Source organism: Neolamprologus brichardi, chromosome 15 (genome assembly GCF_056152115.1).
Source record: "Neolamprologus brichardi isolate AB-2024 chromosome 15, ASM5615211v1, whole genome shotgun sequence".
NCBI lineage: Eukaryota > Metazoa > Chordata > Actinopteri > Cichliformes > Cichlidae > Neolamprologus > Neolamprologus brichardi.
The window spans coordinates 21,056,297-21,109,287 of record NC_142118.1 but is presented as its reverse complement, the minus strand read 5'-3'; the positions used below and the strand labels follow the sequence as shown (position 1 = coordinate 21,109,287).

Here is a 52,991-nt window from a genome sequence, read left to right as displayed (position 1 = left end):
ACACTAGAAAAGAGTTCACAGAACTCTAAATGTTGTTTAAGTCTAGAATTTGCTAAATCTTTTTTCTTTAGTTCCAGTAAGGATTTTACAGAATTGAATTAAGTCCTATTGACCACCAGAGGGCGCCATAGCGCCATAAAAGACTCAAAGTTTAGTATTTGTCATTTTAATCTACACGTTCAGTAGATGGTTTTCTGTGATTTCAGAAAAACATAAAGTAAGTAAGTAAATATCTTCAAAGCAAGAGTGTTTTCCAGGTAAATGTCAGAGGATACATACCCATCTGTAATTATCTGGTGCTGGTTTCAGTCACATGAATAGTGCTTGGTTAGTTTGTGTTCCAGAAATGAAATATCTCAAGTTTCAAATGCCATATCACAACTTTTAGCACTTTCCCTGGTGCATCCACCAATTTAACATCTATGTGCAGATATAAATAAATCTAAAATGACATAGAGCAGTTCCAAGAATCATTGAGATGCCAAAGCAAATAAATGCTGTACAACATAAATTTGATATATTAAAGAAGAAACTAAATGCAATACTGGTGGGATCCTCATGCTTTGTGCTTATATTTTTGCTGGAATGGTTCACATTCACTTGTCCCCGTAGAGGAAAGAGTCCCTACAGATTAGCACCAAGTTGTTCTGAGTAATGAAACACTTACTTATAGGATTGATCTCTTCTAGGATGACAATGCTGTCATGCACGAAACACAAGGTGTCTGTGAATGGTTTGAGTATTTAGTCTTGAGTCACTAAGCAGTGAACCAGCTGAGATTTTATATGAGACAGTGCTGCCCTCTGCTATGATAAAAGTGCAGAATGAGAGTATTGTATGTATCCCTGTATTGGAGGTCCAGAGACTTTGAAGAATTAATGCCAAGAGCACTGAAGCTGCATGTAGCTCATTTACATCTTATTTTTAGATGTCTTTACATTTGTCTTCTGTCTGTCTTTGTCTGACATTTAAAAAGAAAAGGCAGGACATTCACCTGCAGGGTCAGTAGAGCAGTAGAATCCTTGGTCAGCTGAAATGTGAAAATATTTGTTTTTCCATTTTGTTAATTAGCTATTTGGTCCTTGGAGACTAAAAGGCAAATCAAGTCTGAAAATAGCAGCTGGGCCTTTGGAAACCAGAGGTAATGTCTAATGCCTGTCCTCAATACATTCAATTTGTTCTTACACCAGCCCATTAGAGCTGAGGGCAATCACTGCAACCCCATTGCTTCCCCTGGGAGCCTGTTACTTGCTCAGTACTCCCCCAACCATCCATAAAGGATTTGCCCCTGTAACCATCCCCAGTAACATGGTACCTTCCAATCATTGCTTTTTATGTACCTTCAAATGCACACTTTAGACAGCAGGTGCATGAGTGATGTGGCAATATTGTAGCATAAAAAGTGTAAAAAAGAAAAAGTAAGCCAAGAGGTGGCATGGCTGAGAACTCTCCTGCAGAGCATCATAACATACTTGGACCTGTTTTCTTGTGAGTGGGTGGCCATTTCATTTGTGCTAATTCAGAAGGAAATGTGCTCTCTGAAAGATGAATTTTTCACTTAAAGGCTTAAAAGACCTATTTGCATTTCTAAATGTTTTTCTTCTACATGCATTTCCTCTCATAGAGGCAGCATCTGAACTGAAGTGTTCAAAGATAAAACGGGGGTGTGAGAAAATAGAACCACAACTTTAACAATGTAAGTTTACACAGTTCATTTCTGACAGATGTGTGCATTTACGCCATCTGCTAAATTCTCTCGAATTTATTATAAGCAGCAAAACTGAGTTCCATCTAGAGCCATGAAGTGGCTCTTTTGGTTTCAACCATTTAAATCCAGGTCTCTCCAAGTGCAGCCTGTGGGGAGGGAGGCCAGCGACATTGACAAATACAGAGAGTGTAAAGAAATGTAACAGAGACCAACAACAACTCATAATTATATGTAGGTGTCATATTCATAGCCATATCAAGTCATATTCTGGCTTTCTACAGTCATCACAACTTTTGAAAACCCATAATTAAAATGCAGAACCTTATAAAAACACAAGCACGGATGGTCTAAACTTGTAAAATTACATCAAAGCATGAAAGTGGTGCACATGGATGTGATGCTTTGCTGATTTGCCGACTTCAGATTCAACATATGCAAAAGTCATCTGACAAAAACATAAAATAAATGCATCTACATTTGAAATGTTAGGGGATTTTGTGTATGTGCATGTGTTTGTGTGTGGGAGAGAGAGTTATGTTCACTCTTGCCAAAACCACACAGGCTCTGCTTGTGCAGGTGTGGTTCTTCAACAAGGAAAAGAAAAATGTCACTATTGATTTTTAAAAATCGAGTAGAAGAAAGAATCTAAGTGCATTCCCCCCCCCCCCCCCCCCCCCCCCCCCCGCCCTCCAAAAGGATACTTTATTCTCCTTTTGTAGCCATGAACTTAGCAGTACAGATACTCTCTTCTTGTTTCATGTGTTGCATTTTTGCCATGACTGTGCTGCTTTTGCAGGCAGCAGCAGAGGTGACTGGGCTGCGCACTCGAGCGTGTGCAGTGACACACTAAACCAGCAGAGAGACAAGCAGGCAGATACAATAGAAATTAATTCAGCTTGTTAAAGTGCAGCTGTCTGGTCAGCACTGAGCAGGTGTCACCCCTGCCACCCCCCACCCAACTTCACTCTCCACATTCATCTATTCATTTGCACTCCCCTTCCCCCATACAACCCTCTAGCTTACTATTATAACTATCAACAGCATTTCAGTCATACAACAACAAACAGCCATGTACTATACGACCTGTTTTACTACACAAGTAATAAATAAGTAACATAATAATTCATAATTTGTCCATGCTTGCATCTTTCTAACTAACACCTTCCTCTTTCCCTTCATCCAGCTCCTTGTTGCTTTATTCTAGTGTGAGACCTCCCCCAGGCAGACATGAACCTACAAAAGAATATGTTAAAAACCGACTAAAACAAGCTGTTATGTGACTGATATTTTGAGTTAATGAGGCAGTTGATGGTGCCATAAATTCTTCTGCAGGAAGAATTTAATGCATTTCATGTACGATGGCAGAAAAAAGCCAGGAATGATCAGAACAAAAGGGGAAATGAATTACTGAAATGCTTAGAAGCTGAGGTTGTTTCGGTGGAAAAGCCTGCTGTTTGCATTCATGTCGCAGGTTTTAACAGTGATCTCTTCCCTTATCCTCATGACACTAACAGATTTTATATTCGATGCACTGTCATTTTTATTTTCTGCTGTAGATAACACATAACTCTAAAATGCAACTAAAAAAACAGGTTCACTCTACAAATTCAAACTGCTCCATGAGCAGATGGGAGGGTTTGTAGGTCAATTCTTTGATGTTTTGGGGGAATTTAAATAACCCATGGATGAGGTTACATTCTTCCAAATAGCATTTAATGAGTGAATGCATATTTTATTTAAGACATTTAATAAATTACCTTAAAACTTGCATTGATTTCACATGAAATGTAAATGAAATATCAAACACTTTAAGTATTTTATAAAAAGTGTTTAGAAAGCTTTAGAACATATGTGATATACAGTATGGAGATAAGAATGTGCAGAAAACACAGACAAACAAGAACCAAGGACAGGATGGCTTTGTGACAGGACAGATTTTAATTCAGTGAAGTCTTCATTATGATTCTTAGTTCATATTTCTTATGAAATCCCAGAAAGGCGAGGAAAAATACAAAGCTACAGCACATTTTCTACCATTTTCTTAATCAAAAATTACATTAAATTTAAAGTTAAATGCAAATTAAAGTTAACCTGTGCATAATTTCAGATATAAAACCTGCACACAAACGGTTCTTTAAGGTGAAACAGAGAAAGAAGAGGGTGACATAGAGGTTCCAAAGCCCAGAACCCCTCCCTGTCTTCAGCATTTACCTTCATCTTATTGCCCTACACCCGTTCATTTGAGTTGCCTGCTCTCTCCTCCACTGAGCATCCTTTTTTACAGCTATTCTCCATCTCTTTGCCACCTGGCCCTCTCTCCCCTCCCTTCGTTCCTCGTTGCATCTGTTGTCTTTCCATCTTACACTCTCCCCCTCCCCCCCCCGCCGGTGGTGACCGTACACCGACCGGATCACAGACTCTTGTTGTCAGTCACTTTCCCGGCGAACAGACGGCAGCAGCAACAGCAGCAGGCGGAGCGGAGACGGCAACCCCCCCACACTCACACATCTACCCCACCCCTTTCAAAAAAAAAAAAAAAAAAAAAAAAAACGGAGGCAGGAGGGGAACAAAACCTTGCGGGACACCTGTGCTGCTGGATTCCCTCTTTTGGGGCTTTCATGAACATTATTAGAAACCTAAATTCACACCCAGTTTTTGGGTTATGTGGACGAGCAGCGGAGATCAGTAAAACTGGGATGTAGACGCAGAAAAAAGCGGCCAAATCTGCTTCGATTGGACTGTGGCGAAGCCGTCGGCGGCACCACCAGTAGCACCAGCACCAGTATTGGTCGGTCGGCGGATGGAGATGCGTTGTGAAGGCGGAGGGATGATGATGATGATGATGATATAGCAGGTTGCTGCAGGGTCGTGCCGCATTGCCTGGCCGCCGCGAGCGACGCCGGGGAGTCGGTGATGCTGTCGTCGTCATTGTGCCACAGAAAGAGAGAGAAAGAGAGGAGAGGCTCTGACATGGAGGGAAGCGGCTGTCTGTCGACTCCGAGCTCAGGCCGCCCGGATCAGCAGGTTGGATGTACCGCCTGAAGGCTGGAGGACCTGATTCATGATATACATGGTGGGAAATTCTGATAAAGTTGAATTCTTTGTGGTGGAACTGATTTTTTTTCTGTGCGCAAAAAGTGAATGGCCCATATGTTGATTATGCATCACAGGAGCATCATAGCAGCTGCGTGTGTGCCAGTTCAGGGTGGATTACGTCTACAGAGCAGCAGGCCTCCATCTGAAGTCAGCTACTGATCAGGAAAGCGTGAAGAAAACACTTCAGTATACTTTCTTACCCTGTTGCTGCTCCGGGGGTAACCATTTGTACTGGTGTTTCATTGGAAGCTGGTGTGTTGTGATCCCCCGTGGAGGGACAGCTGTTGCAAAAGATGACTCACTTACAGGCTGGTTTGTCTCCAGAGACCCTGGAGAAGGCCAAAGTAGAGCTGAAAGAAAACCCTGAGACTTTACACCAGGACATCCAGGAGGTCAGGGACATGATCATCACCAGACCGGACATCGGGTTCCTCAGGACAGACGATGCGTTTATCCTCAGATTCCTCCGAGCCAGGAAATTCAATCACTTTGAGGCGTTCCGGCTGCTGGCACAGTATTTTGAGTACAGACAGCAAAACCTAGACATGTTCAAGAACTTGAAAGCAACTGACCCAGGCATTAAGCAGGCCCTGAAGGATGGTTTCCCTGGCGTGCTCTCCAATCTGGACAGATATGGCAGGAAAATATTGGTCCTGTTCGCTGCCAACTGGGACCAGAGCAGGTAACAAAGAGGAGTTGTTATTAATGAGAAGAAAAAAGGGCTTTTGGAGAGTAGAAATCAGCGTTTTAATCTTTATAAAGTAGAGACTGGTTTATGGAACTGTCTATTCAGCACCACACAGCCTTTGTTTACTAGGAAACTACAAGAACTCTTTAACCAACTAAATAATCTTTATGGAAATATTAAAATAAAAGTAGGAAATCCAAAATAATAAAAACACATGCAGCTAAATATCCATATATATCACCCATACACTGTGTAAATGCTGAGCTCATTTCCTGGCAAGGATTTTAAGATGGGAGGACATTTAGTGAGGTGGCCCACTGATGTTGGACTAATTGGCTCAGGGTCAGCATTCCAGTTCATCCCAAAGGTGCTGTCTGGGCTGTGTCCAGTCACAGCACACTGTCTGCAGTGTGATGATGAAGCGTAATACTTTTTTTAAATGAGGACTGAGAGGTAGCCTTTCCTAAATCACTACCTCACACCAGAGGTCTGTGGACAGGGGGGGAGGGTGTACAGTACAGTTTGTACTTATTTATAATTTATTTTAGTATAAACACACAATGTCAAATATTCTCTTTTAGTCTTTTTACCCAAGCTGGGGAAATGGCTCTATCCCTTGGTTACCTGGTCTACAGTTTTGCCCCAGACTTAAATATCCGAACAACTATAAAAAAACAAAAAAAAAAACTGAGCTGTAATAGCTTAGCAGGCCATTGAAGATGTGACTATATGTCTCCCTCAGGATGAACTGTTTTCAATTTGATTTCGATCTTGGTGATCAAATCTTTATTTTGTAGATACAACACAGGCAGAATTTTGTGTTCCTTGCAGTTTCCTTTGGTTTATCACCAAATGTCAGGCAGTAAACTAAAGTTACACTGATCAGTTTTATTTTTGAATGTCTTTGACTGAAATAAGATTTATACAGGCTCTATTGCATTTATTGCTGAGTAACAAAGTTAGCATACTACTAATATGTTCAAACTAAACAGTGAATATATTCAGCATGTTTGCATGATTGTAAAGTAGAACCTTCCCATCCAGTAAAAAGCAGTTTAACAGACACCAAAAAGACTTTTATAGATGTCTGAAAAATGCAAAAATTAGTTTTTACAGGCATTTTCTCACTTTGTTGACATGGCTACAAAAAATGTTTACATCTAAATTTGGTGAAAATGGTACATCGTTCTCAATACCTCTGCAATCTCCTCAGCAGATTTAAACTGTTTCTCGGGGCCAGTAATAATTTTTTTAAGTTTGCTTATTTGAAGAAAAAAAAAAAGGCTAGGTGTGATCTGTATGTCTAAATAATGGTCTAAACCAAATTTAACCCAATTTTAGTTTAATCCTTAAACCATTCAGACCTTCGGTATAATCAACAGAGGATTACAGAGTGAGTAACCATAAGTTGATGAAAAGCTGATGTTAGGTTGAATTTAGTTCTTTGCAATGGCCATAAAATATATATTTTTTCACCTTTCACTTTCCAAATAAGTTTAGTTTTAATGTATAAATATGTTTTAATGGCTGGTTGACCAGATTAAACCCAGAAAACAACACCCACGTCTCGTGTACTGGGGCCTTGTCTTGTTATCTTATGACGCCTTGAAATGAAGTGTTGGTTTCTTGCGTGTGTTTGTCACATCCTGTATTCATCTTATGCCTCATGTGCCCTATACTGTAAATCATCTCAAGACCTTTCAGGGCCTGGCTTATTCACCCACTGTGGCTTATTTCAGGGGAAAATCTTTGTAATTACAACTATCAGATAGTAACAGGTTTAAATAGAACATGGTAAATGGACTGGTTCTTATATCGCGCTTTTCTACTCTACCGGAGCACTCAAAGCACTTTAGGCTTTAGATATGAATGTTTACGCTTTAGATAAAGAGGTGCCAGAGTACTTAATTCAGTAACATAGGGGCTGTTAGATACCCCTCATTACTCTGTGTTTATATCCTTATAATTTTAGTCAATAAAATAACAAATTAACGTAAAATTAAGTGCGGAAATGACATTTCCTCAACATTTTAGGGATGAATCTGCAGACAGCATTTGTGTATTTGTTTGTTAGATTTTTTCATTAGTCTGTATTACTGTCACTATTCATTCACAGAGTCTAGTGCTTTACTGTCTCATAAATAACAGCACAGACTGAGCCAGACAGGTTCAAGGCTAGAAACTTGACTCATATTAAAGCTCTAAGTTGCAGTTTATTTGGCTTTAATATAGAATCGGGCTTGTTTATTGTTTTGGATATAACCAGAATCTGTAGAGACGTCCACCATCTGTTCCATATGTCTGATTACACAACAAATAATTTACCGTGTATCTAATAAAAAAACAAGGAAATAACAATAACCCGACAGATTTATCTCTAGATCTCGCTCGCTTTGGCATGACTTTGATCACATAAACTACACATAGTGTGATAAAATCTTTATGTTTTAGTGTGGTGTCAAGTAGAAAAAGTTTGCAAGTTTTAATAAGTTTTCATAAGATTAAAATAAAATAAATGATTGATTGCTCCTCTCTGAACATGAATCAGTTTGTGAAATCTGTCTGGGTGTTTCATGTTATGCTTTTGTTTCAGTCCAGTGCAGTTTAGAAAGACTTAAAAGCTATGTTGGATATTCTGGATATATTATTAGTAGTCTCAACTAGTAGACGCCTCAACTTGTGCCCGCAATTATGAAAAGGACATCTGTTTTGCTACCTGATAAGCTAATTAAAAAGCACATTATCTGTAGACTAAGGCAATAGGTTTCTTGATAAGGAAGCAGAGAAAGATGAAGAGCGAGATAAGATAATGAAGGGCAACAACAAACAGGAAAAAAGGCACAAGTGTTAAATAGGTACGTGAAGCATCTGAGGTATCAGCTGGATGAAAACCCACGGGGATGGACGAAAGTAGCACCAGGGACCACACAGTCACCAATGACAGCAATTAAAATGTCCCTGAAAACACCCAGCAGATACATTTTAGCTTTTTCACCATTTTGTGGCACAAAGGAACTAAAGACCTATTAATTCATGACCAAATTAAATTGAGTGAAGGTTATCAACAAATTTTACAGACAAAGTTGTGTCAGGCTGATTCAGAGATACCGTCTACAGCTCTTTCATGAGATTTATGAATGAGGGCAGTTCAGCACTCTTGTCTGGGGATGCTGCTAATGATTTCTTTTAACTGATTCAGGTAACATTTTTGATTTAATAAATTCTTTAGTCAATGTTAGCAAATGTCAAAGGCTTTATCAAAGTTTGTCATGAGCGAGTTTGATGTCCGCAGTGTTGACCCGTCTAATCAGAACTCAAACCAGAGATTTTTTTATCTTGCAATCAAATGCTGCAATAAATCCTCGAATTTGAGAAAGTGTAGCTGGGAGATGTTTGATATTTTCAACTTTTAACTTTACAAATGTCTTTCATCTCCTTAGCTCGTCAAACCTTCAATATATATACTTTTTTCATTTCTGTTCATGACTGTCAAATCTGTTCTGCTATTTTGTTGAATTAAAAGCAATTTTACATTCGTCTCAGATACACGTTTGTGGACATACTGAGGGCTATCTTGCTGTCACTGGAATCTATGATAGAAGATCCCGAGCTGCAGGTCAACGGCTTCATCCTCATCATTGACTGGAGTAACTTCACCTTCAAGCAGGCATCCAAACTGACTCCCAGCATGCTGCGACTGGCGATTGAGGGACTACAGGTAAGGAGCTGGGTTAGATCTGACTCTGACTCCAGAGCTGCAGTTTGCATCCCGAAACATGAAAATTATTTATTTGATCCTGAACCAGAATTGTTCTTAAATCCTGTATGAAAAGCTTTAGTTTCATTTTGTTTCACACTTTACAATCATATCGAATGTCCTAATATGTTAGTGGCAAATTATTCTTATTTCCTGAATATATTTGACACTAGAGCAAAAAGTTAGCAACTTATACATCGATTAACATAGTAAATAGGATAAATATCCTATATTCTAAGCTTCTACAATTACAGTCTTGTCCCTGACCAACTTTATTTTCCCTCTTCTGTAAAATCGTAAGCTTTGCTTGTCTCTAAAGTACTATTTTTGATTTTGCTACAGCACCGGAACAAACCTCCAGCCCTCTTTCCATCATCCTCTCTGCAGTCGAAATGTTCCACTTAGGAACAAGTCAAGCACCGTGTTAAAGCTGTGAGCTTCTTTAAATCGCATGAGGAAAAAAATAATGATATTTCCATTTTGATTACGCACTGCTGGGTATTTTTTCTTCTTCTTCTTTTTTTCAAGCCTCATTTGGCAGGTAGATGATGTAAAAAAAAGTGATTTTTACTGGTTGTCAGTTTGCTAATAAGAGGTGGTATTCCAGCTTTTATCGTGTAAACAGAGAAATGAAGTGAGATATGACGTTTATATTAGTATAGTTAAGATTTTTTTCATGGCATGAAAACGCATTAGTCTTCTTTGCTGTCACAAACACCTTTAACGTTATTACTGAAATAGGTTACGGGAGAAAAGACTCACAGGCAGCATATAGCGCTGTCCTCGTGTCACTAGCCAAACCCGAGAGGAAAGGTCTTGCTTATTGCTGTGTTTGGGTGACAATTACTCATGTTGTGGTGACATAAATCTGTCTGTAGTCACATTAGAGGATTTGTCTTCTTTATGGGGACAAAGACCCCATAACATACATCAACGTTTAAGATAAGGTTAGGACAAAGGGTAATATGGGGATGGTTGGTAAGTAAGAGTTACTTCTGAATGAACTAAATGAAAGTCAATGTAATGTTCTCTGAAATCTTGGAAAAATGTGTGTGTGTGTGTGTACGCACATAGATAAGGGAGGTTGTTATTGCTTTCTCGACATCTCTGTGAATCATCTGCCAATTTGTGTTGAGCCCCATTAGTCAAAGTGAAATCTAAGGGGAAGTGTTTCTTGAGGGAAGTGTTGAGTGAGACGCAGCGTGGTCTGAGAAATTACCTGATATGTCTGTGATGGATACCAAAGTGTCACAGCTGCATCGTTTGAATTTTACACTTAATTTGCATCCTGTGGTTTTTTCTTGCAAATTCCCTGAGGGTGAAACAAGTACAACAGAAGATTTCCGTATACCTCTGTGAGAATAGAGTGTTTACCTTCCAAAAATCTAATGTTGCTGCTGATAAACAGGACCTGCATCAAACCCTCTTTTGAATATAAAGAAGGCTGAGAGTAATGACGGTTATCAAATTACCTTACCTTTGTAGTTGGTACTGTGTAAAAGGCCTCCATAGCAACAGCTGTTGTTGTTTGGTCCATGGGAGACTTGTTGGTCGTGTTACCTGTGATTTTAGGGGTTTGAGCATGATGATAATATATATGTTTCACTTCAGAGAGAAATAAAATGTAGAAATCATCCACTACTGTAATGACTGGTGACTTTTCGCAGCTACATTTTGAATGATTGAACCAGTGCTTCTGATATTCTGGAAAACAAGCCGAAAACAGAAGATTTTGACAGGAAACATTGATCAGTAACATGAAATTCTCACTGTATAATTTACACTCAGTGGACAGTTTGTTAAGTTCACCTTCCCAGATCTGCTTCAATTCTTCATGGCATAGATTCAAAAAAGTGTTGAGCCACATAAACGCTGGCTGCACATCCACAATGTGAATCTCCCATTTCACCACACCCTAAATGTGCTCTGTTGGATTCAGATCTAGTGACAGTGGAGGCCATTTAAGTACAGCAAACTCATTGTCAGGCACAACCAGTTTGAGATGATCTGACCTTTATGACATGTTGTGTTATCCTGCTGAAAGCAGCTGTCATAAGATGGGTACAGTGTGGTCAGAAGGGGGTGGAAACAGTCAGCAAAAATACTGAGGTAGTCTGTGACATTTAAACAATGCTCAGGTGGTGCAAAGGGCCCAAAATGTGCCAAGATCCAACATCAGAACTGGGCAGGATGGGTCCATGCTTTCATGTTGTTTAGAGCACAGTCTGACTACCATCCAAATGTCACAGCAGAAATCAAAACTTCTCAGACCTGACAATGTTTTTCCAAGCTTCTCTTATCCAGTGTTGGTGACTCAGTGTTGCAGCTTGAGTTTCCTGTTCATAACTGATAAGTGTGATGGTGTGGACTTTACTGCTGTAGCCCATCTGCTTAGAGGTTTGATGTTAAAAGATGGTCTTCTGGTTGTAATGAGTGGTTATTTGAGTTACGGTTGCCCTCTTATCAGCTTATAGCAGTCTGAACAGTCTGAACTGTTTACATGCCTAAAAGCATTTTGTAACTGTTGTGTGTATTTATGTGTATATTAGGGTGATTAGGGTTGCAGTGGTCTGGTAATGTTAATATCAATTGTACCAAATTATACAGAATTATACACTTTTTTATTCATTATAATGATACAATTAATTAATTAATTATCATTAACCCTTTGCTTGTCTCAGGGTTCACTGGTCAGTTGTTTGGTCAACATACTTCCATCTGGCCAAATTCTCATTGGTCTAAATATAGGTGACTAGTCTTATTGTCACTAGTTGGCAAAATCCTGCTATTTTGCAAACTAATCAGCAATTCTTCTTAGAAGAGACTGAACTATGCTCCCTAAAGTCACATTTCTACTAATCCCCACAAAGACAAAGACGTTAGCTTAGTGCATTTCTTCTTTAGCCGGATACTTTGATGCTCCTTTCCACCTCCTCCACTTTCTGTAAACATTAGTTGTGTGCTGTCAGCACACAGTTGATGTGGTATGTTGGTGAGGGAAAAATCCTCCCTTTTTTCAAGCGGAGGAAATAACTGTGGACTCAAGCCAGTGCATCACTGTGATGAGTCCATACATAACACATTTCTGACGGCTCTCCAGACACAGATTAGAGCCTGAATTATTGATGGGAGCTATTAGCTGAGCCCTGAGTCATTCCTAACTGTGCGACTGCTTGGCCGAATGGATGCTCGTCGCTTGGTGCAGAAAACAAAGAACATAGGTGCGATAAGGTGGTTTAATTGGTTTTACTTTGAGAAATAAAATGCAAAAAGAAAAACTAGACACTGAAATCGAAATGGCTGTGGTGATCAATTCAGTCTTATTTTTCTCAGGATATGAAAAGAAGAATATAATTTCTGATGGCCTATGGCCTTTACTTTCCTATTGTCAGCATTTTTTTTTAATTACCGCAAATGCCATAAAGTACCAATGTATCCCGCGAACAGTTATTGTGTTTGTGCATGTGTCCCGTGCCTCATATGCTTTATTTCTTTGTCCCACTGAGCTACATTAAAGCCTAAACAATATTAAAAAATCCATCATTGTGCCACCTTAATATGTTCCTGAATAACACGAGTACACTCTTACACTTGTTTGTTTTGACTCAGTCACACAAACAAACGCTGTCCTGGTGTGTTGAATATTCGTTCGAGCCACAAATATGTATTAATTCACAGCTAAAAATACATAGGACCCTACAAATGTAGTTTTCTCTTTTTGAGAATAAGGAGAACACACACACCACTATTTAAAACCTGAACTACATACTTTTCTTGTTTAAAAGTCAGAAGACTCCAGTATACTCGGGGCAGAGGGCCTTTTAAATGAACCCAAATTCAAAAGCTAATAAATGATCGTGCTGCAAGTTAGGTGCATATAAATTGCATTTGTGGCACAATTTTCCCCAAATAATAATTTTTAATCCAAATAAACACCTAGCAAATGCATTAAATATTGCATTTCAGCCTCTGTACAGCAGAATTAAGCCTGAATCATTCCCACACACTCAGAGAGAGAGATCTGAATACTGTTAAACAGTCAGTGAGTCACTTCAGTCTGAGCAGGTTTGGTTGTGAATCTTTAAACCATTAAGTGCACTGAAAGCAGCTGACTCACACTAATGTACAGAGCTTTTTTGGGGTGTGAGAATTTGAAGTAGTTTCAGGCTGATTTACACCAAATGCATCCCTGAGTTAAACTTTTCTGCGCGTCAGCAACTTCATATGCTGCTGTCCATGTTTCTCTTTGTTTCTAAAGACTTTTCAGTTCGTTCTGCAGGATTTTCTGATGTCAATATGAACTGACACCAACGAGACATGTAAAAGCAGCTACAAGCATGCAGTATCATTAGTGTTTTAGAGGAACTGTTATCAATCTCAAAACCAAAAGGGGTGAACGTTTGTTTATTTTTGGTTTTGGTTAATCTCTTGTTTTTCTTGCATGGTTTTTCAGTAGTGCTGTGACCACAATTCACTGCATGTTCCACACTTTCTTCCTATCAGCTGAGAAACAGGCTGAATATGTAACTACGGCAAATCAATTCCACTTACCTTGAAATTAATTCAAATTGAGCTTGACAGTTGAGTTTGCCTTTCGGTGGATAAATAATCTTAACCATCCCAAAATAAGCTAGTTTGACATTCTTGAATTGGTGATCAAACTGCTTCGTTTGTGGTTTAAAGTTTGTCATGGCAACCCAGATAGTGCTAGTTTTAAGGAAATAGCATGTAGGCCACATGCAGTGGGATCCAAATTTGTTGCTCAGTATTGTGAACAGATCACAGAAGAAGCAAGTCTGGATCCCTGCTGGGGCCCCCTCGAGGGCTCTGTGTTCATTTTTATATCTGCAAATACACAACTGATTGTGTTTTTCTGAGGATTATCTTTTGGGCTTTTATTTTTTTGTAATTATTTTTCCCTGTAAGTGTAAATCCAAGACGCACAGAGGAAATATGGGGAGACAGCGATAGTGATGGGGTCATTTATCCTGTCTTACTCCATGGCCCATTATCGCTGACTGTTAAAGAGAATGAACAACATACTCTCTGCTTTGTTATGATTGTGTGGAGGATCATGCTAGCCATTAAGTGTTTATCAGCATGACTGCACAAATATGATCAGCAAATTCAATGTTTCTGCCAGTTCTTTACAAACCACGTTCCAGGCTTAAGTTGACCCCCTGCTGGGTCTTTGACTGGAGATTTATATTTTCTTAGCCTAAAGCTATAACCGTTAAGTTAGCTAATTAATCCCGCTCCTGTTTTTTTTTTCAACAACAACAAAAAAAGCCTAAACCAATGTGTATACTGTCTTTTTAGCTATTATGTGTCCACTTCTGTCCAATGATTAAGACAGCCTATCTCGTTCATTGATGAATGCTAACAACATTATAAGCCTTTATGGTATTCTATGAATGGCTGTAAGAAATGAAGTATACCCAAATTCAGTTACATGTAGATCCACTTTGAGCAGGAATAATTTGAAGTAACTGTGCTCTGTATGACTTTATCAGTCATCATTGTTTATGATGACTGACAAATGCTCATAAACATCATTGTTTATGAGCATTTGTTTACACAGCTTTCATCAGGGCGTTTCATTTGGGTTGAGGTCTCGATTTTGACTGAACCTTTGCAACACCTTCATTCTCAGTTTGGGCCAAGCTTTAGCTGCCTGACAGATGACCTCATATTTCACTCTAGAATACTTTAGGATACAGAGGAGGTCATAGTTGGCTTTGGTTTATAGGCTCACCGTGTAGACATAAGACACGATGCTGCTGCAGTATGTTTAAACCCAAGAAAGTGGCATTGCATCAGTGTACTCATGTGGCACTCTGATGCAGCACATCCTTTTCATCTGCTCCTGTCTTTCCCTTCTAAAACGTTTGGTCAGCTGACCTGTCAGACATTAGTTTATGTAACACGTAATACCTCTTTTCCACCCACAGTTGGTCCCAACGTTTGGCATTTTTTTGGTGATGTTGTGTTTAGGCCAGCTTTTTGGTACCTTCAGGTGGAAATGAATGGGATTCATTCTAGATTTGGCAGTGGTATGATCTTAAATCAATGAACAGCCCTTTAAGAGCCATCAGTTAGAAACTCTAACATGATGAAAATATGAGTAAGGCAGTGGCTCATTTGAAGGCGCACCAAACTAGGTGCTAGTCGAGAATCAAATCAGAGTGTTAAACACCAGTTTAGGTATGTTATAGGAAAAAGCCTGGATCCTAAAACAGTGTGTCTCAGGCAGTTCAGCAGCAGTTAGACAGTGAGTATCTCCTTTTATACAAACTTTGCAAAATGTTTTATGTGCACAAAAAGCGTGACACAATAAAGGAAACAAAAACAGCAGAAAATTGATACAATGGACACTTTTAAAGAAGCATGGCCGTAAGTCTCTGAGATTTCTTGTCATTGTGGTTTGCAGATTTTGAAGTCTACAGGTTTGGAATACATGTGTGAAATATCTTCTTCAGTGATTGTAGATCTTATGTTGTGTGTCTTCTACCATCTTTTTTCTTACACACCTGGAAAAACAATCCTTCCAGTTATGTTTTTTTAAATGTTTTTATTTTTTTTTGCCCTGCTTACCGATTTATGTCAGAACACAGTCAATGGGGCAAGAGTTCTGAGTTAGTTATCTGATGCAACAGGGTTTGTGTCCTTAAGCTGAACTTCTCTGCAGTCTTTGTTTAATGTGCTGCTTCATTGTTTGCTGCAGACAGATGGTGCTCTTTGGGATTTGTGTTCCTATGCCTATAAGTACATACAACACAGTTCATGACTGATTTACTCGACTGTGTGAAACACTACCTTCCACATACATTTCTTTATGTGTAAATTAGATTACATTCAAGTGTCATAAGAAACACAGGAGGTAATAAAGTGTGCGCAAAATGGGATTCAAACCCATCCTGACATAATCCTCCAGGATTACAGTGTTACAGAGGGATTAGAGCTGTGTGGTACGTTCTTTAAGGGTGTTCTTCTCAAAAGTATGATTTAGTAATGAACAGGTTTTACATGAAAAAACAGTTCAAGAAAAGTCATACAAATGACTTTAGAGATTTTTAAGGCAGGTTAAAAACAGAGGAACATTGAAAAATCTTAAAATAAAACAAGAAAAGCATTAAATATTTAATAAAAGCAGTTTAATCTTTTTTAAACATAAAGTAATGAAAGCGAGTCTACCACATTTAGTTGTGGACACACTACCACTAAAGTAAGAAATGATATTTTCTTAGCTCTTCATCTTTTTGACAGATTTTATTGTCTACACTGACATTATTTCTGTGTCATGAGTGTAACATGTTGTATTGTACTGTGGACTGCAGCAGCTTCTCATGCTGTCTTGTTCCTGAGGTTTAGATTTGTGAATCACCTCGTTAACGTGATCTGTTACAGTCTGACGCCATCTGACCTCAGATCAACTACCTGCCACTCACTGTAATGAATGAGCTGTCCTGAATCTGATGCTTAACCGACTGTGCAGTCGCTGACAGTCAGTGGACTCAATCTTGCAGCTTCATGTGTTTAACCTGAATTCAAGGATGCAGCGTTTAACTTTAATATCCTAAAAATCATGTGAAAAACAGTGAAATTCTGTCTGTGTGCGGAACTTGGCTCAGATTTACAGATCAACTGGAAGGACTGCGTTATTTAGATTTTGTCCATCGCACGTTTTTTTTTTTTTTTTTTTTTTTTTTGGGGGGGGGGGGGGGGGGGTGATGGTGATGGTGATGGTGGGAAATCCAATGGTTGCTCTCATTTTGTGTTTTTAGCAGAAAGTGTAATGAGATTCCGCTTCCATTAAATAATTAAAGCCAAATGAAGTAGCAGCTTTCTCTCCACGCACAAAGTGCATCACAGCAAAGCCACGCGCCAACATCCTGCTATTCTTAAATCTATATATTCTATATATTTCTGTCATGCTTTTATGTGTCATCAGTTCTGTCCACATTACTATGTCACTATATATGATCCTATTTCTGACACTTCATTCATCCTCAGGGGAGATGATTATGTGATCTCTAAAAAGCTCAGCATAAATGCAGCTGAAAAGACAAACATTCAAGTTGTACTGAAAATCAATTAAGTACACCAAAGAGCTGTATTACTATATGATAGAATTTGTAGCCATTTTTCAGTTTACAAACTGCTTCACATGACCTCCCTCCAAGCTGAAAGCTGAACGCTGACACTGGTTTGGATGTAGCCTTGTAAAATAAATATTATTAAGGTTTGTGAGTATAAATGGATAGATTTACAGTACAAGGTCAGGTGCCAGGTGCCAGGTGCCAGGTGTCCATTCGTGCATTTCTCCTAAATATATTAGTCAGATTTTAGTAAAACTTCCATACAACGATCACCAAATGAGTCTTCACCCAAACTGCGCACGAGGTTAAACTCAGTGTCATATCGATCAGTTTGTGGGTAACTTTTTCACAGAAACTGACTATTGTTCAGATTCTAGTGAAACCAGATGAATTTGTCCTGAATATGAATGTTTGGGATCTCATCTCTTCTCCATGGATTTTAATTTTCATTAGTTTGAGATCCAACCAATGACAAGAAAGATCAAACATTTCTTAAAACTTTCTTAACTTTCTGCACGAGCTGCTTCATTCTTTACAATAGCCTGTGTCACCGATGTTCCGGTTTCTTTTTTTGGATCGTGTAACATATGCAATGAGAAAAGAGACATTATGCCAAATATCTCAGCCAATCAAAAATACATTAACTGCTGCTTATTGGTTGGGCATCATAAACGCTACCTGTATTTTTGTCCACTGGGGTTAGGTTGTTTGCCAGACCCAATAATCTATTTTGTATCACTTCCTGCTGTTCTTCTGTCCTGTTCAGGTTTTTATTTATGGATCTCAGGATGTGCAAGCTCACCCATAATCAATAAGCTCCTGACTGACTCAGCCTTTTTCTCTGTAAAAATTAAATAATATACAATGGATATGAGTTTCCAAATGTGCAGTATTATATATCAGTCAGGATGTCTAAAATATATCATCTTGAAAATCTGCAATACCATCACATTTTTTTCAGGGATGAATGATCTGCCAATTCATTACTGGTCTTATTTTTTATTTATTTATTTTTTTCTTAATGCAAAATCAGTGAAACACTACATACGAGTTTCAATATTTCTTACTGTAAGGTAATCATTTCAAATCTTAATGCCTTTAATAATTAATTAGATAAGTGAATGAAAATTGATAGATGGATAATTTTCTTACTCTTTATCTTAAGTAACCATTGCTTACATACAAAAATAAAATGGATAAATAAAATGAATTGGAAAAAAATAAAGATATAATATATACATTAAGTTATTTGATTTTTATCCATATATTTCAATGTTTTTCTATTCGAAACTTTTAACAAAACAAAAGCCAAATCCAAAGGCCAGTCAGATGCTATTGGCACCAGAAGGTAGCACTTTCTCTAACAACACTGTTAAATAACCATCATTAAGTGATCATATTTTAATAAGTCTTAATTTGCCAGATCAGATCAGTACTTATACGTTTTGAGAATGAGGAACATAAAATAGTGGATTGTGTATTTGCTGATTCTATCCTAACACTAATATGTAATGGTAATAGATTATTTACATGATACTTTGTAGAGACACTCATAGTCCCCAGAGGATTAATCACAGCTTTTCATTTCACTGTTTGTAAGATTGCAAAAGCTGTAAATATTTTATATTTGATTCGCATAATTAAACCTCCAGTTTTGCTTGATTAAGTATGAAGCATTAAAGAAGCAGCAGATCTCCAGAATATAGACAAACTGTTAATGGATTAATTACTTCACACTGATTAACTTGATCATGTAGAAAGCAGCAGAGTAGTTCTGCTGCCCGTCTCCACCTCCTCAAACCCTTTTACTTTTGTTTTCTTTGCCCTCCCCCCTAAATCTTCAGCAACATCATCATCCTCCCCCTTATCTTTGTCCCTTTTCACTCAATTCAGCCACTCCAACATTGTTCAGCGGGGACAATAGTGGCAGAGCAGTTTTAATGTTGTCACAGCAGACAGAGCATTCAAACCACACTGAGGTAATCGCTCGTTTTGTTTAAAAATGAGCTCAGCCATTACACTAAATCACAACAGTTCGTCATTAATCAGTGTTTTCTATAGAAACAAAATGAAGTCCGAACAATTCATTGCTCTCCTCTTTAAAACGCCTCACCCTCCTCTCAACCTCAAAGAAGCATCGTCATCATCATCATCCTCTTTGTCACCAGCCAGTTGAATGCTACAGTGTTTCACCTTACCCTCCTCTTCCTCCGTTCTTCCTCCGCGGCTCCCTCCCTGCTACATCCCACCCTTGCTGCGTTGCCACGGCAACATGTCGGACTGCCTCGCTATCTGCTCTGCCCTCTCCTCCAGATGGGCTCCCTTTTGTTGTGCGTCTGAGTGTTCGTGTGTGTGCCGAGACAGAAACACATTTCTCCATCTTCGTTTTCTTTCTTCCGCGGATGCTCACAGGCAGTTGAGTGTCAGTGAGTCCGCCACAAAATGCTGTAAACGAATTAGGTGCTATATAAAGACACCATGTTTAATGTATTATTAAATGTTCCAGAATACACTAAATATTCACTAGCTACACATACATACTGTTTCAAAAACAGCATAAAGACGTACTCCCTTCGTTTTATGTATTTGAGCTTAATCTCGTGGGTGTTCATGCTGATATTTTTCTTTTTTCAATGAAACGTTTTAACAGACATTAAAGGAATTTGTTATTTTCCAAACAGTCCCATCAGGATTAACTTCCAAAACAATCATGATCACTTCTACTCCAGCCTAAGGTGTATTTCATGAGACCATGTTGGTGTCCATATGTCCATTTGAACCTATTTGGCTAAACAGAGAGAACAACTGCAGACAAAGTTGATGCTACAGAGGCGCACTTGTGGGAGTCCTCCAAAAGACAGACCACTCAGTTGTGATAAAGGCATAGGTTGGTTTAAAAGCGGGCTTGAACAGGAAAAGAGGTATAACTGGGCTTCAACTCAGAGAGGAAGAAGTGTTAAAAAGGCATTTAGAAAAAAAAAGAAAGAATGAGAAAACAGGCCGTGCCTTCATTGGACTTCATTAGACTTCTTTTTCTGTTTCATTACAAAGATGTCCTTTGTCTGTTATGATGTCTGTCTTGTTAATGGCAAGGACTATACAAAAACAAACAAAAGCAGCCCACATTACCATCTGTTCTGCATATTTTCAACATTTTCCCACAAGAAACATCAGACAGCTACAACATGTGAATGTGGGAATGTGGGATTTCAGTAGTGCCAAGTCTTTTCAGGGTACTTCGGGTCAAGACCTGACAATGTTATGGCTCTTATGGAAAAAATAGGACAGCAACCTTCTTGGCAGTTGGAAAAATTGGTGGTTGTCTTGGGATTGCACTGATTATTATTTTTTAATTCGGCTATCTACAGTAAGCAGCTGGTGTTTGCATAGGTCACTAGAAAGGTGTACAATGAATTTATGTGTAAATGGCTTGAACCAAAATTCAGAGTTTTCTGTGTCGTGAATGTGGCTCTCTATTTTTTCCTGGCTAAATCACTATGGTAATTTATGCTGAACACATCACCTGGTCGGGAGCCGGTTATCTTCAGTTTGAAATTGAGGGCAAATGACACATTTTCACAGATTTTTCCATTTACAGCATGTAAATTACATAATGTGTTTTATATGTGCAACTTGTTAAGCCGTACCTTACTAACATTACAAATGAAGCCCAGATGTCACAGCAGCCTATTGTCACTGGAGTGTTTATTTATTCATTTGCAGAAAATGTATAAATGTTGTCAACCTTGATTCTGCTGCTAAATCTCTTTTACGCTGCTGGAATTGTAGCTACTGGAACACACACCAAGAATTCCTGTTCATTCAATAAAATTGATTTCACTTTGCTCTGCCAACAAACTAACGATATTTTCATATATCTTTTATTAGACTATGGGACAGTAAAAATCTACTGTTTGAGCAGTTTAAAGTTTCAGAGCTCTAATGTCGCACCTTCATCTAAGCAGCAGCACTGACAGCACACTCTGCATTAAAATAATTAACTTGAATATTTTTTTTAACCACTCTATGCTTAAAATCCCAAGATTAATGACATCTGAATGTGTCTCTGATTGGATGACACACTCAGGATCTCATTTTCTGTGTAAGAAAAGTCATGTGACCTGGGAAATTTCCCCCTTTTTATGTCAGCACACAGAGCCTGAGGAGGCAACCCAGTTTAAAAGAAACTGGACATTGTAATGCCCATTATCTCCCACTGGAGTTTTAACGAAAGCCTGACTGTGTTGAACTTCCTTCATAATATACCTTTCTGATGGGAGATCGTGATGTGACTTGGACTGACCTCAAATAAATCTTAGACAGATTGATGTGTAATGTCGACAGACTGCCAGCAATCAATGTTGCAATCAGTCCAAGAAGTTGGTGACATCTGCAACAGGGGACAAAACTCAACTCGTTGCAAATGCATCGTATTCTTGTTATATTCATACATAAGCATCATTTTGCAGTTAAATTCTCCTCCTACAGAAACTATGTCTCTATTTGTGGAGGAATTTCAATTTTTGTTTCATTCCACTGTGAAACTTGTAACTTAAAACTTCATTTTAAGTTACAAAATTGTGGCTGAATCCTAAATTAAAATAGTTTAATAATAGTTCACAGTAACGTCAGCCAATCATGACTTTGACTGGTTACAGATATGATCCCCATCTCCAAAGCAACCATTTCAAACGCAACAAGACCTCAAGTGCATTTTACACAGTCACATACACATAGTCTCATACACATATGACTCTGTGTCCAAACACTAACTTTCCTAGTTTGACTGTTGCATCAGAGACAAACACATCAGTCACCTCTGTGGGCTAAACACACGGTGACACTAGGCAGCAAACACTCCCTTTGAACAACAAAGAAACCTTTCACCGAACCAGAATCAGTAAATCTGGCTTGACTGGTTCTGGTAAATGGAGAACAGACTTAGTAAAATATGAGCAAACAAAAACTTTTTCAGTAAATTATTTCAGCTTGTAAAAGTATGTGTATATCTTTAACCATGTTTATTTTTTGGCAAAATATGCAATAGTGACACACTTTTATCCCCTAAGCCTGCATATCTGCAGATATTTAGTCCACATTAACATATACAGTAGAGTATCGTTCCAGTAAGCAAGGTCTCTGTGGATTTAGCGCATTAGCATTGTTATGTAACATATAGAGCTCTGCAGAATAACTGGGTCTCCTGAAAATTGTGCCAACACTGGCTGCAGAAAATTCCCGAGATTAATGTTGACCTACTGTATATTTTGTGAAGCGGCTTAAAATGTATGAAAACACTTTGTTTCTTCATTAGAGGTAATCGTCTGTAAAATATCACTTTATTATGATTGGGAAGAAGTCTATCTCAGGACATTAATTCCACTCTACTGATTTATCCTCCTGCTTTTCTCCATCGCCATGAAGTGTAATAAAAAGGTTACGAGGCAGCCTGTAATTTATCTTTTTTTTATCTAAAGCAGTTTAATCGGGACATCCAGTTTAAATTCATTTTCCATTTATAAGGTGAAAAAACTGGTTAACTTTAAATGGAATCAACTAATTTTTTTGTTTTGCATTATATTAGGAATCAGATCCTTGATAGTAGGCAGTTTGCCAACAATCCCCATGCCTTGTAAATGTCACTATCCTGTTGTTTCAGTCTGCAAGAAGGAAATTGAGACAGTTTTTAGTGAACAAAGAAGCTCTTGACCAGGTTTTTCTTTGTAAATAACGCTGTATTGATTGAGATTGTCCTTTCTGCCCGTTATCTCTGAAATGCAGATGGATGAAGACAGCAGCTATCTGACCAAATGCTCTCCCACTTCAATAAAATAAGCTACACTGAGTTTGGCTGCTATAAGCTTTTGATAATTTGAACAAAATCTGCCAGTAGCTGGTATTCTCTGCCAATATTCTAGATCACATTCAGTCTTTGAAATTGAATGTGCAGCAGCATTGGTCCCTTTGTTCATACACTTGAAAAGAATGATTTAAGTGCCTATTTGACTGTGAAATCTCCAAAGCACCGAATGCTTCACATGTCAGCGCCGAACATGTGACTAGTTAAAGTAATAGTTGGATACATTTCAGAAGCATGTTAGTCTGCACAGCCAACATGTTATTGTATTTAGCTGCCCTGTGTTAACTGGTAAATTTCAAATCTTTTGAAGTCACACATACACTTTAGAATGAGATTTTTTTTTCTATAGAACCTCTATGCAGTATATTTAATTTTTATGTATGAAGGACAGACATTGAAATGATAGAAAAGTCACAACGCCTCTTCGTCTTTTAGCAAAACCGACTTAATCTCATGTCACACCAAAATGGCAGTTAAGGAGTTGAAAACAACATTAAGAGCTTCTGAGGCAAAACATAGAAAACCAGAACTTGTTTCATCTTCGCACATGAAGAAATGTTAATTTGATTTTCAGTACAGAAGCATAATATTTGTTTTACAGACTCCAGGCAAGAAAGGCAATGAGGTTTCTTTTAGCCTCATATTCGTGATATATTATTTGGATCAGGATGATGACAGGTCGAATTTGCCATTTATACTTTTGTGTTTGTTTTCATGCAAGTCACAGAATATTAACATTAAGACCGCATGTTTCTAAAATGACTAACTTAAACTAATGATAGCACTAATACCAAGGTTAAATTTCTTAGAAGTTTGATTTTCTTTAACTGCTAATTTACATTTGTATTTGTATTCCTGGCCTGTTCTCAAGCAGTTTTGCATGATTCACAGTTACAATAATCTAATCTAATACCAGGCTTTGGTACAGCCAAGACAGCTAGTTTTGGACAGACGAGGAACCGAGGGTCAGATCAAATCTGGAGATCTGGATTACAGTTTGTTATCAGAAATGACTCACATTGAAAACTGGAGCCATTGTGGCTATTGTGGGTGTGTGGGTCATGCTGACTTTGTAGCTCTATGCCTGCTGTGTTCAGAGAACTGAAGAATGGCAGAATGGAAAATTGGCACATCCTGGAAACAAACACGGGCCTATTGCCTTCAGACACAGAAATCAGTCACTTTGCTCAGGGAATTTGATGTTGGGCAACCATTACCTTTTTTTTTTGTTTTATTTCTATACATATGATTCAAGATACTGTTTTATGTCAACTAAAACTCAAAGAAAACATGTACAATATCGGCATTCACAAAAACAAATACAACAGCAAGAATGCAGTTTTTCTTCCAGTTCCACTTCTGGTAAGCTTCTGAATATGGATTTGAACTGTGTGTTATTGATTTTTTTATGATTTTTTTTATAAATGCAACTGCAGATAGCAGCTTTGGGTTGCACCTCTAATATCCAGGGACTCAATGAAGATTAGCAGTTTGCATGATGCAGTGGTGAACCAGGAAGGATAGGCAAAATCAGCCCTCTGCTGCTACGTCTCACTCTCCTCTGCCCTTCGTCTGTTTGGCAGGAAGACAAGATCTGTTGAGCTTCAGCCCACAATCTGGACACTCAGGTCAACTCCACCAAACACACACAAAAACAGCGAGTGAGAGAGAGAGAGAGAGAGAGAGACCAGGGGCAGAAACCTGGCAGTGCTAAGAAGTCCTCTAGCAGATTTTTTAAAAAGAGCTTACCATTTGCTTGTTCCTTTGTGAACTCCAGCCAATTCAGAAACAAACCTCCTTTATTATCATAAAACATAGACTAAAGCACTGCTGTGAAGGATGGATTTGAATGTTCAGGGTCATTAACTTATCAATTTAGTAAAGATCTGATATGGCAGAGAAAATTCACAGGAGGCGGAATTAAAATATATAGAAAGATTTAAATACATGTCTGATCTCGCTGTTGGGGAAAAATTAAATTTCTCTCTCAGAGCTCCTGAGTGGAGTTGGCAGTATATCCTGCTGAGAGTTTAATTGGTGTAACCTTTCCTCTCAGTCTCAGTTTTGTGCAGGAAATAAGCTATAAGGTTACTTTAGATACCTGGGACACTTTGTAAGTGTTCATTGCCTCATTATATTTTTCAAGCCTCTGGTCTTTTTACATAAACTGAAGAATCTTTATAATTAGGAATGATTTATATATATGTAAATGCCATATTTTGGCATAAATTGCTGCTCTCCTGGAAGATGTGCATTAACAGCCTTTTACTTGCAATTTGCTCTATGTGCATTGATTAGATTCATTGTATTTAAGTGCACACCAAGGTTATACTGATGAACACTGAATCGTCATGCTGAGGGAGGCTTCAAATAAAACACGGGTGCGTGTTGCACCTGCGCAGGCTGAGAGGGAAAAGATATGAACTTCAAACGATGATTTCTTACTCTACATGTGAGCCAGTTTAGCTGCAGGTGGAAATTTTACCATGAATCTCATCCCACTTCCTCACATGCTTTACATTTATAATGCTGTAGGTGAAATCCAGGATTTGCAAGTAATGGACTACATGTAGTTAGCATTGTGTAATCAGATTATAAAAGCTAGGTAGGTATAATCAACTTTGATTTGCATTGATTTGATTTGATTTGATTTGACTAAAAGATTTGTAATTATTTTATAAGTGGAATGTTAAGGATACTTGGTGATGGAGTGCTTATAATGAAAAAGGCATCTGACATATACATATGGCTATTTATAGTTCTATATATTTGTGTAAATGACTTGATTTGAACTGTAAGCTATGTTTTATTTGCAGAAAAAGAAAAAAAATAGTATTTTAGTATAAGGTGCAGTGCATACATCTGGTGATAGGATTACATGTTCTTTGCATGTTATCTATTGGATCATGCTTCTAATCTCCATGACAAGTAACTGAAAATCTGACCCAACAATTATGACATAAAGTCTGTGATAGAAGCCTACCCAGAAATTTAAGGAAATTAATAAGATTTGTTATTGAGGATCTGTTCTCAGCAGGAATCAGTTGTGCATTTTTCTCAGCAATCTCTTAAAAGCGCTCGGCCTACTGCACCTTAAAGCTTCACAAGACTTCAGCAACACAGCACAATGCAATTTCTCTGCAAAGTTATTTAATATACAATAGATAACAGCGTTTATATTTCTGCTAGTGCTTTTCTTCAGTGTGTCAGTGTTAGATTTTCCAGGCCAATTGGTAAGCAAATAACACCTGGACCATTGAACTGTTGCATGAAAATAAAATAAATCCGTAACTAACTTTTTTATTGCAATCATACTGTGTTATGCCAGAGAGTATTTTCTATCATACGTTTTAACCATGATAGCATGAATGTGCTAAAAATAAAAGTAGCTAAGAAGGCTTAAAAAAAGAGCACATCATGCATGACAAAAACAATCATAGGGGATGCTTGAACTAAATGCTGGCTGTTTTAAGTGCTGTTTATCCATCAGGACTGTTCTGGTGAGTTTCTCAAATTTGGCAATATCTGTCCTCTTTGAAAACTTATACCAAAAAAATGTAGACAGATGGCACTACAAACTGGTGAAAAAAACCATATATCTAACATTATGGGCAATATTTGTTTTTAAGGTAGATATCAAAACTAGAGAGGGGTTTAATATAAACAATATGATCCCAGAAAGGAACAAATAGAATAAACAATTTGAGCATCATTACAGAGCAAATAGGTCTCATTGTTTAAAAGGTTTTGGAAAAAAGACAGATGAAAATGTACTGAGTGGATATAGAGCAACAGCAGGAGGAGGATGACTCTTGAGTCCTTGATTGGATAAAAGGCTCCAGGGAAATAAAAGATGGAAGTGGAGCCCAAGGTTGAACCAATGCTGCATTTATTCTTTAGAAAAGTGGAGTACAAAGGTTATTTTATTGGAGGAGCTGGTTTGTTTTTCAGCATGGGTAAAAAAATGTCAGCCTTCAGGGATCATCGAAGTGGCACTGCTGTACACTCCTGTCCCAGAACGGTGACAGGAAACAGAGCATTTTCTGTCACTTACAGGAAGATCTACCCTTCGTTTCCCCCTCCTTTTTTAGGTTCAGCATTAACTTCACTCAGACGACTTTGATAAAGAACAGGCCAGCAGCAAACAATGTTGTAACTCCAGGCTACACTTTAAACCCTGAGAAAGACAAGAAAAAAAACACTCAAATGGATGTTGTCTTTTTTCTCTCAGAAACTCACTTTTACTGGAGGACACGTTTACTCATCCCAGTTCAGATGGGAAGTGACAGAAGCAGAGCAGAGAATAGAGAGTGCTCATCAACCTGATCTGTTATAGAAAGACTGAAAAAGCATGACGGAGCGAGACAGAGCGAAACTATGACCACAACTCAGAATCACAGAGTGCTGGACGACACACGTCAGATTTGGTTACGTCTGCTGCTTGCTAGTGGAGTGCTGATAGACTCAAACTCACCGACAAAACTCTTGGATGTTACAGATGTGTTGCTGGAAATACTGGGATGCAAGTACGCCGAGAGGAATATATTCTAAGAAATGATTGTTTGCAATGACATTATGTAGAAGTTAACAACAACACCCTTAATAACTACAAAGATTAGGAAACAAAATGTATTTATAGCGGCATGAACAGAGTTCTGTGTTTTTTATTATAAATGAAAAGATAGATGTCAAGAGATAAACCGTGGTATTTTATGAGGAAGTTATGAGTTATAGAGAAGTTTGTGAGGCTGCTAAAGGACATGTTATCAACTGGTGCAGGGAATAGCATGACAGTGGTGAGGTGTGCCGTAGGAGTAACAGATGCGTTCAAAGTTTGGGTGGGATTACTTCAGGGATCACCTCTGAGCCCCTTCTTCTTTACAGTTGTGATGGACAGGCTGACAGATGAGGCCAGGCAGGAGTCGCTGTGGACTGTGATGTTCACAGATGACATTGTGATCTGCTGTTAGAGTAGGAAGAGGTGGAAGAGAGCCTGGAGAGGTGGAGGTATCCTCAGTAGATAATGTGAATGACAAGTCAGTAGAAACAAGACAGAATACGTGTGTGTGAATGTGAGTAGAATAATGAAGGTGGGTGAGTTTAAATACCTAGGGTCAACCCTACAAAACAAAAGACAGTACACAAGACAGGTAAGCAAGAGAGTGTAGGCAGGGAGGAGAGTGTGTCAGCAGTGATTTGTGACTGAGGGATAGCAGCAAGTGTTAAAGTATGGGCTTACAAGATGGTAGTGCGACCTGCTATGATGTATTGTTTGGAGACAGTGGCACTGACAAAGAGACATGACAACCAGAAGGCACAGGATTAGGAATGAGTATATCAGAGGGACAGCTCACATTGAGCAGCATAGAGACACAGAGAGAGACAGAGCTGAATGAATAGTGGATATACTGGACAAGGGGTGTTAACGATGGAGCTGCCCGGCAGCAAGAAAAGATTCATGGATGTAGTGAAGTAGGGCGTGCAGAGGGCCGGTGTGACAGACGCAGATGCTTGGATGAGGGTGGGATTGAGACAGATGATCTGCTGTAGCAATACTTAAAGGGAGCAGCCAAAACAAGAAGATAAAATAGTGTTGTGAACAGTACATACATTTGAGATACATTTACGGTATTTGTATAGCACCAGTTTAGTTTTTTCACCTCAAGGTGATATGGATTATAAGATTAAAACTCTACAAAATTAGAAACTGAACCTCACAAATCCATTGATCGTGTACGAACAGCACTTGGTGATTTTTACAGAGATCTTCAGTGAACAGTTAGGGTTTAAGAGGGAAAATAAAACAGAAAAACATAGAAAAACCACAGGCAACAAGCAAAACACAAATGACAAAGACTTCAGGCTTCACAATTGTTTAATTCTTTGCTTCTCCATCTTTTGGCACTTCTCCTTCAGGACTGAGGTGGACTATATTCATCCCTCATAAGTCAAAACTATCACCTCTGCCTATGAATAATGGACTAATATTACCGTATCCAGCCTTGGAATCCAATTCTACCATGTACACTATAGTCAAAGTCAAAGTAAACTTCATTGTCATCTCTGCTATATACAGTTCAGTATATAGAGAGACGGAACGACGTGGCTCCAGTTCCATACAGTGCAAAAGAACAACAATAAATATAGGAAGACTAAGAATAAGAAGAATAAATATATATACACTTTGAGACTAAGGTAAGGGGAGAAAATATACATTTTGAGGTAACAACCTTTAACAACTTAGTAAGGATTGCTTGTCCTCTGAATTCAAGTGACCGAAGAGCACCTACAAAAGGAAAATTAAATCCAGTCTGCTTCAACTCAATGTGTCAGAGATGCTTTTCATGTGTTTTTACAAGCTGAATTTCTGCAATAGGTTTACTACTTTCACTTGCTTGTCCAGGTCAGCATGGGTTAATAATAAAAGCAAACTTGGGGATGTTGTGGATCTGCTTCCCATTGTCTGGCTCCATCATGTCTCGAGCTGCTGTCACAGCTCCCGTTTGATAAACTAAATAATAAATGAGCAGGCTGTTACTTACAGTAGCTCTGTGTGACCTGATCTTACAGGTTCAGCAGGTTCAGACATAAAATACATGGTTTACCCACCAAAGATCTGTCTGTCTTGTTTTCTGTTGCTGTGTGAAAGCTGTTCTGAGAGAAGCTCTTCTTCTACTTCTTCTTGCCTGCTGCTGTAGTCTAACCTGAAACTGAATCAAATTGTTACTTATGTTATCAGAAAATAGAGCTTGATCAGTTTTATTCAGTTTTGTTAATAAAACAAAAAAATAGAAAAACAAAGATATTGTTAGGATTGTTGTGCCAACATGAAACTAAAAAAAACAACTCCTTAGCTATGACTCCCTTTTCTTGGACATTTGGTCCAAATTGTGTTTTATACCCACCACATTTCCACTCAAAAGACTTTCTCACCACTTTATGTTTTAGCTTTTCCACATTCAACACTTTGCCAACCTGCTGGGCTACAGTCCAACTATAATTATATCCAATCAGAGCTGCCTGCCCGCTGTGGAGCTCTCAGCAATCCTCAAACAATTATAGTACTTTATGACAATGAACCAGTGGTTAACATTTTAAAAGGTTCTCTTTGCAGCCTGTATCACCGGTAACTTTCAGAGTATCTGTGTCAAGAACATTTTACTCTTTTACTTTTTATATCTCGATTAATATATCTGGTGAAAGGTTCAGAAGAAAAAGCTGTATGATTAATAAGTGGACTAATATATCTAAGGGAAAAGGGCATTTTGTCTAAACATGCAGTGTTTTCTTTAGATCACCTAATAAAGTAAATTTGAATAAATCTCAGAGCACTGCTGCTTTTCACACTCCAGTTTGTCTCTTGATCCAACTATTTTTGAAAGGTACATCAGTACTATAGTCATTAAATATTCACCTGCCCTGACAGTTACATAATACCTTTACCGACAAACTCCTTTCATTCATGCTGGGTAGCACTCTGAAGCGTTTCTCTGTAAACGCTGTTTTAAACAGCAGGTAGTGTTTTCCTTTTGCTTTGAGAAAGACTTAAAGTCAAACACACCAAATGACAATATCTTGAAAAGAATTGAAAGCAGCAAGGGTAGAAAATATGTGGAAAATACTGTGTACTGACTCTTACTGTTTCATCTTTCGTTGGTCTTCTTTGAATATCAGAGCCCTGCTGCTTTTGTTTTTCCTGCGTGTTTGGTTTGGTTTGGTAAATTGCCTTTGCTGTCATTAAATTTCAAATTCAGTGACCGATGAGTGAAATACTAGTTAGAGCATGTGATGAACACTCACATTCAGAATGTGGTTTAAGAGTAGTTTTGCAAGGTTTTTTGGCTTTTTGTTGTTATAGGTTGTTATATATTAACATTCTTGATTATAGTGTCTACAAATTTACTGAAAAGACCAAGAGCAATCATATTATCTAATCCACTGATCCTTGTAACATTTATTATGCAATATATCTTACATAGTAGTGTCACAGAACCTCAGTTATATCCAGAAACCATTAAGCAGATCAGTGAGCTACAATGTTACACTCTGTGGCACACTGCCATGTCCCGTAATCACATTAAACACACTGCAGTTTATTTTCACTCAATCTGCTGTCATATTAATAGTAAATGTACATTCATTCACTGAAGCATTTAGCCCTAACCAATGCTCTGATTTCTCCTATTTGGGTATCATTTCATGACATGCTACGGTCATGTATTCAAGAGTGATGGAGAGACCCAAATGCTGATAATTGAAGCAGACTAAATTAACACACAATAAGAAGTTTATTGAGGCTAAAGGTCAGGATTTCAATAGTTCAAAAACAAACAGAAACACGAAAACCTTGAGGAACAAACAATGAGAAGACAGGGGTGAGTAACAGACAGAGTAAGCAGAAGCACTGAACTATTTATGCACATGAGGGTTAGCAGGAAAGTGGAAACAGGAGGGAAACAAGATACAGCTGAACTTAATCTAGACAAAGAGACAAAGTAAAAGTAAATGCAAGAGACAAGAGACAAATAAAACAGGAAGTGAGTGACAGTAAGTGAAACAGGAAAATAGAGAGATATAAGTTAACTTTACAAAGTAACAGGAGGATGAGACAGAGGGAAACCCTGAGGCAATTAATAACTCTAGAAATATGCTTGGGATAGGCTCCAGACATCTGAATTGGATAAGTGGGAGAAAGTGGATAGATGGATATAAATACAAACAGTAACTGAAATTCAAATATTACAAGAACTGAAGTCACATAATGCTATTGAATAAATGGAAATCCCACCTAAATAATAAATAAAAAACATGGAAAAACAAACAAAAACACCTAGAGCAAAAAATTAAAGTTACCAAAAAAGGGAGGAAAGAGCAGCGATCGTGACAAATGCCAAAATGGGAAGTAAAGGGGATCTATGATCCAAATTTCATCTATATGTTTTCATTTTTGACCTGTACTTGAGTAGCTTTGCATATTTCATTGATAAAAATATTATCTCCTGGTCTTTCATCCATCCCCTCAGTTCATCCATGATCTGATATACTGACGTTTTAGCTCCTCCCTTTTAGGTTTCTACTGCCTCTGTCAGACAAAAGATTTGTTTAGCAAGTGTTTGGGTGCATTTAAGGATATCCATCTCATCTTTAAAATACTTGGAAAATGTGTATATAGATCAAATAAAACTAAATGTGTTTTCTTTATATTACATGATGTGGTAGATATGGATATATATATATATTTTTATCTTTCTTTACAAAATGTATGGGCTATGCCTGAAATTAAATGTCAGCAGGCAACAGAATATTTACATGATGTCAAAGAAAATTTATCTCATAAGGTTAATGAGGACACCATATGTTGCTGTGTCTGATTTTGTGTGTCCTGTTAGCATTTTTTAATTTATAACATTTATGTGCAGGTACAACAGATGTAAATTTGCCTGTTGGCTGAATCTCTCACATTAGCAGCATCCTTACAGCATGTTAATTAACATGTGTTGACACTCATAGAATAATAATGGGTTAAGAAACTTGAGGAAAGTGAGACTGAAGATTAAATGAATGTAATAGAATGTGTACTGAAAGATTAGCATGTCCTTTGCAGCCCATATTGATTTTTAAATATTTGTCCTTATTTTCTCCAGTAATGACATCCAAATGCTATAAATTGAAAACCCTGAATATTTTCTGGTTTTCTGTCTATTAAAAGACACATTTGGTCTCCTTAAGGAAGACTCACTACTTCAGTCGCCACAGTGCAGCTTATAATCTATCTGAACAGACGTTTCACAGAAGAAGCAGCTGTGGCTGCTGATGATTGGCTGACTTCATCTGTTCTTTGCTCCAACCATTACGGGTAAATCACATGTCGTTACTGCTGTGTTTCTGTGCGCCTCTGAACAGACACGGTGTGTGACCCACAGTGTTCGTGTCAGCCTATCAGTTCATGATTTATGATACCAGAAGCCCAGAAACACTGGAGAACCTATGCTGATGTTGCATTTAATTCATGTGGGACAAAAGAGGCTGTCATGGTTACAACGTGAAAAGCCTGTTTACTTTTTGTCCCACTTGACAGATTTTTTTTCTGTGCATCCAAACGTTGGTTTGTTTTCCTCACTCATTCCCATCAGTTCACAGGAAGTTAAGGTTTGTCATAAATAATATTCTTAATGACTATCTAACACATTTCTTGGCTTGTCAAACTAATTTCCTTTAATATTTTGTTATTGTTAAATCATCCAAATAGTCTAGCATTATTTTTGACATTATAAAAGGTCAGTGCTTATTTAGTGTCATCAGAGATGAGTTTTATTTCCCTGGGTGGAGCAGGTAAGCATCACCATGGCAGAATGTGCTGGGTTTTAACACATACCAAACATGCCCGGCTCTTTCAGCTCAAAGTCACAGTGGGAGGGAAAAATGAAGTGTTTTTTTCCTTTTAGTATAGTCTCATTTTAAGAAAAATGGACACTAATTCCCAGTCATTACTGTAATTACTGTAGACAAAAAAAGCGACCATCGCCAACAACATTGGCAGCTTTTGTGCTGCATTTTGCAGGTTGTGGCCCCAGGTTAGATTTAGACGGAAATCTGTTGGATTGCCTCATGTCACTAAGCAGGAGGTTGGTGCTGCTTTCTATGGCGAATCAAATCATTTCTAATGTGTTTATCCTCGTTGGTGAAGCCACAGGCTCTCGGGAGAGGGGGGGGGGGAATGAAGCAACGTCTAAATGTACAAATTCAGCCTTAATAAATTGAAATAAATAAATAAAAATTCTCCTAATTTCCACATGTTCACTTGGACCTGTCTCCATCTGCTGTCACCTCTAATTCTTGTCAACCTTTTGCAGTAACTGAACACACACAGCAGTGACCTGGAGCAGGAGTCCAAAAATAAATCCCCTCACTCGCTCATTTGCTTAGAATCGAATTTTGCCTCTCAGGAGCCAAACATCAAAGTAAATGCAGAAGTGGTTTTGACTGTCTGGTTTCTGGAATTTGGCAGCTTGGATTTACTGGCTGCACAGCCTGTGTTTTTTGCACTTAGTTTTGTTTTGTTTTTTTTAAGTAAGACCAGGTCATGGCAAAAACTCTAAGGTTTAGGTTAAGGTTAAGGTTCCACTTAAACGCGGGGTAGGCCAAACAATTCAAGAAAATAACCATTTAGTAAACTGCAATTCAAGTGCTCTGAGAGGGAATCAAACTGTTTTCAGACTTTACCAAATCTACCTCCTGGCATGAGTTTCTGAGTTCTATTACTACAGTTTTTCTCGTTTCGTGGTTGTTTCGGAAGTATTACCCAATCATCTGCAAAGTTTATATACACACATATTAAAAAGGCAGAGCCCACGGTGATTCACCTGCCTTTGGTGAAACACTTCATTGACGTAACAAGATCTTCGATGTACTGCCAGAATCATACAAATGAAAATGACGAATAGAAAAATAGCTTAACCTAATAATTTTAGCAGTAGTTCAAAAGACAGTGGATCACTTTTGAATTTACAGACCAAATTTTGCTATTTTTTAAAAGTCTCCAGGCAAAGACCGCAATTTCCCAGTGCCTGATCATCCTGCCATCTCCCCAAGAACAGATGCAGTTGCTGTGGAGCAGAAGGGTATTAACATTCTCTCATTAGGAGAGCACTATCCACTTCTAAAATGCATGCTGTGGCCCAAACACAAAAATTAAAACAGCATTATAACTGTAGGTTACACACACACACACACACACACACACACCAGGGAGTTTATTTTAGGAGAGGATTTATCCTACTATAATTAGTGAACATAAGTGGCCAGGTATGATAAGTCATAAGTCAACTGCATTTCTCTTTTTTTCTTTAGGCTTATAGTTGAACTAATTTATTCTGTTTTTAAATGCTAATCCTCCACTCTTCAACGTTCCCTTCCCACACACAGCAGTATTTTACTGACAAACACATACACCGGGTCAAAAAGAAAATAACAGTTGTCTCCCTGCAAACACACAGTCACATTTAACTATGACAGAAAATCATACTTCTGTTTTTTCTTATTTTGAGATGATGACCGACCTAAACCCACATGCCCACATATGCACACGTGTAGGCAAACAAAGCTATGTAGCAACTTGATATGAATTGTTTTAGTATTATTTTTTATTATATTATGATGTTTGGCCTTGTGGGAATCTGTAATATTCGTTGAAAAATGTTTTTACCATACCATTTCATAAGTCACATGCAAGATTTTTAATAGTTGTGAACTATCCAGGGAATTTTTGTTCCCTGGTAAATACAGATTTTGTTCTATTTTGGGATTTATAAAAGGGGACACAACCAGGTGATGCTTGAGGAAAGACAAGTCATACAGTAGTCATAGTCAGAATCTGCATAATGACATACACCAGCCTTCCCTTTATGGCTTGTAAAGAGATTTGTCTGCTCAGCTGAGTGGAAAAAAATGTAAAAATCAACCTCAGCATCTGGATTGAAGTTAGATTGGACGAATACTGACTCAAATCATCTGCAAGCTCTTGTGTTAGACTTGTCCAATGAATAATATTATATAAAATCTGTCTAAAAGTGTTGAAAACCAATTTTTTCAGCTATTCTTCATCCATTCGTATTACCTCTTGCTATCTCCTTGGTGATTCTTTTCACCTATATTTCATCAAAGGAAAACAAAAGCTGATTTTTTTTTTTTTTTTAAATTTAAACCTTTAATTCGTTCTCCATCCTCAGTCCTCGAGATCTTCTTACATCTTTCCCTTTTGGATCTCCTATTATTCTCACTGTAGTCTCCCCAACCTGTATTTAAATACCTCCTCCCTCTTTCTTTTCCTTCAGACATCACTTGTGCGAAGGCAGATCAATCCTTTAGCGCCTGTTTCTTTTTCTCCTCCTTCTGTCCCTCCAGCGCAGCAGAGGGCCTACATCTCATATTCCATTTTTACTATTTCATGTATAATGCAGTAGGTCCCTTCATCAAAGTGAAAAAATGTCTGTCAGAGCAGAGGGCAGGCCAGAGGTTTAGAATCAAAAAGAAGCACTGAGGGGTCGGACAGCTGAAAGACGAGCTGTCCGACCTCCATTGGACCAAAATACATTTCTTTGTTATTTCTTATCATCTGAACACGAGGTTGAATATTTTTACACAATACACAACATCTGAAATATTAACCAGCATTTCTTGTGCAATGTTAAGTTAATCCTTGTTTACATGTTTGTGTAGGCTACACAGAAACAAACAAATGAAATCATCTTAAATGTGCAGCTTTTGTCATATTTTAGAGTTGCCAGAGGTGAATGCAAAACACAGGGGGACGTTAGCTGGGTAACAAGAACAATCAGACTGGAAAAATAAAAAAGTAAAACTAACAGCAAAACACAAGTGATTGGGAACTATCAAAATAAAACAGGAAGAAACTCAACTGGGGATCACTAAACACGGAGATGAGGATTTAACAAGATACAGGAGGATACTGGAGAGGCTAGGATAATAAACCGGTACACACAGGATCAAATATAGATAGGCTGGAGTGGTAATATAATTGGAATTCTAAAATATTAAAAAGCTCATTATAATAAAGTAAGAAATCAAACTCAACCAAACCTCTTGAAACTGAAAACAGTAATAAAGCCAAGTGTTGCAGTACGCTCCAGCAACACAAAAACCTAATCAAAAGTCAGTACTGAAGACTGGAAACAGCAAAATCTACAAACCATGACAGCTTTTTAAAAATGTATGAATGAGTAAATTAAACACAGAGGACACATTTTTAGTGTTGTCCACATTTTTCAACATCAACGAAGTTAAAAGAAAATTTAAATTGCAGGAAATGATGGAAGAAGAGTAACTTAGATCAACTTCATGATATGTAAATAAAGTATTTATTTATTTAGCAACTCTTAAGATTGAGGATATTTTCTGATAGAGTATCCTGTACTGATATCATCAAGATTGAAAATGCATGTTTTTCAAAGGCAGGGAAAACCAGAGCTACTAGAGGAAAGTCATGCAAACACAGCGAGAACATGCAAACTCCACACAGAAGCGAGCTCGTGAGCCTCTTGCTGTGAGGCAACAGTGCAAGTCACCGAGCCACTGTGATGCTAACAAACAAACATGACAGAAGTGCTGCATTAGGTTTTGACTTTCTTTGACATTTTTGTCTCTTCCATCCACCTTGGAAGTAGGTCAAGTTGTGCAAGAGAAAGGATGAATGGTAGAAAAAATGTGTCTGAAAAGATTTTCAACCATTTTATGTTTATATTATGAAAAAATCACTAGAGGAGTATGTTTGTCAAAATGCTGAATACTGCATGTTATTATGAAACTTACCATCCATCCAGCTTCTTCTTCGTATCTAATTATGGGCTATCCCAGCTGTCACTGGTTGAGATGCAGTCTTATATGTCTTTAAATTTTATATGGCTCTAGATCAAAGCTTTGTACAGTGTATGAGCTGACATTACTGCTATCAGAGCAAAATCACTTGAAGTGACTTTGGGCCATGATGATTCATATCAGTCAAATCCCGATTTACAAAGCTGCACTGACCTCAGACACTGTCACTGTCTCTCCCACACATTGCCAACATGTTTTATATAAACATTTTCCCCAAGCCGTTTTTATCAGCCAGCTCTGTTATGTCAGATTGCTGTACAGTCTTCACCATACTGCTGGACTACGGCCAAACGATGATTCATACACATGGACTGGAGCATAATTATTATAATGGTGTCCACATTCTAGGAATCACTGAGTTAGGCTCAGAGTACACACACTAACCTGTATGAACAAGGCCTCATTTCCCTCTGGGCTTGTCCTGCAGCCACTGCAGACCATTTCCTATTGACTATGAGGTTAGAGGCCATTTACAAAACTAATCTAATGAAAAGAGACAGGAAACTCACTCAGGTAATTTTTCTTTGACTCATACTGAAACAATGGTGAAAAAACTAATTTTGATTGAGACTGGCACTTTTTTACAAAAGGCTTAACAATATAATGGCGATTAATGAATTTGCAGCAGAAGTTTCCATGGCAATATGTGGTTTACAGTTTATCTTGTATCCTTTGTTTGGTGTGCATTGTTTTGCATATGTCTTTAGTCACCATATGAACTCGTTTCTGGTTAAACATCTTTCACTGGTGATATTTTTCTGCTATTTTCAGTCTTTCTGCTTGACATATAGAGTTGTCTGTTCTTGTTCGTCAAAACAAATAATATCACAAAAACAAAAAAGTAACATAATCTTAGGTGAACATTAAGAGGTTATTAGAATTTGGAAACTGGCAGGAATATTATATAAGGGCATAGCTCAGTACTGACATACAACTTTGTAACACACACACACACACATATATATATATATATGCATATATATTTACACCATATTCGGCTGACCTCCAGATACCATATTCATCTGTTTTGTTTTTTCTTGTGTTTCCTACAGGACAGTTTTCCTGCCAGATTTGGAGGGATCCACTTTGTGAACCAGCCCTGGTACATTCACGCTCTCTACACCGTCATCCGACCCTTTCTTAAAGACAAGACAAGGAAGAGGGTAAGCCAAGAGATTTGTCTATAATCCGTCTTTCAGCTGGTGCAAAATCAGGTAAAAAAGCACCCTCCAAATTGGGACCACAGACAGTCTAACAGTAAAAATAACCACACAGAGAGCCATATTGTTCTTCTCAGAGGCCCACATTAATGTGGATGATAGGTGAAAACTATTAGCAAGCTGGAATTCACATGGTCTCCTTTTAATAAAGTAATTTGGTTCTGATTGTTTTGTCTTTTTCTTTCTAAATTTGAAATGGTAATGACCTATTCAGCAACCTATAAACTTAAAAAATACATACATGCTAAAAATAGAATATAGAATTGGGTTATAACAAGTTGTGCTACTCAAATTTAATAGGAACGATGACATTTTGGGTCTGGTTACTGGCCTAATAGTCAAGCTTTTTTGGGCTTTGTGATCTTTTTCATGGTTTCAAGAAGAGAAAAGAAATTGAATGTGGAGAGAAAAATTCCAAGAATTTCAACATCCTCGTTCCAACAAAGCTAAATCAAATGAATGGCTTGTTACTAGACCTTTGCCAAACTTGATGTCATGCTGAAGAGGTAATTCAACCATTTGATTCAGCTGCGTTACAGTAGGGATGCAAAGCTGCAGGACAGTAGCTCTGGAGGACTGGAGTTGGAGACCTCTGGTCTAAATTGTTTCCCCTTGCATCTTTTCCCTTTGCAGATTTTCATGCATGGTAACAACCTAAACAGCCTCCATCAGCTCATCCACCCAGAGATCTTGCCATCGGAGCTTGGTGGGATGATGCCACCCTACGATATGGGGACATGGGCTCGAACACTGCTGGACCACGCATATGACGAGGAGACTGACTACTGTCCAGAGTCCTACACCCTATCAGTACAAGACCTGGAGAGAGACCTGGAGAAAAACCTTTCCCCAAAGACCATGAAGAGGTTAGCTTACCATCTTAAAACCTCCACAGTGTTTTTTATTTACTGTAGTACTGTTTTTGATTATTATTAGATTTAAGAATATATTATTAAATGCTTTAGGACCCTCTTAATGACAACCAGAGCTACTGTTTTTTCCTGAGGCTAAGGAGTCCCACCCAAATATTTCACAGCTGCTTCAGGCTTAGGAACTACCAGCTAATACATTTTCTCAGAGAATAATTTAATTTAAAAATTAAACAATGCACAAAAAATGAATAAAATGCTTGTTTTACAATAGGATATACTGTGGAACTAATTTGGTTATCTTTGAATAATTATAGTAAACAAATGACATAATAACAGAACTATACAGATTTTATCTCACTGTGGTCTTCTTGTAATCATTGTTTCAGCTGACGGGGATGAATATGCTCTAAATGGTTCCATCTGATTTTATATTCATTCTATTTTTATTTAAGCAACTAGTGTTATTTGGCTGGACCTCTTTGTGATTCTTGTGCAGATTTATTTGTAAAAGATGGACATAGTCTAGTGGCTCAATCCTGCATTAGTGGCCAGCAGATGTAGAATCCTGTAGTTATGGTTTACATTTGATTTATGTGATGTTTTTCTGGTGAGTGTAGATTCCCAATTACTAGTTTGAAGTTTTGTTTGTCCTGGTTCTATTTAAAGTAAAACAGACATTAGATAGTCAGGGTGTATTTTATGGTGCGGTTGTCTTGTGCTCAACAAGCCCCAAAAACAAAATGATATGCCTCAAAAAGCTGAATTTAGGTCTCCAAAATAGCTTAGTCGACCTTTTATATACAAGCTGTGGTTTGAAAAAAGAAGCAATAAAGGTGCAAAATGATATGATGGGGTCAATAAATAGTTTATGAAGTTGAACCCTTACAAAAAAGACAAGTAAATAAGCAATCAATACGCAATCTAGTATTATCCAGACTAGCTGACTTTGGGGGTTACATATATATTTACGTTCATTTATATACTAAAATTTCTGTGCTTATTCTTGACAAAGAGAATTCTGCTGAGAGCATGTTTGACATTTCCTGCTGTAGAGTTTCCCCCCTATAGGCCACTGTGCGGTGTAATTCACTGTGACAGTAAATCATCTCACCACTGTGGGACGTCAACTGACTCAAAGACATTTATACTATGGAAGACAAACAGCAGCAAGTTAAGGCAGCAGGCTGTCACTGCAGGAAGGCTCAACCCTGCCAATCATAAATTAATTATTAGTGAGTTATAAATGGTCTGACAGTAACAGGGTGCATTTAAAAATCTCACTCTTTGATTAATTCCCATATAGCAGGAAATAAAAACTTTTTATGACACTTTTTTAGCCTATAAAGCACTGTTAGTGTTATGCATGTTATGCTATAAAATCAGTATGCACGAATGCATTTTTATTTAATGTGCGGACGCTGGGTTTTTTTTTTATGAAGTATTAAAACAAAAATTATAACACAGGTTAACTAGTAAAAAAATAATACTGCATACTGTATGATAAAAGATTATAGCGAATGTGGGCGACCGTGGCTCAGGGGGTTGGGAACCGTATCTGTAACCGGAAGGTCGCCGGTTCGATCCCTGGGCTCTCTATCCTGGTCGTTGTGTTCTTGGGCAAGACACTTTACTCTGGTGTTGGCCAGAGGGGCTGATGGCGCGATATGGCAGCCTTGCTTCTGTCAGTCTGCCCCAGGGCAGCTGTGGCTACAACCGTAGCTTGCCTCCACCAGTGTGTGAGGGTGCCTTGAAAAGCGCTATATAAATCCAATCCATTATTATTATAATGAAACTTGCAAGTAACATTTTATTTTTTCATTTTAGCATTTTGAGTTATTTACAAAAACACACTGGTTATGTTACAGACACAGAAACATATGGTGTTTTCTGCATGTATCCAATGTCTTATAAAGTATTTTTAACTTTGTGTGAACAAAATAATAAACATAGAAATTAGAGGACTCCTGGAAATCAAACCTGAGGTGAAGATTGACCTGAAGTTTTTTTTGCAGATGTTATTCATACTCACAATTTGCCTCATAGCATGAGACAAAATAACGGATAGACTGTTGCATCAGACTTTACACAAGTAGGTCGGAATATTTTAACATCAACATAAACCGTTACAGTTAATATTTCCCTGCGCTTCACGGTTGACACTCTAAAGCTTTCAGCACAGTTGGCGACACAGTTATGCTAATCACCTCCTGTTCTTTGTTCTTGTAGGTCTCAGTCGGTGGTGGAACCGGGAGTCCTGAAGCGACCAGACAAAGTCAAGAGCGAAGAAGACAACATGCAGCCGCTGCTTTCGCTGGACTAAACCGTGCAGTCACAGCTCAAAAGCATACTCAAATCAATATTTACACACACAAATACACTGACTTACTGTGCACAAGCAACACGCGCCCTGAAAAACACCTTCCTCCAGGAAATGCTGCTGCTGCTACTGTTGGATTCACGTTTTTCTCCAAATCAATGAAAAGCAAACAGCAAGAGATGAGAAGGACATTTCCTCAGACTTAAGGGCATCCTAAGAGCTACTGATGGTGTTCTATATATTTATTTATTTAGTTATTTGTCAAGTGCCAATTCCAGAAACTGTAAATTAACGTCTTTAAACAATCCAGTATGGAGCAGGGAAGAGACGCTCAAGAGAGTGAGTTGTGAAAGTATAGAGTGTTTACTGCACTTGTACAGGATACAGATGATAAAGAATGTGGAAAACTGATCATGAAACTTCAAAGAGGGCTTGGGGCCAGAGCTCTTGAGCTACAGTTTTTCCTTTTTTTGTACAGTAATTTGAGGAAAAATGCCCCATATGGGCAAGAAGCACGGCTCAGGATCTGCAGCAGTGATGGCGATCAGCTTGTTTAACCTCCTGGACCCAAACTGGCAAACAGGCAGTGGGTTTACTGGGAGTTTACTGGGTGTTTACTGGGGGTTTGGCATCTTTCCTGTGAAAACAATGGCCGAACTCTTGGTTCTCACTCCAGTTATCTCTTGGAAAAGCAAACCCCCCTTTACGGTAAGAGTTGGCTCTATGTATCATTTGTTTTTTTTGTTTTGTTTTTCCTTTTAGTCATTCTCTCGCTTGTTTCTGACCCATATGTCACAGAGCACAGCACTGTCTTCTGCCATTAGGGATAACACAAAGCTGCTGTCTCTTATTTTTAACATAGACTCACATAATTACATATTTGTTTGGGAGACCAAAGATGTATTTTCTGAATTTCGATGGACAAATAAATGAGGCAAAACTTTGTAGAAGCAGGGAAAGGCCAAGTGTATTATCTTCTCCTGTGACGTTGTGACACATTTGTTGGATGTAATGGCATTAACGAGCTTCTGAAAACATATTACCATCATTTTAACAAGGTATGCATATTAGTATTATAAGATATTTAGAGATTAAAGCATCGCATTGGTATGTTTTTTTAGAAATCACATTTACATTTTACGTTATTGTTGACCGATTATTTTCTCCTGTATACAACAAAGGCAGACTTTTTCCTTTTTTAAACGATCCCAGGCTGCCATTCACAGTTTTTAAATCCATTTGAACTTATTATTAGTATTTTATAAGGCATTTAAAAACCAGCTATTTGTAGTTTGACACCCTATAATTACCAGATTAATCTGAAGAATTAAAATGCCCACATCACTGTTTGATGAGAAAATTATTCCATTACCACTGTCAGGTAGTGCAAATTTTATCCTTTTTGTGCTAAGTGCTTGGTTTGCAGCATCTTTAAGGAGACCCTCTGAAGCATGAGAGTGCTGTTAGAACATCCTGACAGCACCTGAATGCACCGAGACATTTTCAATGAGGTAATTGGTTAACTTCAATAATTTAACAATTCAGCTGATAATGACACGCAGTGATTAATAATTTATTAAATCCTGGATTAAAGTTAATTGTATTGTTAGAATGGCTGCAGTTATTTTCTGTACAGGGCAGTTAAAAGGCTTGTATTAAGTCCTATTTCAGGCTGTCACTGAAGTGGTAACAGAGACTCCACTTGACATTTTAAAAGGATATTAAGGCAAACAAGTGGGCAGATTTTGTTTGTTAATGACTAAAGTCAAAACTATCCCTATAAACAGATATCTGTATAATAATATGCATGAAACCATTCCTTGTTTCCAATGGATAATCACATTTGAGTTTGTATGCAGCCAGGTAAAAAGTCAGTGAAGCAATCAACTGTAGTCTGATGATAATGTCTCTATTATTAGATGTCTTATTTCAAAGATTCAGTTCAGCAGTCTAGCTCATAGGTTCACCAACTGTAGTCAAAGTAATACCAGCTGTCTGCTGCATTTGAACCCTTTAACATCCTGAAGCTCTGTCCAGCAAAAAAAAACCCAAATTCCCCCATGTGATGTTCCACTTGTTTTACTTTTGCCTCTTTCACTTTGTTTATGCCATCCTTTGTGTTTTTTAGATGGAGAAGGCTAACTATAGATACCAGGAAATAACAATAACATAGTGCACTCAAAATTATGATTTTTGAAGTGATCCTCCTAAAAAGAATCAGTTTAAACGCTGATGATGTCATTATTATATGTATGGCACAGTCAGCGTTTACTCGAGTTCAGAGAAAAGTGTAACTTTCAAGTGCAACATTTTATACTAAATTATAAGATTAATTACTTTAGCAGTCAGAAAATCGGGAACTGTCCTTTAGAAAATAGTATTTAAACTGATACAGTTTGTTAAGTGTAGCCCTGAAGCAGTTTGACATACTTAAGTTTAGGTTCTTCCACATCAACTATTCACCACGGGCACACGAAGTGCAAAGGTGTGACAACCAAATGTTAAGAAGGTGGAGAGCACATCGGGAAGGAAATACGCGCCTCTGATGGGCAGAGCAGCAGAGTGAGGCTGGCAAACAGACAGCCGAGCAGATCACAGAATAAAGGCCGGCAGGCAGGGGAGCGTGAGGTGGCCCGCTGCAACGAGAGCAGACAGCTGGAATGTTAAACTATCACACCAGCGCACACGACATGTCAGCCCCGCTTACCGCAGCTCAGAGGCTCTACAGGCTGTATCCTGTGCAAAGTCGAGTCAGACTTGTTCTTAATGGTTCCTCCTTCGGCTCAGTGTGATCTGTGTGCTTCCACTGAGGTTTAACATCAAACACAGAGAGATAATAATCTGGCAGTGTGATGGCGATACTGTGTTTTTACTGAATATGTGATCAGCCTGATCCTCTAAGAGCAGACAGTAGCTACAGAAACAGTTTGAATAGGCTGTCATGACACCTAGTATTGTATGATTAAGTCCATTGTAGGGTCTGATTAAATTTTTATTATTATAAATTCAACCTTTGCTGCATCTACTGCTCGAACTTTGTGTTCAAGGAGTAAATTATTTATTTTCAGAAAGAGGCACATAATATAGAGTTCAGACCAAACTTAGATTTCCACAAGGTGTTCAGGTGTATGATATATCTGTGCAAGAATTTTGCCATTTGTACAATTACTCATTATGACAAAATCCATAAAATATACAATTGGTTCAATATTTTTTTCATGCAACTAAAATGCTGTGGAGCTTATTTGGAACCAACCCGATTAGTCATCATATGCTAAATGCATTCATTATTTTATTATATAACTGACCTTGGATCTGTTATTAATAATCCACTCATACTGCTGCCAATACATAGTCATCCTAGTACGTCAAATGTTGTCTTTTTGTCTGTGCTGTTGCACAAATACCTAAAAGCTGCCCTCTGACGTTGGTAGCTTGACACATCGGCTGTGGCAGAATGAGACATGAACAGACAGTGGTCCTGTTTTTGCAGAGCAGCAGATAGACAGTGGTGGAGTGACTCACCCAGGAGACCGCTGTCCACATTTTATTTTGCTTCGTTTGCACTCACTTTTTACGTTAATAGGCTGGTTAAGTTTAGGCATCTCAGACTCCTTTTTTAGTCCAGTTGGCTAAGACGATATCTTGATTTGTTTTTAAATATGCCATTTGCAACAGTAAGCCTGGACATGTAGGTAATCCATATAAATCTGATGAAAAGAGGTATTTTAGAAGCACCCATACATAACCACTTGGGTGTGACAGACCTGTTGTATTATGGCACAGGTGGCAACGAACACCGTGTGCATAACTGTGAGACTTCAGCTGCTTTCTCAAAATGGCAATATTTGATGCCCAAGGAAGTAGAAAGGAGTATCTCTCCTGACATCCCATAAAACCAACATCAGTATTTCCTCTTTTGTAGATGGAGACAACTTAAATGAGTATATTTTGTTGTGTGATGTAATTGTCTTAGTTTGTCACCAAGTAAAACTACTAAGAAAACCACAAGCAGTACAAGGCTTCTAGAAAACTGGCTGATGTAATTGTTTTAGCATCAGTATTTGGTTTAATTATAATGCTGATATTTGTAGACAGAAAACAAGAGCTTTGATTTGTTGAAGCATGTTTAAGGCTTGTGCTGGACAGCGGAGAACAAACATATACTCTTAACTACAAGCTCTAAACCATAGGCAATTATTTGACATTAATTCAGGATGTTACTTGCTTTTTAAAAATTCATATTTAACTGTGTTTTAAAAAAAGCACAGGGAACAGTCAGATATTGACCAGTGTCCCCAAAGGCTGTCTTCAGGTGATAGTCGATAGATTCCCAGATTGATTCTGATGTCGCTGACAGCGGTAGTGCTTTTGCAGCCACAGTTCTTAGTTCAAATGCCCCCGTGTTCTCTTTCCTGAGAAACAAACATTGTCGTCAATATATTTCTCCCATTTTAAATATGATTATGGAATAAATACAGCAAAAGACAAAGGTCATCATCATTTATTTCTCATGTATTGCAAAATTTGAAGGTTGACATACCTGCTAATTTGTCTTTTTAAGCTATAACTGACCAATCACTGTTCAGGGGATGGATTAATGAGAAGATCAGTTCTCTGTAAAACCCAGTTTAGTCAGCTACAACTAGGTTTTTCTGCAACTGCTGCTTGCTGGGTTTTTGTTTCTGAGAGTAAATACAAGTCAAGTTCAATCTAGACATTTTTATTAACAACAGCTAAAAAACATTTTTAAAATGATCATAATCATTTCTTCAACATTGAACTCTATTAAAAGGAAACTGCTTTTGATACACTACAATGATTGCATCATTAAAAGTCATTTTAAGGGAAGAAACATAATATGTGTTATTTGAACTCCTTTTGTGAAGGCAGCACTCTTTCTTTGCGGGATTTTAGTGCCAAAGGTCCCTTTGAGTTCTCGGTGCTTATGACTGTGACAAAAAGGGATGAAAATTATAGAAGATTGCACTGGCATCATTATCTGAACCTGCACACTGTCTTATTTCCTTCAGAAAACTCCAGATATGCTATCAGCCTTAATCACAAAATGGCGCTGAAGCAGTAAAGAGGCAGCGCAGAATCAGACATGTGAGATGAAAAGGATTAGGTAAGCGCTGCCTACCACAACTTCTGACTGACAGCCATGCTTCTGTGATTACTTTATCCAAATTCACCTGCAGAATAATTGCAAATACAAATTTAAAAGTACATTTCATTCATGTGAGATTTATTTGCAGTCAACCCAGGTTAAGCCTAAATGTTTTGCAGCAATCTTTGAAAGCATCAAAGATTGGGGAAAAATGTGATCCACTTAAATATCATGTTTTGTGTTACAGACCACAAGTCACAGGGGAGGGTTACCACATACCTGCTTGGCTGTTTAATCATCCTTTTAATTCACATTTTAAGACAGCAACTTCATTCATCAATGACATCTTTTGATGTTTCTGATGAGTCGTTCAGACGTTGGTTAATAATTAGGATTAATACATAAGGCATGGTCCATGTACCATTTTATGCAGATAATAATAATTCTGACAGCGGAAGGCCTCACTGTACTTTGTTGTTGCATGTTGATTTGTTCGGCTTGTTCAATACAAACACACACTTTCACACAGTTAATTACTAGCAATGTAATCACATCAACTCCTGCTGTTTTTCATCTTTAACAGGAATATAATGGTGTGTAAGTGCCAGTGTAGCTAAACAAACTAAACAGTAAGTGAGAGGATGGGGTCAATATTCAACTAAATAACTCCAAGTCTCTGAGACTAAAATGGTTATCCTGCAAGAAACAAATCACAAAACTATGGATGGTGCGCCATTATTAATTCATTTACTGGTTTATTTTAGTCTTTCTCACAAATTTACAGCTTTAACCTGGTTTACTTCCCTGCCTGGGTTCATTCTTAAGTATCGAGTTCAGCACACTTCATCACAGCAGCATTTCACAAATGTGTCCTTTTCTGATGTTTGTTGTCAGTGCTGGAATTAGTGCACTACTAATGAGGTAAAAGTCTAGATTTGTTATCAGTATCAGTGCAGATGTCAAAAAACAAACCTGAACTGTATTTTCAGACCATTCATACTTAGAGTATAAATGGTCACAATAGTTACTTGAGTAGACCAACTTCTGGCAGTCATGAGGATTTTTCCAAGAGCACTTTGCAAGTTTAAAATTATCAGTCACACTCCAAACAACAAAGTCTAATCACCTTTTGTTCACACTACAATAGAAAGCTGTTGTCATCGAGTGTTTTAGTTGCCGGTTTTGTTCGCTAGATGTTGTGGATATATTTTTCACAGTTGTAAAACTCATGCAGTAGAACAGAGCCAATACAGTCTGAATAAGAGATTCAGGAGAAAATGTAAAGATTACTACCATAAACGTTCACCCACACACACACACACACACACACATGGTCACTCACACAGCCACTGTAGATGCTTCCAGTTGTTAGGATAAAAAGTTTACATGAACTAAACATCTGTATACTGCTTGAATATAGCTAAACTGTATCTCACTCAGAGCGTCCTGCAGGTTCACTGATTATTTTTAAGGTTAATGTTGGTATCAGAGGTTGTTTTGTTCAGTTGTAAATCTAAATAGAATGAAATGAGACACAGTGTTTTATTACAGATATACTTTATCGGGTGATGCTTTGTGCTTTACCACACATGCAAGACTTTTTCTTTTCCCTTGTCAGTATTTTATTAAAATTGCTATCTATCTTGTTTATTACACAGATTGTTGTATGAAGTGTATACAGAAATATGAGTTTAAGATCTGTTCTTATTTAAGAAATTCAGCATTTCGAATGTTATTTCTGTGTTATTGTTATGTCATTCCTACTGATTGTTGGATCAAAGTATTGCTGGGCACATTCAGACACCAGCTATAAGAGATGTAACAGTATATCAGGCTTTGGGCTTTTAAAAAAATCATCCCGGAAGCATTCATGGAGGTCCTCAAATGTTTGTCATTTTATCTGTCATTTTAATAAATCTGAAGTAAGCAATCTTAAAAAAACAAAACAAAGCAAAAGCCAAACGCTGCTTTTCTCCCATGCAACATATCATTTCATGATACGCAAAAAAGAGAGACATGAATGGGACATCTGTGAATTCATTTCCAGTCTTTTTTTTTTTAACTACAGAGAAGCCCAAATCTGCAACATGAGTTCATTTGTTCTTCATTTAATTTTGAGTAGCTTAACTAATCATAATTAATGCCGTATTTGCGCACCACTGAGCATGGAACGAGCTCTGCAGGAGTTGCAGATGTATCTGCAGTTGTCAAGTGACTTTGCAGTTTGAAGCAGGGTGAATCACAGCTCAGATTGCAGCACTTTATCGGCTCTTTGACACCTGAACTTTTCTTTTTTTTTAAAAAAAAAATATGATTGCTTTCTTTACTGAACAAACACAATGATAATCTATAGCCAGCATCAGTTTGAAAAAAATTCACACCAAACAAAAAGCTGCTTTTGTTTATAGTAGCTCCAAAATGTCACATTTATATTTGTCTTTTCACCAAAGTAAATAAAAAAGATAAAATTTTCACTTCAGTCAGAGTGACTGAAATCACCATCCAGGGACCATTAAAGGGAAATGCATCTTAAGGGTTAATGTGCTGATAAATCCCAGCAATAAGATTTTGCTCGGTGTAAAGTTAACAGCTTTTTTCAGCCAAAAAGCCACACAGAAAACAGGCACCTGCAAAACTAGTGTTGACGTCTGTAAATGATTTAGTTTCTATAGTTTTCATCCACAGTTAGCATATATAATTCTGACACAATGCAGATATTAGGGGCAGATTTAGTTTAGTTGGCTGTTGAGAAATTCTCCATTCATGCACAACAACAAAAGCAAAAGGGGACAATAAGCTTGAAATGGGACATTTGTGATTATCTACCCCTGCATGCAGATCTAACAGGTTTTTGTCTTGTGTAATTTTCCACCTGCTTCATGTACTTTATCATTTATTTAACAGGTTTGTTTATATTGCAGTGTAATTTTATTTTAACAAAGCAATTCCAATCTTTAGAAATGCACTTTCGGATCTTCCTCAACTAAAAACCAGATTTGCATTGGGGAAAAGCAGCAAGAAAACCAACAGATCAACATTTCACATGTTGATGTGCGTGCTCTTTAACATTCTTTAACAGAGGAAAATACAAATTTGAAAATGTTCCTTTTGAAAGCAGGACCACACGTTGTGACCTTACTGCATGCAGCTATCACTTTCCTATGAATACAGTAATCATCATCCAATGTTGACTTCCACGATGGCTCCCTGTGTGATTAGAAGCATATTTGATATGAAAATACAAAGCTTCCATACTTTGAGTGGTATTTTTCAAATTTAGGACAAAGTATGTAAAACAATGAAAATGCAAATCATGCCTGTTTGGCAGGTAGTAGAAGACAGGACATTGCCATCACTCCTAGAAATGGTTTTGGTGTACTGTTGGCCTTCATTTGGTTCAGACAATTGAGTCTAAATGGCTTGAAAAATGTGTCTAGTTTCAGTAATGTACATTAAATGTTCTCTGCTTTGTGTGCCTCTCTGTCTGACAGGCATCGTAAGCCACGTTGATTAGCATAACTTTGTTTTCCAAGATAACAAATGTGTAAAACTGGCAGAAGTCGCAGCACGTGTACTGTATAGATTGGGTTAATTAAATATCCACATGAAGAGTTTTGTTCCAAAGTGAAGAGATAAAAATCATATTATCTCTGCATATAGCATCATAACGTCTAGTGTGGAAAAAGTTAAACAAATCAGTCAATCTTTAACAGATGTAATAATCAAGTTTCAAGATGAAATTCCTGTTCTTTTGAAATGAAACTCTCCATCACGAGCTTCGTCAGTGTGCTGTGGACTTTGTAATGATTTATGGACCAGCAATGTTTATTCCCCACTGACTTTGACTAATGTTTGAGTTCTCTCTGCCAAAGCCACTTCTTCCATTAGAAATCCAATGTATTGTTTCTTATATTTAAATATTTGTGCATTGAAGAATTCAACATTAAATGACATTTTTTTTAAATGACTGATAATTGAAAATGAATGCATACCTTTCAATTTATTTGACTTTCTTACCAATGTTATTTGATTGTATAGTTACAGTAGGAGCTGTAGGGAGACCAAACTACAAATGAATTGTGAAGTTATTATGGAAAGCCAGTATATTATAGGAGCAAAAAGCTGTTCAGTTAGCAGGTGTTAAATGTATTAATGTCCTCAAAGACAATTTGCTGAAATGTAAAATGATCAAAATAAACATGGACACACGCAGATCTTTTCCCTGGTTACTTTTCTGTTGTTTCTGTCTGTTTAAGTTTGACCTCTAAGAATATCACAGCATTTGAGCAGATGTTGCCATGCTTGTTGAAGCTACAGAAAATCAGTAATCAAGATCAATTTCCTCTGAGTGAGTCTGAGGACAAAGAGGCCACACTTTCAAAAGAAGTGTCCTCGCTAAAGTAAAACAGTACTTCAAAAGACTTTTGTTTGACTCCTGTGCTCCTTTAAGTCGATATGAGCACAGTACAGTACAGCTTACCCATTCTTCTGCTCTGGCACCATGTATTGCCAGCTGGTCTGTTACTGGCCTCAAACATATCCGTGGAAGATTCGTACTGGATCCCCGCCCTTTGGCTGTTATGAGATCCCCTTTTAATGCCATAAGGCCCCTAAACAGCAATGGTGAAAGCCAGTTGTAATGCTTTGTTTATCCACACCAAGGAAAGCAGTGATAATTGGAAGGTCGTGTATTTACTGCCATGACTTACTGTATCTATTTCAGTTTGCCCATGAAATTTTATGCTATATTTTTCAAAACATTTGTTCTCATGATCTTTGTAGCAAATGTAAAGGCTAAAGGACTTTTCACACTGGACAGGTAACCTATTATTATTGCAGCTGTTCACACCAATGCCATATGCGTTTTTGAAGACAAATTTGCGACTTTTTCGCATGTGAATAAACAGATCTGACCAGTCAGATTGTGACTAGCTCAAAATGTGCACCAGTACTGAATATACGATGATATGGAAATAATACTATTTTACTTGTTAATAGACTCTGAAATGACCTGCCTCCCTAGGTGTTGTCCCAATTCTGCCAACAAGAGCTCAAATGACACTGGCATCCTAAAATAAGAAGTGGGTACATCAATCCAGATATCGATAGTATCGATACCTATCCTGGTATTGGATCAATTCTAGCATGACTTTTTTCTTTCAGCACTTTGCCAATCTGATCTGATCTGTTCATAGGACTTCTTACGTTGGAATAAAGTTCATCACGCTGTCAGCAGGAACTATCCGCCATTACCTGACCATTGACTTCACTCCCTGTAGAAACAGGGGGTGAAGTCATTTTTCATGGGAAATGCATTTTTTTCCCCCTCAAAGGCCAATCAAAGGTCCATTAGTGGTATTGGAAGTCATGTTTGACTTTCTGTTTAGTTCATAGGACACTTAGTAGTTTGATTGCACTGTTGGAAACACAAACAGTTTGACTCAACTGTTGTTTTTTTAATTCTTACATTGTATTTTTTTTTTTTTCCTGTTTTGATTTTGGTATCATTCCAGTATTTTAATTATTATCTCTTGTATTTTAATTCTGGTTACAGTTTAATATGGAGTTTTTGATGACTGTTTAGGTGATTTACTCATCCAGTCCTGGGTTTGAATTGGGTTTTCCTCTGTTTATCAGTTTATTTCTCGTGTGTTCAGCTCCTCAGTGTTAACGTTTACAGTCTCGTATTTCTGCTTGTATGCTTTTATCCACCAGTGTGTCTCTCTCTTCACATTTGGTGTGACCCTTTTTGTGTGTCCAGTTTTTTTGTTTGTTTGTTTGTTTGTTTGTTGTTTTTAGTTTTGTCACATTTTACTTTGTTAGATTTCTTTTCTCTTTTTTTTGTAGTGTCTTGTTTTAGATTTTCCTGT

General features: G+C 37.8%; 1 protein-coding gene across 1 annotated transcript; it reads left to right on the top strand.

Annotated features, from left to right (window-relative positions):
- Positions 1–4,249: 4,249 nt before the first annotated feature.
- On the top strand, positions 4,250–51,335 carry clvs2 (clavesin 2). The gene is made up of 6 exons (XM_087852319.1): positions 4,250–4,781; positions 4,879–5,486; positions 9,036–9,210; positions 38,655–38,765; positions 39,456–39,688; positions 41,921–51,335. Exons 2-6 carry the CDS (start codon positions 5,098–5,100, stop codon positions 42,012–42,014), a joined length of 1,002 nt encoding a protein of 333 aa, XP_087708445.1. The 5' UTR covers positions 4,250–4,781; positions 4,879–5,097; the 3' UTR covers positions 42,015–51,335.
- The last annotated feature ends 1,656 nt before the right edge of the window (positions 51,336–52,991 follow it).

Bases quoted from the DNA above. Each gene is read 5' to 3' on its own strand.
- clvs2 (XM_087852319.1), top strand. From the start codon at position 5,098: ATGACTCACTTACAGGCTGGTTTGTCTCCAGAGACCCTGGAGAAGGCC. The intron at 5,487-9,035 runs GTAACAAAGAGG...CATTCGTCTCAG, and splicing joins GCCAACTGGGACCAGAGCAG to ATACACGTTTGTGGACATAC. The intron at 38,766-39,455 runs GTAAGCCAAGAG...TTCCCTTTGCAG, and splicing joins AAGACAAGACAAGGAAGAGG to ATTTTCATGCATGGTAACAA.